The following is a 69,935-nucleotide window of genomic DNA, read 5'->3' on the forward strand; positions in this document are numbered from 1 at the left end:
TTGCTTTGCTTGGGAGTATCATGAGATGCCCGGATTAGACCGATCTATCGTTGAGCATCGGTTACCCATAAAGCCAGGGTATCGGCCGTATCAACAGCCTGCACGGTGGTGCAATCCGAAAATCCTACCAGACATAAAGGCTGAAATAACACGGCTAATCGAAGCAAAATTTATTCGGCAATGCCGTTATGCCGAATGGATCTCCAACATTGTACCAGTATACAAGAAGAACGGAAAGCTACGCGTATGCGTCAACTTCCGAAACCTCAATCAGGCCACACACATGGACGGATACCCCATGCCGACGGCCGATGTGTTGATAGATGCCGCCGCGGGACACAAGGTTATTAGTTTCATGGATGGAAACGTTGGGTACAATCAGATACTTATGGCCGAAGAAGACATACCCAAAACGGCCTTTAGATGCCCAGGTCACCTTGGTTTATTCGAGTGGGTGGTAATGACTTTCGGCTTGAAAAACACCGGCGCTACGTATCAGAGAGCCATGAACTACATATTTCACAAACTTATCAGCATACTAGTAGAGATCTACATCAACGACGTCGTAGTCAAGTCAAAAGGACACCAGGAGCATCTGGCCGATTTACGACAGGTGTTGGAATGCACTAAGAAACATGGGCTGAAGATGAACCCGAATAAGTGTGCCTTCGGCGTATCCGCCGGTTAATTCTTAGGATTCATGGTGCACGAGCGGGGAATAGAAATCAATCAGAAGACTATAGCGGCCATCAACAAAGTCGTGGCCCCGCAGAATAAAACTGAGTTGCAATCTTTAATCGGCAAGGTGAATTTCATCAGAAGATTCATATCTAATCTGTCTGGGCGAATCCAAGCCTTCACACCATTATTAAAGTTGAAGCCCGACCAGGAGTTCATATGGGGGGAAGAGCAACGCAAGGCATTGGAAGATATCAAGCAGTACTTGGTCTAACCACCGGTATTGGTCCCTCCTCAAACTGGTAAACCGTTTAAACTATATTTATCAGCCGATGAACGAGCTATTGGGTCGGCTCTGGTCCAGGAGTTCGAAGGAAAGGAACGGGTAATTTATTATGTCAGTAGAAGACTTCTGGACGCCGAAACAAGGTATCCTCCAGTGGAGCGGTTGTGCCTATGCCTTTACTTCTCATGTACCAAACTCAGGCACTATTTGCTATCAGCGGAATGTGTGGTCGTATGCACGGACGACGTGGTAAAATACATGCTGTCACTGCCGATTTTGAAAGGACGGATCGGAAAATGGATCTTGTCTTTGTCAGAGTTTGACCTTCGATATGAATCGGCAAAAGCCGTTAAGGGTCAGGTCATGGCCGATTTCATTGCCCAGCACTGTGGGCCAGAGGCTACCTTCGTAGAACCAGTACCTTGGACCAGATACTTTAATGGATCATCATGTGGGGCCGGATCAGGAATCGGCATCGTCCTCATATCGCCTCGGGGGGCAAGCTATGATTTCTCTCTGCCGATAGAAGCATCCGCCACTAACAATCAAGCAGAGTACCAAGCTGTACTGAAGGGATTACAATTGCTAAGGGAAGTCAAAGCTGATTCCGTCGAAATTTTTGGGGATTCCATGCTTATCGTGGATCAGTTAATAGGGAAGTCCGAGTGCAAGGACGATATATTGAGGATTTATTACGAAGATTGCCTGCTTCTTCTGAAAGAATTCAAATCGGCAGTTATTGAGCACATCCCAAGGAATCACAACGAGGATGCCAACAAGCTCGCCCAACACGCATTTGGGTATCGGCCGATTCAAGGCGCCATGGCTCTAGAGCTCGCGGCCAATGACTGGCGAAAGGAGATTGTCGATTACCTGAAAGATCCGTCTAAGAAAGTGGATCGGCGGGTACAGTTTCATGCTACCAAATATGTGTTACTGGAAGACGACTTGTTCTACCGAACAATTGATGGTGTCCTACTCAAGTGTCTAGGAACGGAGGAGGCTAAGACTCTGATGGGAGAAATCCATGAAGGAGTGTGTGGAGCCACCAATCGGCACATAAGATGAAATGGATGATTAGGAATAATGGGTATTACTGGCCGACGATCCTCGAACATTGCTTCAAATATTATAAAGGATGCCAGGATTGTCAGAAATTCGGGAATGTCCAACGTGTGCCCGCATCGGCCATGAATCCCATTATCAAACCATGGCCGTTCAGAGGTTGGGGAATAGACCTCATCGGCCAAATTTATCCTCCGTCAAGCAAAGGGCACAAGTTCATTCTGGTGGCCACTGATTATTTCACCAAATGGGTGGAGGCGATTCCGTTAAGGGCCGTAACATCGGCTGCTATGGTTGACTTCGTAAGAGACCATATCGTCTACCGTTTCAGCATCCCCCAGACTATCACAACCGATCAAGGGACGATGTTTACATCGGGAGAATTCGAGGAGTTCACTGCCGATATGGGAATCAAATTGTTAAACTCCTCTCCGTATTATGCCCAAGCTAACGGCCAGGCCGAATCTTCCAACAAAGGGATAATTAAGTTAATCAAGAGGAAGATAGAGGAGCAGCCGAAAAAATGGCATTTATGTCTGACTGAAGCTCTATGGGCATACAGGATGGCTTGCCATGGGGCCACCAAGATGTCCCCTATTCAGTTGGTGTACGGTCACGAGGCGGTACTACCATGGGAATTGAGAGCAGGGTCGAGACGCACTTCGCTCCAGGACCAGTTAGCGGCCGACGACTACTCCTCACTCATGAAAAGGGAACTTGATGACTTGGCTGGCCAACGATTGAGAGCTTTGATAAGCATCGAAGAAAACAAGAAGAAAGTGGCCAGGTGGTATGATAAGAAGGTCAAAGTCAAACAATTCTCTCTGGGGGACCTGGTATGGAAGTTAGTGTTGCCGATCGGGTCGAAAGATCCTAAATTCGGTAAGTGGTCCCCTACGTGGGAAGGGTCGTATAAAATCGGCAGATGTGCTCCAGGAAACACTTATATTCTGGAAACAATCGAAGGAGAAGAGTTTACTAGGGCTCTGAACGGAAGATACTTGAAAAGGTACTACCCTAGTATATGGGTCGGAGCATAAGGATCGACCACGATGAACAACACACAGCCGATGCAAAAGGATTCGTCTAGAGAAAAAATGTAATCGTCCAAATCGGCCGATATATTTCATTCGGTACGGACAGTGGGTTACACGGCCGACAAGGTACAAGTCGCCCTTAGAACAAAAAATAATTAATCATGCTTTTTCTTAAGCTCTCTCTCAGCCCGGCCTAGTTCTATCAGAAGACGGATGTACTCTTCTTCTATCTCTTTCATTGAGGCCTCCGCTTCGACTTGACGGGGGAGAGGGTGACTCCGGTCCATGGCCGGGCGTAGTGTTCCTGCTGCTGCATCTTCAAGGACGATTTGATGAGGAAGCGGATGACTTCGGTGGGCTTGAGGTCGTCGGTGGTCGTTGCTATCCAGAAAGTCCCAGATCCGTCGGATGTCGGCAGGGACATGCTCTTGGAGTTCGTCGCAATGAGCTCTGATTAAATCCTTGTCTTCTTGCGACAACGGTTCGTCGGAGTGTACAAGTCCGATGGTTCTTTCGAGTTCAGGACTAAGGCGCCGTGGCTGCGGAAAGCAACAATATACATATGGCTGCCGAAAAGGTGATTCCCTTCAGAAGAGCTAAACTAAGAAAAAGAATGAAGGCAAAACTTTTACCTGATTAACAGAGGAAGAGGTAGAGGATGAAGAAGACATGACTGAAAGGCGCACCGACGAAAATAGGTCGGGGAAGATGAAGCCGAGCTAGGTTCGTACTCTCGGAAAGGGGACCTAGGCCGGTGTTTATAAGAAAGGAAGGCGTGGATGTTTGGTAAGACACGTCCCATCGGAAGTGAAAAAGGTAATAAATAAAGGGGGCGCCGCGAAGGGCGGTCAAAGGGGTCATTAAATATTCGTACAAGAACTGCCAATACTTTTACAGGTCACCCAGAAGGGCATCGATAGCTGCGATCGCTCGGCGCCGGATCTGATCGGCAGAGTCCAGGACCCGTTGGTCATCCTCTGCCGATCCGGGGACTTCTGACATATGGCGGTGGAATTTGAGGGCTTCGTGGGCCAGGTGCTGCCTCTCCCGTTTCAGATCGGCGATGATAGAAGGGAGTTCCTGAAGCCTCTTCTCTTCGACATCTATTGCTTTGGTCACCTGCTCCATCTCCTTGGCAAGCTCTGCCCTTCGGCGTTTGAGGCGATCTATCGTGCCGACGATCCCCGGGCGAGAGTCTTTCAGAAAGTGAATCCGTTGATGCACCTCTTGAGCTTGACGCTTGTACGTGTCTTCTTCTTCGCGAGTCTTGGTCAACTTGGCACGATCGGCCATGTGGCGCAGGGCCCTAAAGACCGGAATCCTCATTGACTCGATATATGCGGCCGGCGCCAAGGCCTCTTCCGCTTCTTCTGGTACTCGCCCGTTGACGTCACTAAGAAGTTGCCGAATCGACGAGGCGTCTTCTACCAATCGGCCGATGTCCTCTTGAAGAAGGGATCAGATGCTTGCGAGTTTGGCACGGACGTCATCAGGGACGGAGCTCAAAGTGACCTGGCGAGAGGCGACTTCCTCGTCATCGGAGAGTGCGACTGCAAACGAGAAAAGGCTGTTGTTGGGGGTGTCCTGTTCCTGAAAAATAGTGAGTCAAGAAGAAGAACAAATCAGCCGGTGATGATAGCAAATCGGCCAAATAAGGGTGAGAAATCTCTTACCTCCTTGAAATGGATTTCTTCAAACTGCGTTTGGGAGGCCGTTATCCTCGATTCAGGGGCTGGTACCATTGGTTCGTCAGAAGTAGAAGACTCCACCATGATTGATGCTTTGCTCGGGCCAGCTTCCTGATAGATGACCATTGGTTGGTTAGGAGGGGCGCTAAGCGTACCGGTGACCTGTGTCAAAAGATTGAATAAGAATATTATCCAAATACTAGAAAAATTGGTTGAAGAGTAGTATACCTCGGCAGACGGAAGCGTGGGCGTGTTGATGACCGATTGGGTTGCTGCCGATTGTTGTGAGTCCACAGAAGTGATTTGTGTAGTCTAAAATAAGATGAATCAGTATAGAGATGGCAATCGGTAGGATCAGACAACAAGTTTACCTGCATGGCCTCCACCAGCAATGATGCAGCGGCCGCCCCAGCTTGCGTGACGACTTGAGTATCTACTTCTCCAGCAGCTAGAAGGGGCAATGCGGCCGAAGTTTCTGCCGATGTGATCATAAGAGGGTCGGCCGGTTCTATACGAGCTCGTACTCGGCGACTGGTCTTCTTGGTAACCTTCTTCTGCGCCTGCTTCGATCGGCCGGCAATCACATCCACTGAAGGGGCATCATAGCCGATAAGGGGGAAGATGGTGTATGGGTGATGGTCTTCTATCGGCCGGCCACTCCGACTGTGTGTTGGGGGAACGCGGTTTTCAGACTGAAGCAACAGCAAGATGTTAGTGTACATATTTAACCACATAATAAAGGAATGAGAATCGGCTAGGGGAAAAAAATACCTCGGCGTTCGGATCGATGTTGGCCGGATCCAGGAGATTGCAGTATGTCGATGCGGAGGCGCAGAACAGGTACTGTTTCCATTCGGCCCACCATAGCTTGAATGGTTGGACAGCAAAGGGGGCTACTATCCAGTCATTCAAGTCTATGGTACTGGAGTCTGGTATCCGATCTCGCAGCCGACTATAGTCAAGACCCGTGGTGAGCTCATCTCTGAACTTTGCTCAGCCAATGAAGTATGCCTGAATCGGCAGTTGACCCATGCCGAATTGCCGTGCTGCAACGGAGGGGTTGTAGAATTCATATATAGGGGCATCCTTTCCTGAGAAGAAGTTGGCCGGTAAGATCCCCGGTTTAATTAGTTCATCTGTGAGATCTTCGTCGAATCGGCCGGTGGTTGAGTCGAAGCAAGAAGGGAGTTCAAAGATTAGGTCATCTCTCCGATAAGGGAACCAGACGGTTGCATCTTCATTGAAGCCGTTATAAAAACACCGGAAGTATTCGGTCACCTTGGTAGCAGAGTACGAGCAACCAGAGAAGGCCGATGCCGTTTCGCCGAAAGACGTACACCGGCGTCGGACAGTGAGATTCTCTGCCGATTCGACGCTGGGGAATGTCATGTGTTCCACTCGCTGCTGGGAGATCTCGCTCATGTACAAGTTCAGCCATAGGTTAATGAACCACCAGGGTCCACCTGGGTTTCCAATCGGCTCCCCTTGGGATAATTTGATACCGATTTGGTGAAGCATGTGGTAGGCTGCTCCCAGTAAGTGCTTTCCAAGAGGAACAGGAGTCCCTATTGATAATGCTTCGGCCAGAGCTTGGGTATTGGTAGATGGACCAGCTGCTCTCCCGCAGAAGAAGTGTTTCTCTAGCCACATCATCAGGAAGGTCGTGTGCTCTCTGTTCTTGACAGATCCGGCCCTTTTGTTGCATCTGATGAAACCTTTCCACCCGCAGATTCCCCTTGTGTCCAGCCGATGTGATGTTGCGGCTATAAGGCGGAAAGGGGTGTCCGGGGAAGAAATGTCCAGGCCGGTCAGCAAGACTACATCGGCCAATGTGGGGGTCATGGGTCCGTGTCCAAACAGGAATGCGTTGAGAGCATCGGACCAGAAGTAAGAAGCTGCCATCACTAACGGCTAATTTCATTCCATTTGGGACAAGGATAAATCGATGCATTGGCCAATTTTGTGCTCGTCCCATTGGACCTTCTTGGAGGCGGCTATCCGCTGGTACCATTCCCTCCAACCGGGAGTTTCGTTCGACCAAGACCTAAAGGTACCCAACCAGTGATCTAGGTCCATAAATGATTGTTTGAAGGGGATTCTATGGGTTTCCAAATTGATTAAGTCGGTTGGATCTGGATTTCCCATGGGGCCAAGGCAGATAAGGCCGAGATTTTCTGTAAGACGAATGGTGATGCGATGCCTAACCGCCTAAAAAGGAAAAGGGGGTGCGAGGGTAAGAAATAGATCTAAAGTGAATGCATTACTGATAAGGAAAAGTTTCGGTAATGACCTCTGGGATGAAGCTCCTCGTAATCGGCGGAGTCGCCGATGCAGCTGCAGACGATGAAGCTGCCAATGGGATCTCGGATGAAGCTTCAATTTTCGCCAATGGAGCTCCTTCTTCCGTCGATGGAGCCGCCGCTGTCGCTACTGGAACCTCCGCCGAAGGTACCATTTCTGGAGCTTCGCGCGTTGGTGAGGTGCCTGAAGGTGCCGCCATTGGAAAAGTAGGAGGGAATGCGAAAGGAAGGAGGCACTGGAGAATTGGAGGACTTAGAAAAGTGTTGGAGGGAGAAGAAAGCCTGTGCGATGAAGAAGAAGGACGTGAGCTCGTAAGGAGTACGGGATGTGCTGATATTTAAAGAAGGTCTGAGAAGGGGTAAAAGGGGAATTTTTACCGCGCCGGCGTTCCGAGTTTTTCGGGAGTAGTGGGTGTCGTGGGCGCCTGTTTCGAAAAGATTGCAATCATCAGGTTGGAGACCGCGAAACGGAAGGATGATTTCGCTACGTCTGTTTCGGATGAGAAGTTGAAAAGAATTTCGAAGTAAAGACTATGTTTTACTCCGAAACTGGGGGGCATGTGTTGACGCCAGATTTTGACACGAGTAAAATTGGCGTTAGAAGTGGAAGAAATTAGGAGATGCGGTGAGATACAAGCGTGACGATTGGAAATCGGCCAATTGATGCTACAGTCGAGGATCGGCCGATTGATCCTTGGAGTTCCGCCTCGCCCGACCCCTGAGGCTTGGGATCGGACGCGCCCGACCCGCTAAGGGAGGATCTCCGCCTCGCCCGACCCCTGAGGCTTGGGATCGGACGCGCCCGACCCTCTAAGGGAGGATCTCCGCCTCGCCCGACCCCTGAGGTTTGGGATCGGAAGCGCCCGACCCTCCAAGGGAGGATCTCCGCCTCGCCCGACACCTGAGGTTTGGGATCGGACGCGCCCGACCCTCCAAGGGAGGATCTCCGCCTCACCCGACCCCTGAGGTTTGGGATCGGATGCGCCCGACCCTCCAAGGGAGGATCTCCGCCTCGTCCGATCTTAGTTCCCAGGGTCGGAATGAGTCTGAGCCCTCGACATGTGGGTCCTGATCGGTTACCCCCTTGCCAAAGAGGTGATCGGCCGATTAGGAATAGTTGGGCCGATGTGGGCTTAAGAAGGATTATGAAGATGAAGAAGGGGTCAGCCCATGAAGCGCGTGAAAATAGTATGAATCATACTTGTAAATATTCATTTTCTGTTTAAATTTAGGGATAGAGTTCTAGTCGGATAAAAAGTCGTTTGTACGGGGCTATAAATAGCCACCCTTGTAGATCTGTAATCATCATCAACTCAATACAACAAACTACTATTTCCTCGTACTTACTTTCAAGCAGGCGACTTCGCCAACACCTTTTCTCCTTTTTCACGAGTTCGTACGGGTTGGCGAGGCTGCATCAATTTGACCTCCGGCCGATCTTGTAAGTTCCGTTTATCGAGTAATTTCTAAGCTTTAACTTCGGGCGCATCGCTGTCGTTTCATTTAGATTTATTCATCGGTTATCGATATTTACTAGAATTCTAGGTGTTACCTGTTGTTCTAGTTTTATCACCAGTTATCCAGCTAGGAATTAGTAATTTCGGCTTTTCTTATACTTTGCTGTTTAATCTACCTATTTCATGCATAGCCGATCAGATCTGCTCGTAGTGTTGCTATTGTAGCGTTGTTTAGATTACTCTAGCAATTTTCTTTATAAACGTTGCCTGGTAATCGGTTGCATCATAGCCGATTTCTCTATTACGGCAAATCGTCCAATTCACTGATAAACTTTCTTGAGATCGGAACTTTAGCCGATCGCAACCTCTGGGAACTGACACGTTTCTTTCCTTGCCAATCAACAGGTCAGATTGGCTGGCACGCCGAGCGAACCGCACCAGGGCGATCACCCGAATAGGAGCTAAGCAGATTCTCCCGGGTCGTGTGTCCGACGCTGGAATTCAATCAGCCGATTTCTAGCGCCAACAGGTCCTCCTTTTGTTATCTTCATTCTCCTTCCTACTAAACAGGGCTAGTTGTTGCGGTAGAGGAAAATACTCGTGCGGCGAAGAATCGGTGCGGTCGCTTGGAGCAGCACGTGAAGGTGTTGGAAGAGGCGCGAGACGATGAGTGGGCCAATCGTGTATCGGTGGAGTGGACTAATAAGCTCTTGGAGTAGGATCTTCAGTAGAGGGTCGCTGTAGAGCACCGTGAGTACCCTGCATTTGTTGCCTTTGTGATGGGCTTCTTCTTGATCCTGGTTTTGAGGATTTCTCTTTTCCTGCAGATGCTCGGATGGTGGCGGCGACGCTGCTGGCGGATAGGGATTGGGCACGCAAAGACCTTGCATCAGCGGCCTTGGAGCTGGAGCAATTCTATAACATCGCCATGGTGGTGTGCGAGGCACTTTGGCCCTCGAGTGGAAGTAGAGACATTCTCAGCCGTCTCGCCGATCTCCCTGACCGTGTTTGGTCGGCGATCCACTCCGCGTACTTCTTTAGGGCACATACGAATCTCTCCATGACTTCTTTCCATTACAGCGAGCTGGATCTGGCTGTGTTGGCGGGTGGTTTCGCCCCTCTCCCCAAGGCAGAGCTGCAGCAGATTGAGTCCAAGGTGACCCATTGCGCCGAAACTTTGACCAAGAAGATCCCACCGAAACTCGCGCTAGGGAAGGAGGTGAAAAGGGATTAGTAGTATTGCTACTGTCGTTCTGGTTGTTGCCCGTGTGTGGGCGTGTATAACAGTTATGCGTGTTTTCTTTCCCGTTCTATGAGCTTGTTGTGGCGAACCCCTTTGGTTATTTTCTATTTATCTGTCGTGCTCCGATTTTTTGCCTTTTCTGAGCTGATAAGATCTTTTTGCCATGGCCCTTGAAAACTGGGGTCATCCCAATCGGGGCTTAATCAATAAGTTTTGAACAATCTGAAGGGGTAAAACCAATCTTTTTCAAAGGGTTGAGTTATCACAGATCTGGTAGCCCCCGAGTGACCTATGGTTACCGACTGGTAGGTTAGCATGGGTTGCTCAGTTGGGAGTATCGAGCATTTTTACATCGGGTGACTCATTTTGAGTCGGGCACATCTTAAGGGTAAAAGCAACTTCAGTGATGATGAATGGCCCTTCCCATGGTGGGGATAGTTTGTCCTTGTCCTTGGAGGATTGTACCCTTCGTAAGATGAGGTCGCTGACATTGAAGGAGCGCGTTTTGATGCGTCTACTGTGGTACCATTGGATGTTTTGTTGGTATTTTGCCGATCGGATCAAGGCGATGTCTCGTGTTTTGTCTAGCATGTCAAGGTCGTCTTGCCGTGATTGGTAAGATTGTTCCTCCCGGTATGCGTGAACCCTTGGTGAGCCGTAGTCTAGCTCAGTCAGGAGCACCACCTTGGCACCATAGGTCATGAAGAATAGGGTGAAACCTGTTGACCTTTTGGGCATGATTCGCAAGCTCCAAAGCACAGAGGGGAGTTCGGCTACCCGTCGCCCAGCAAATGTTTTAAGCTTGTCGTAGATGCGGGGCTTAAGGCCTTGCAAGATCATACCATTGTATCATTCTACCTAGCCATTGGTTCGAGGATGAGCCATGAATGCCTAGTCGACCCGGATGCCATAGCTGTCGCAAAACTCCTGGAATTTTTTTCCCGGTGAAGTTGCTACTGTTGTCAGTGATGATATAGTTGGGGACCCCGAATCTATGGAAAATGTCCAACATGAACTCAACTGCCTGCTCCAACTTGAGCGACGTTATGGGCTTGGCCTCTATCCATTTGGTGAAGTTGTCGACCGTGACCAGGAGGTGATCGTAGCCCTAGGGCACTTTCTTAAGAGGCCCCAGGATGTCAAGCCCCAAAACCATGAAGGGACATGTGATGGGAATTCTTTGTAGTTCCAGTGCTAGGAGGCGTGTTTGCCTTGCGTAGAACTAACATCCTTGGCAGGTACGTATCATGTGTTCGGCGTCGGCCATGGAAGTTGGCCAATAGAAGCCTTGTTGAAAGGCTTTGCCCTGTTTGCAAGGATGCAACGCATGCAGATTCCACTCGAGCTTCACTTGTAAAGTTCTTTTGTGATTATCATGAAGGTTTTTGATCGCTCGAAGAGGCGTCTCACCTCCGTTTTGTCGCTAGGGAGCATGTCCCGCAGTAGGTAGTTGAGGAAGGGGATCCTCCAGTCGGGTTCCCCAAGCTTGGCCTCGCCTGCCGTGAGCACCGCTTCGGTTGCGGCGGGCTAGCAGTCGTCACCTGCCGGGGGCGTGGTGAGCTCTTGCGTCTTGTCTCCCAGGGTGTTGATGGGCGTTGCCCTTTCTGTTAGTTCATGTTGGATGGATGGCTCATGGAGGTCATTGACGAAAACGTCGTCGGGGGCGAGCCCTCTACTTGACGCGAGTTAGGCCAAGTCGCCGACCGCCTGGTTGTATTTTCGGAGGATATGGTGGAGCTTAAGCCCCTCAAATTTATCTTCCAGTTTTGTAACCTCTTGACAGTATGCCTCCATCTTTGGATTTTGGCAAGCGGCGTCCTTCATGACATGGTCGACGACCAGTTTGGAGTCGCCCTTCGTACTCCATGACGTTGTTTGATGCTTTGAAGTGCAATTTGACTGCCTATTAGAGCCTGCTTCTGTGCGGCAAGATCAGCACTACGCCAGCCCCCGCGCCTTCGTTCGGGACCGACCCATCAAAGTACATGGTCTAGCACTCGTGTACTCGAGGATCAGTCATGATCTGAACCTTAGTCCATTCGGCAACGAAATCAGCTAGGACCTGTGACTTGATTGCGGTTCATGGAATGTACAAGATTTCGCATCCCATGAGCTCGATTTCCCATTTTGCAATCTGCCCGGTCGCATCTTGATTGTGTATGATTTCGCCGAGGGGTGTGCCGATTACCACCAATATCGGGTGGGATTCGAAGTAGTGTCACAGCTTTTGCTTTGCTATGAGCACGACGTACAGAAGCTTTTGGACTTGCGGAAATCGGGTTTTGGACTCGAACAAGACCTCACTGAAAAAGTAAATCGAGTGACCCGATTCCTCCTGTTCAACCACCAGCACGACACTTATGACTTGCGTTATCACGACAATGTAAAGTAGGATAGGTTCCTTTGCCATCAGGGAGACCAGCATGGGGGGTGTGTGGTCAAGAAGTCTTTTATCTTGTTGAGAGCCGTCTGGGCCTCCTCCATCCATTGGAATTGGTCCGACTTCTTGAGTAGTTTATACAGCAGCATGCCTCATTCCCCTAGCTACGAGATGAACCTGCTGAGGGAGGCTAAGCAACCTGTGAGCCTCTGTACCCCCTTAATTCTAGTGATAGGTCCACATTTGGAACCCATGAATCCCAGGAGTTTCCCTTTCAGGACTCCAAACACGCACTTTTCGAGGTTCAGTTTAATGTAGTTCTTTTGCAGATTTGCAAAAGTGGCCTCGAGGTCGAGTCGCACGCTTTCGTTGACTTTACCATGATGCCATCAATGTATGCTTCGAGATTCTTCCCTATTTGATCATGAAAGCATTGCTGCATACATCGTTGATAGGTTGCGCCGGCGTTCTTTAGCCCAAACAACGTCGTAACATAGCAGTATGAACCGAATGGCGTGATGAACGAGATAGTGAGTTTGTTGGGCTTGTACATCGCTATCTAATGATAGTCAGTGTAAGTGTCGAGAAAACACATGATTTCACATCCTGCAGTCGAGTTGATTACTTGGTCAATTCACGGCACTGGGAAGGGATCTTTGGGACAAGCCTTATTCAGGCTAGTGTAGTCAACACACATCCTCCATTTCCCATTCTTCTTCCTTCCAAGCATGGGATTGACAAGCCAATCTGGGTAGTACACTTCTTTGATAAACCCTGCCACCTACAGCTTCTCAATCTCTTCGTCGATCGCCTTCCATTTGTCTTCATCGAAGTGTCATAGATGTTGCTTGACTGGCTTCACGTCGGGATTTATGCGAAGGTGGTGCTCGGTGACTTCCCTCGGGATTCCTGGCATGTCAGACAATTGCCACGCAAGGCGTCTTGGTCGAGCTGCTGTCGTTGATGTCAACTTCCTTGGTCTCCTTGGCCGACTGGAAGGCTGCCGCGTCGGTGCTCTTGTTGGAGTCGGGAGCAGTCAGGGCAACGTTCCTCTTGATCTCTGTGAGGTCCGCCTTCACGATGATCTTGGTGGCGAGCTGGCATCTGTCCTTATTCCACAGTCGTGCGTGTGGGAAGCTTGGCCCAATGGTGATGACGCCCTTTGGCCTAGGCATCTTAAGCTTGAGGTAGACGTAATTGAGGACGGCCATAAATTTGGCATAGCAGGGCCTCCTGAGGATAGCGTGATAGGAACCACTGAAATCCACCACCTCGAATGTAAGGGTCTCTATTCGAAAGTTTGACCTATCTCCGAATGTCACGAGCAGGTCGATCTGCCCGAGCGGGATGGCCTGCTTGCCCAGGATCATGCCGTGGAAGGGTGCTCCAGTCAGGCGAATCTGCTCCCGACTGATCTTCATGGAGTCGAGGATGTCAACCTAGTGGCTGTTGAGGCTGCTCCCGCCGTACATCAGCACCTTGGAGAGGCATTTAGGCTTAATGATCGGGTCTACCACCAATGGGAATCTTCCAGGCCGTCTCACGAGGCTGGGATGGTCTAACCTGTCGAAGGTGATCGTGGACTCTGACCACTTTAAGTACATCGGGATGGCCAGTTCGATGGTGTTCACCTCCCAGTTCGTCAATTTTTGCCACCTCTTCAACTCGTAGGCGTCCGAACCTCCGAAGATCATGAGGCATCCATCTGGCTTAGGAAAGTTGTCCCCATCCCCTCCATTCGTTGGGGTAGGGGCCTCCTCCTTCTTCAGGTCAGCCACCTTGAGGTTCCCTCGAGTTACTTCTTCATCAGGAAGCAATCTTTGTAGAGGTGTTTGGCTGAGAACGCATGGTTGGGGCATGGTCCCTCGAGCATCTTCTCGAAGTGGTTAGTCACGGGCTTCCTGCCCTTCTTCCTCCAATTGCTCTGCCACCGCAACAAGCTCACCTTCCTGTCGTGTCTTGTTTTTCTTCTTCTTCATGCGCCCGTGGGAAGTCGTAGCCTCGTCCTCTTCTCTTTTCACCTTCCCCTTGCTACGCTCGAACACCACATCCACGGCTTCCTCTCCTGAGGCATGGTTGGTGGCAATGTCCAGTAGCTCCTTGGTGGTTTGTGGCTTCGAGCACCCGAGCTTGTGCACCAGAGATTGGTAGGCCGTGCTGGAGATGAAGGCCCCGACTACATCCGCGTCGACTATATCGGAGAGATCGTTGAATTGTTTTGAGAATCGTCGGATGTAATCTTGGAGTGTTTCGCCCGACTTCTACCTGCAACTCTTCAAATCCCACGAGTTCCTTGGTCGAATGTACATGCCCAGGAAGTTGCCAATGAATACATCCTTCAAGTCGGCTCAGTCTTGGATTCAGTCGTGCGGCAGGTACTCGAGCCAAGCCCTGGGGGAGTCGGCAAGAAAGAGGGGAAGGTACTGGATGATAAAATACTCATCTTCAGCTCCTCCCGCTCGACAGGCCAGTCGGTAATCTTTGAGCCACACCCCAGGATTACTATCCCCAGCGTATTTGGCGACATGTGTCGGTGGTCGGAAGTGTAGAGGGAAAGGCGTGTTGCGGATTTTCCGCCCGAAGGCTCGAAGCCCTAGCCCCGACAGGCCCGAGCCCCGAGGTCGCCAATCATCGTGGCAGCCTTTCTCCTCCCGGGCGGCTTCATGCACCTGGTTGGCACGTCGTCGGACATTGATCCTATCGCGTGCATCCCGCTTCTTGCCAACTCGGTCATGTATCGATGCAGCCGGGGCATGATGGCTCGAAGCTAGGACATGGTTGCTCTTCCTAGGGCACCGGGAGGTGCTCGACCGGGTGGAGGCTTCATCGTTTCTGAAGCTAGTGCAGCTCTATCTGCTCCCTGATGCCTCATCTCGTCTTGCGTGGGAGCCCTCGGCCAGCTGCACGACTGGTGCCTCCAAGAGCCCTCGCAGGTTGCGATGTATCTGCTTGGCCGAGGGGTTGGCCGGTTTGGGGATGAAGTGAAGGATCATGGCTGCGGTGGCCATGTTCTAGCTTGCTCGCGCAAAGCGGGGCACATCCTTGGCCCCCTGAATGATTTTGTGGTGGACTTGCTGGGCGTGGGTGTTGACGCTCATTATTGACACACATTTTGTGCCATTTAACTAGTATTTTCATGCATATTCTTAAACTAACCTGTCACTCGGCACCTGAAATAACCCCATTTTCACATATGCAAGATATTTTGAAGGATATTCTGTTTTCGCAGGAAATTGGGCTAAAATACGCATTATTTCGATAAAGCCTTGAATGAGTAGTGGACCAAAGAAAGATGAAGACCAGGAAGCGCAAAAAGGGCTAAGTTTTTAGCAAGCAATCCTCCAAGATGACTTAAGGGCTAAGTTTGTGAAGATATAGCTAGGATCACTTCAGGATCAAGGAGGAATCAAAGAAGATCAAGAGGAGACTTGGAAAGTTATTGAAGATCAATCTCATCCCAAAGCTACCGACATGCCAGTCCCACATGCAAGTGAAAATAAGCTTCTAGAACATCAGAAAAGACTTGGGGATGAAGAAGGATGCAAGAGGCCACAAGGAAGGGTCAGGCCGATCAGCCTGGACCCTCCTCCCAGGCTGATCGGCTTGGGGCTTTCCTTGCTCCCCTCACCTTTCAATTTCTGCCACGCGCTTTCCAAACTATAAAGACCCTGAAAATTCACCGAGACCACAGATCAATCCACCAGAACTCAATGAAACCAAGAACATCCACCAGAGGGAGCTGAGGCTGCTGCAAGTCTTCAAAGTTGTCTGGGAGATGGCTTAGGCCGACCCTAGCCACCATGGCCTCCCTGCGCAGTTGTGCCATGGTGGAGTTCAGGAGCTAGTTGTGATCATTAATGATATGTACTCGGAGGTGATGATCTAAATACATCTATTACATAAGCAATGTTCTTCATATCATCCGATCTGTTAGCGACTCAATGCCTCCTTTTATACTCTTCTATCTATCATGAATATGCTTGTTCCTTAGTCTAATTGATGGTTAGACTACATAGCTTGCTTTATATAATCATGATGATTAGATCTAGCAAGTTGACCATTCTTGATAGCTAGACATGTTTACCTTGTGATCGTGCCCTTAATCTACCTACACTGATAGAGAGGATCGTGACAGGGTCTTTCTTGTGTAAGGTGGGGGTTTTTGGGAGGTTGACCGGAGGTAGTAGTTTAAATATTGCTTTGGATAATATGCATGTTGTGCTTGCTTATTAGCTAGAACTACAACTAGAAGATGATAGGCTCTTGTACCCTTAGTGGTGTTATCATATATACCTGTGGATGAGATCTTCTTTAACTCATGCTATTAATCTTTACATCAAGTTTGCTCTTATATGCAATCTATGCTTCATGTTAGGATTAGATCCGTCAGTTCGCTACCAATCCTCGAATTGATAAACCTTGGATGGAATACTCTAAAGGAAAAGCTACGATGATCCATGCGCTTGTGGTTCACAAACTGGCATGCTAATTGCCGTTAACAACGGGCCCATGTGGCATCCCCTTATTGCCATTGCGGAGGTTCCAGCTCCGCTTATTCCCATTCCAGTTGCCATCGCTCTGCCTCAAGCTCCGTGCGTCGCGCCTTCAGGTGCTCCACCCGCTCTCGAGCATAGGCCTCATGTTTCTCCGCTGGTTGCTGGTCAGGCATGGTGTGCGTAGTGGCTTCCTCGGCGACGGGGGGGGGGGGGGTCCGTGAGGTCTGCCATGTTGCACTCCGATGATGGGTGCTCGCTGCCGTAGGGCTCTGGGTCCGAACTCGAACCGTCATTGGCGTTGTCATTGAGGAGGTCATGGACGGATGCCGGGGCGTAGTCTATCATGCCGACGAAGACATGGATACGCGGAGCGTTGATGATGGCCTCTCGCAGCTTCCATGAGTAAGCCTAGCTTGCGTTCTTCAATCCGGTGGGGAAGCCTATCGCGATCTCGCGGCCGCGTTCCTTTGCCTGCTCTGAACCTCCCACCATCAGCTAGGAGAAGATGTTCACCAGTGCGTAGAGCATGGTCTGATCTCCTCCTGGGGTGGGTTCGGCCCGAGGTAGCAGTTGATGCAGCGGCGATCGCATTTGCTTCAGCGTTGAGGAGGGTATCGTCAGCTACGGCGTTTGCATCGATGATGCGCGAGGTTGTCAGATCAGCAAGCTCGAGGTCGCTGTTTGCGTTGGCAACGAAGTTGAGACTGCCGAAGCGCAGCACCTGTCCCTGCGCGGGCAGCATGATTAGCTGGAGGTCGCCTATGGCGGTGGCGATGAAGTCCAGGCTACCAAAGCGGATGCCGCTCCTAGGGATGAAAGTACAGCCGTCGTGGGCAAGGGGGAACTAACGACGTTTAGTAGCATCAACTAGTGAAGATTTGCCACGTGAATCCTCGAATGGGTTAGCTTGTGAGACACAGGAGAATTATACTAGTTCAGGCAACTTGCCCTACATCCAGTTCGTCATGCGAGTTCTTTATTCCCGGGCTCAAAAGCTCAAGTTTGTAGTAGGGGGTTACAAACGGTGTGTGCGTATGTGAGTGTGCTCTACTGGGGGTCGAATCCTTTCTCTCGTCCCATCGTATCCTTATATACGTTACGCGGCCCATGGGGGAGGGTTACACTGTAGATCATTGGGGGAAGCCCGCTAAGTCAGGTGCTCGCCTCCAGGTAGGCAGCCATGGGGCCCGTCTGGCAGTTGGGACCTTTCTTGCTAGATATCCTCCGGGATCTCCGTTCGGGCCCGCTCTTTCGACCGCCTTGGTTGCCGAACCCGGCCCCTACACGTATCTGGGGGCAGCGACTCTTCCCGGTCACTTCACTTGACACCGTCATGATGAAGAATCGGGCGCACTTGACCAGGCGGGATCTGGTACAGTGCCACAGAGCCATTCCTAACTGGGGTTTTTTGTCCTGGGGTAGTTTTCTTACCCTTCAGGGCACTAACAACGGCGCGCCTGACTGGTCAGCCCGCGTTTTCCTCGCCTCGGCTGGGCTCAGCTACGGCTGTCACATCAGGCAGGCCTAGCTGTTGGAGGTATGCCCTAGAGGCAATCATAGAGATGATGATATTCCATTTGTATCCATGATTTGTATATTGTGTTCATTGAATATCCATTAAAGGCTACTTGAATTGATTTGCAATTATGTGAATTGTATGTGAAACTCTTTACTTGTATGGTTATTCTAAAGTTGTCCCTAGTCGGAGTTCATGTGAGGACACACATGAATATTAGACTAGCACATGTATTAGTTGATGACTATGTTTCACAAGTCATGGACATGGAGATGTTGAACTAATAATGTGGACACATGTGGAGACATGTGCTAGGACTGACCCAACACGAGAAGTAGTTCTCTCTTTAAACAACATATACGCTTTGTCCTTAGACCTGAGATTGTCGCATGTATTCTAGATGTGGATCGACCTACTTAGGGGCTATCAAACGCTACGCCGTAATAGGGTAGTTATAAAGGTAGCTTTCGGGTTTGTCAAGAAGCATGCTATGAGACATGGTCAATCAAGATGGGATTTGCCCCTCTCTGATTGAGAGTGATATCTCTGGGCCCCTCGAGTGATCGGATCCGAAAATGCATGGCCATGCTACGTACGGTTAAGAGTTAACCTACAAAGGGATTCCGAATCACAGGATCGAGAAAGAGCGGTCGGCTTGAAGCTAGACCAAATATCGTGAGGCAAAGGGAATAGCATGTATATTATGTTGTGATGGTTCGTCTGATATGATCTTCGTGTGCGTATAGGAGTTGGCACGTCTTGCTAGAGGCCGCTACCGACTATTGGGCCGAGTAGGAGTACTCGGGCCATGTCTATACGTATCCGAACCCATAGGGTCACACGCTTAAGGGGCTGGAAGCCCAATTCGGATCTGATCCGAGTTGGATTAGGTTTAGAAGTACTAATGGGCCTCGGACCCAGAGGCCCGTCAGGAACCTCTATAAATAGAGGGGTGGGGGCGCCCTAGGGTTGACACCTTTTGGCGAAACACACCTGTCGCACCTCCCACGCCCTCGCCTGTTGCAACTCGCGGATCTAGCAGTCCGGCTTGCGATGCTTCCTCCCTGCATGTGTGGATACCTTGGAGGTGTTGCGCCTGCAGCACTTGGACGAGCCGTCGACGAGCCGCCGACGAGCCACGACGAGCCGCGGCACCGGAGGCGATCTTGCTGCACGTGGACGAGCTGCTGAGGAGCTGCTGGACGTGATCGACTACGTACGACTACGTTGATCGACTACGTACGACTACGTGATTGTCTTCACTGCATCGACGCATATCTACATCTTCCGCACCAGTAGTGCGTCGAGTGGTAATCCCGTGATCTTTATACGGCAGTTCTTCCTAGTTATACGCGGTAGAATTTTGAATTGCGCTAGTGTAGCCTACCTCGTATCCCAACACTAGCTACATGATAGGTCTGGCCCATCATTACGCCTAGATCCTTGCATGACGCCTTGGGGCGGTCCAATGCCCTGTTTTCCTTGATTCCTGGGCTGCGACTTTGGGCGTCGTCGACCAGTCAGGCGGCGATGGTGGCAGCTTCTCGCCGGGCCCAATAACCTTTGCTTCCTGTTTCCTTCTTAATTTTAGGTTTACCAATGGCTTAAGGTATCCCTAATCTGGATATCCGTCACTATATATTTGCTTTCAACATATTTGGCTTAGATAGCTGAATTAGATTTTGGTCAACAAGATCAACAGTTTGCCTATTTTCACAAGGACTAATAATTGATTTTGCATCAGCGTTGACATTAAGTAGCTTTTCTGTTAATCTACTACTTCCCATGTCCCAAATTGTAGATCATTTTAATTAGCATTTCTAGGTTTATAGATATACACTATGTCTAGATACATAATAAAATCTGTGAAATTGAAAATGGCAAACAACGTACAATTTGGGATGAAGGGAGTATTTCCTATAGCTGTCTGTCGAGTAGCAGAGACTAGATCTACCCTATCCTCTTTATTAATAGGCTTTTCAAAATAGTTAACCATAGTTTGAAAAGTCGGATCCAGGAGTGGATAACGTACTGTGGATCATTCCCCCTTTTAGTACGTTGATGCAGCTATCTTGATGATGCCTTTTTGTTACATGAAAATACGAAAGAGCCAATTATTTGTCGAATGTCTGCTTCAATTAATTCTTCAAGTGATGGAGCTATCAAAACCAAAACACCTGCACCCTAGAGGGTCACCAAAAGTGTTTTGACATACAAAAAACATGCAGTACCACCCTAAGCAGCTCACGTGCAACCTGGCACTGCACGTGTCGGTGCATTGCAGCAGGAAAAATAGGATGATCTAGTTTCTGAAACCGGTTACTCCAATTTCCCGAGTCATCTCCGGTACATCCATGGAATGCTTTGCCTAGGAGGAATCTGTCAAGGCAAGTGCATGCCAGTATATCCAAGGCTTGGAAGCTAGTTAGGATGTCATTTCATGCCATAAAAACGAGGGAAAAATAACAAAAAAGTTAGAAAAGTAGAGCAAAAGGAAAAAATAAAATAAAATAAAAAATAATTTGATATATTCGATTGGATTATCCCTTAATCAACCACGACCCTTAATATTTATGCGGAGGGTCTTCCCATTACGAGTCCAATCCATACAAGAGACGCAAAAGAAAACAACCTAAAAATGTCTAGAACTGCTGACTAAAAAAAAACAGATACTCTAGTTGTAAAAAATGGATGATCTAGTTTTAAATTGAATGCTCTGTATAAAACTGGAGCATGTAAACATTTTCCTATCATCATAACTTTCACATATGTACTCCAAACTAAGTGATCCATGTGTGCATTTTGGTCGTCTCCATAAGAGCTTCGTCAAGGTGAACTCAGATATGTGATTCAGCACTATCTTGGTACTGGTTGAAGTGATCTTTACATCTCTGGCGAAATTAAGGCAAAATTAATTAGGTCCTAATAGTATGCACACAACCTGCAAAATGTCAGTACACTAAACTTGTGGAACAATGTGTTTCTTTTAATAGAAATGGCAGTTAAAAATAAGAGGCGAGCTATATATGAAATATCCAAAAGCAAAGAAAAGAAAGGGTAATTTATTTTCAGATCTAATCCTTTTCATGCGACTTTTCTTGGGTGAACAGAAAGTAAGATTTGACCTAGAGATTGTTTGATCAGTGTCACTGTTCCTCATGTAGTCCTCTAGTCCCATGCATTTAGAAGATAAGGTTGAATTCTCCGGAACCTTTGGAATCAGAAATCAGAAGACCATTAATCCAGCCTTCAACGTAGAACACCAAAAAACGTTCAGTAACAATTGGCAAGTGAAGCTCGTGGAACTGTTCCAGAAAGGATAGACTACTGATTCTACAGTAAAATGTCCTGTACATGTGGAATGGTAAATCCACTGAATCTTGACGGCAAGAGACAAGTCAGGATTTCTTGCCAAGAACCGGACGGACGGAAACTCTACCTGACCGGCTGGCAGAGTCTGAAACCGTATTCTAGTTTGACGGCAAAAGCGAAATACTAGTGCAGAGACGGCAGCATATAATGTTGCTACGTTATCCTCTTCATGCTCGTCAGCGCTTACTTTGCGCCTGAAAGGGGGGAAAAAAAGATTGACGACTCTGCTGAAATTTTCTTCATCTCCCGACAAGTCAAATTCAGAGGCGAAAAATCCACGATTAATTGTACGGTCATGGATTCCAAGTCGTTTCACGATGACGTGATAGTATCTTTTAGCGACGAAAGCGGCGACCAAAGAAAGTTTAACGCGCTACTCCTCTCGTACAAAAAATTAAGGAGCACAGTTGTTTCAAAATCGAAATTTTGTACTAATCTTTAACGAGGAATCAGTCTCTAAATTTTATTTTACAAAAGTAATATCAATGGGTTGACATTTTTAAAATGTTTTCCTATGGTTATTAACCTTGATTTTATTATTTAAGACCTCCTCCAACCATGCCAAGCAACTCGACTAGTTCTTAGTATGTATTCATCATCGTGTACTCTACGTGAAGGAAAGAGAAGCGGAAAAACAACCAATCCATCTCCTATTCTCACGCTAGTCTTGCCCAGTTTCTCTAGCTCTTCACCATTTCTTCTATAAAAAAAAAGATTGAGCCGAATTCGATCAATATGATATATTATAAGGCTTTATGTGCAGCCATTAAGAGAGTAAGAGACAACCTTCAAGATGGGCTATTGGCGAAATAGCTTTACTATGTCCAACCCTTGGAGAGATGGCCGCCTAAACTTGTAGTACTGTTGGATGAATTGAGAACCAAAAACAACTGGTTTCCGAAACTGTAGCTAAGTGATCACACCTTTTATTATTTTGTGACAAAGAGTGTGTACTCTAGTTTCTCTCTCTAACCTGTACGTCGCGGGCGCCCACTGCCGACAGCCACTCCGGCCCCGGCATCCACTCTCCCAACCGCCGGCAACCATACAGGTCCCGGCGTCAACCCACGCCTCCCGTGCCACCGGAGACTCGCATGGAGAGATCCGGATCTAACGACGGTCGCGACAAGGGGGAGGAGCTGGATCCTAGCCTTCCTCCACTAGCGGCCGCCGCCATTGCAGCTCAGGTTGCAGCATCGACGGCGGTGACATCCTCACCATCGCAGTCACCCTCACACATCTCGTCATCCCCCTGAATCCCTCGGCTCCTCCTTACGAGCGGCAGCTTGAGGGGCCTTCAGGGGAGACTCCCGACTGGCTCAGGTACAACACTTCTTCCACTTCTTCATAGAATGGCCAGGATTCGCCATCATGGTCACCCTCGGCCGCTCAGCGGAAGGGGAAGGCGGTCGCGATGGACATCTCGTCGAGGCCTTTTCCTTGAAGGCTTCATGGCTGATGCGCGGAGGGGATGGGACCCCGCCTCCGGCTTCCAGGCCGGCCAGCCTGGTTCGCGGCTCCCACTGGAGCATGAGCGCGCAACCACCACCGTCGCTCGTACCTCAGGTCGCGATTCAGAAATCCTCGCCGCTAGTCGTGAGAGGCCTTCGGGAGAGGGCTGGGTGGAGGTTCACCACCGTCGAAGTCAGCGCAGGGAACACCCCGTCCCACGCCCTGCCCCTCGACCGGTCCCCGCCGACCTGGTGGGGCGATGTTTCAACTAATGTGAATACGGCACAGACTATCCTGGGTACTACTTGTTCCGACCTTGTGGAAGCTCCGGCTCATCTTGCCGGGAACAACAACAGTGTCATCCTCTATGTGGCATGATGGTGCATTCACCCAGATCTTGTCCTGGTGGAGAAGCTGATTTTCATCCCGGAGTCATCGACGTCATATGTTGAGTGTGGGCTCATCCTGAAGCCCTATGAGCTCATTCACTCCAAGAGAGATGGACTATGGTACATTGTGCACATCACAGTCATAGAAGTGTAGGACTGGAACATCTCTAGTGACTCGTCTAATGATGGCACCCCATTAGATAACTTTGATAGTTCAGAGGATGAAGACTACCCAGGCTTCTCGCAACGCAGCAGAAGAACCCATGGCCAAAGAAAACCAGGTTCCCGGATGAAGCTAGCGGTTCTGGTGGAGACCCTCCCTTGGGCCTAGCTGGGGACCGCCGTTCTCCTCAACGGCGGCGGCTCCCCTAGCAAAGGCATAGTCGCTGGCTAAGCCGTTGAGGTTTGGACGTTGGAAGCATACTGCGCGTCCAGTGGGTCCACCCGGTCGCGTCTCTGTCACAACCGTAGTGCCAAGATGTCCCGTCAACTCACCTCGATGCTACGGTCAGGCGAAATGCAAGGAGGACGTGCTTATCGCTGCAACTGTTCCTAAGGTCAGAGAACCCACGTGGGCTCTAGCGGTTGACTCGATGGTGATGGAGGCAAGCCTCGACTCCAGGAAGTACGCCCATGCTGCAAGACATTCACTTGGAGACAAGGTGCCTACCCGAGATCCCAGAGACACATCCTCACCTAGGTCGCGGCAAGGGGGGCCACCCCGCGCTTTTGACCCGATGAGATTGGAGGTTGAGCTGAGTCCACCCTTGGAGCCGTTGCCACTGCTGGTCATCACTGCCACAACCTGGTATTGGGACAGCCAAAATCATGACGACTGGGCCAACCATAGAACTGGGGGTAACATTGGATAGAATGGTGGTGGTGGACTATGCAATTGTTGAGTCATCCGTGGATGCTGAAGCGATGGTCCCTAACGACCGGTCGCATGACTCACCGAGTCTTCACCACGGCACCGACCATGGGGTGGTAAACCTTGAAGTGGTACGTTTTGAGGATGTTCCAGTAGCTGGGCTGCCACCTTCCCCAACACATAACAATTTTGTGACACTCACCAGAGGCTCCTCTAATGCTCTACTGCTCCATTTTCCTCCGGAGGCTTCTACGCCTATTAAAAATGTTACGGCTGACTTCGCACATTCTGTCTGCAGGGCAGGATCGCCGGTCATGCTGCATTCAACCTCGTCGAGGCAGAAAGCCCACACACCACCAAGAACAACACCGCGATACGAAGAAGCGAGAGGCTTGCCAAAAAGTCGTGTCATCGGGCAACCAAGCCAACACTACAAGCACAGAACGTGCTAATGAAAAAGCTTGGCATCTCTTCCAATACCGAGCCGCTAGATGCTGCTACTTTCGAGCGTTTCCTGGAGGTCTTCACCGCCACTCTCTCGGTCTCCCAATGTGAAGTCCTTGACGAATTGATCCCAAACGGTGGGCCACTTTTCACAGCGGCGGTAGCAGACATTGAGCCTTGAGTTCGTTCCTATCTATTTTAGTCCTTTTGGTCGCTTAAACTTGTTAACATGAATGCTGAAAACATGTTGATTTGGAACGTTCGGGGGCTCAATGCTAGAGCCAGACGAAATGTTGTGCGTCAGTTGGTCGCTCAAGAACATATCTCCCTCGTCACTTTGCAGGAAACTAAACTAGATACCTGTAATGATGCCTTGATTATGAAGGGGACTGATTTTGATTACTATGCTTTACCTGTGTCGCACACTTGTGGTGGGGTGTTATTGGCGTGGAGAAGAGGGGTCTAGGCAGTGACCAATCTGATGTTTCATGATAACACATTGACTACTAAGGTAAAAGTACTTGCAAACAGAGAGGACTGGTGGCTTACATGTGTCTATGGTCCCCAATTCGATGGGGATAAACTACGCTTCCTAGCTGAACTACGTGAGATTAGAGCAGGGTGCTCGGGCACTTGGATGGTTTGCGGTGATTTTAACCTCATATATAAGGCTGAAGACAAGAACAACTCCCGTCTAGACCGTAGAATGATGGGTCGCTTCCGACGCCTGCTAGATGATCTAGAACTACAAGAGTTACACCTACATGACCGTCTCTTCACATGGAGTAACGAGCGGGTTGACCCAACTTTGGAACGCATCGACAGAGTCTTTGTCTCCAAGGATTGGGCGCCAGCATTCCTTGATCACTACCAGCGTGCACTCTCATCAGAATGTTCCGACCATGTCCCATTGTTGTTGCAAACCAGCTGCACGCTTACCTCATTCTGATGCTTTCATTTTGAGAACATTTGGTCGAAATATGAGGCGTATCTACAAACCGTGGAGCAGGCCTGGACATGCCCATGGCCAGATGCTAACGCCTTCCGCACTTTGGATTATAAGCTCCAAAACACCGCGTTCGCCCTAAAGAGATGGAGCACCAAGCATGTGGGTTCAATTCGTCTCCAACAAGCTATTGCCAAAGAGTTGGTGTACAGGTTCAATTTAGCTTAAGACTCCAGACCTCTTGCACCTCACGAGCGTACCCTCCGTAACAAGATGAAAATTAAATGCCTGGGCCTAGCTTCCCTATTAAGAACAATCAAGAGACAGAGATCTCGCATCAACTTCCTAGCTAAAGGTGACGCAAATACAAAGTTCTTTCACTTACAAGCTTGTCATCAGAATCGAAAGAACCACATCCAGTCATTTAGGCTAAGGTAGAGGTGGTTTTCCAGCACTTTGATGCTTTGCTTGGGTCTTCTAGCCCACCCACGGTCTCCCTAGACTTCCAGCGCCTGGGTATCCCGTCGGTGATCATGTCGTCAACTAATTATTGTTTCTCTGAGGAAGAGGTTTGGAAAACCATACAAGTGACATTTTAAGGATTCCCTATATATATTTCTATTTGTTACACTATTTCTGTTATGTAAGCCCACTTAGCTCAGAGGTTAGAGCATCGCATTTGTAATGCGAGGGTCATCGGTTCAAATCCGATAGTCGACTTTTTTCTCTATCGATGTTCCATGAACAAGAATTTCTCTTTTTTTGTCTTCCTCTCGACAAGGCACCAGGTCCAGATGGGTTCACCAGTCTATTTTATAGAACTGCTTGGCCGATCATCAAGCACGACATCATGCACGCCTTCCATGCTTTCTGGTCACTAGACGGTCGCAGCTTGCACTTGGTTAATCAGGAATTCATGGTTCTTCTTCGCAGAAAACTAGACGCCATACATGTTGGTGACCACCGTCCTATTAGCTTCATTCATAGCTTCTCCAAGCTATTCACGAAGGTACTGGCCAACAGACTAGCGCCCAAACTACAAGAATTGGTTCGACAAAACCAGTGCGTTCATACAAGGATGTCTTTTGCATGACAACTTTCGAGCAGTTGATCTTTCTGCCTAGCTCCTTCACCACCGCAAGACAGCTTCTACTTTGATCAAGGTGGATATTTCAAAAGCATTTGACTTGGTGGATTGGACCTTCTTGTTCAGAATTCTAAGGCATATGGGTTTCACCCGACGTTGGATTAACTGGATCAGCTTGCTACTCTCCACGACAAGTACAAAAATCATTTTGAATGGAGCCCCAGGAAAGAGAATATGTCATGCGAGGGGCGTCAGGCAGGGTGACCCTCTGTCACCTATGCTGTTTGTGCTGGCAATGGAAGCTCTAAATTCCATGATTAGTTTGGCAGATAAAGAGGGCTTTCTGGTGCCACTTGGAAGCAGTGCCATGCAAGAACATGCATACTTATATGCCGATGATGTTGTCCTATTCCTCTCTCCCAAGCAGTAGGATTTGATTGTGACTGGGGCTATTCTAGAGCTATTTGGTGGTACTTTTATTCTTCATACTAATCTGGATAAATGCTTCATATCACCAATTCAGTGTGGCCTCGAGGAGACGGTTACATTGATCCGCTATTTTCCAGGGTGTTTACAAGCGTTTCCCTGCAAATACGGGATTCCACTCTCTACCAAGAAACTGCGAAGGAATGTTCTGTTGCCATTGGTGGACAAGATTACTACTGGACTACCAACATGGAGGGCACGATTGATGAGCAAAGCGGGTCGTGCGGTTCTGGTTAAGGTAAAAATGCCAGCGGTACCAATTCATACAGCAATTGCAATATCCTTGTCTCCATGGGTCATCAAAAGTATTGACAAGTGTAGATGAGCCTTCTTATGGAGAGGAACCGAGATGGTTTCAGGAGGACACTGGCCTGGCCGAAGGTTTGCAGACCGCCTGATCTTGGTGGGCTAGGGATCACAAACCTTGAAATCATGGGCTACGCACTCCGTATGTGCTGGCTTTGGTTGAAAAGAACAGACACATCTCGTTCTTGGCTTTCCCTACCAGACAAAGTGGAAGCTCCGGTAGCTGATATGTTTAACTCCACGTCAGTCCGGGTTATAGATGCGAAACAGACCCTGTTTTGGACAAACAGATGGATAGATGGATGCTCCATTGCAGAGATTGCGCCATGCTTGACCCAAGCAGTTGGTCCACGAATCCGAAAAAAGCGAACGGTTTATGAAGGTCTCAGGAAATGGGTAAAGGACATTTCAGGCACGCTCACGGTACAGGTACTTCTTGACTACCTGAACATTTGGGAGAAGTTGGAAATGGTGACACTTGATGAAGGCTCTTGGGATAGGGTGCTTTGGAAGTGGACTGAGGACCAATGTTTCACAACATCGTCAGCGTAACAGAGCTTTCTTCATTGGCCAACATGAGATACCCGAAGCAAAGATCCTTTGGAAGATACGTGCACCTAGTAAGTTCAAGTTCTTCGTGTGCCTCGCACTCCATGGTCGCTGCTGGACGGCGGCAAGGCGCAAGAGATATAACCTACAGGACGACCGGAAACCATCAACCATTTGGTCGTGAGCTGCTCTTATACAAAGGAAGTATAGCACTCGGTACTTACACGGGTAAACTGGCAAGCGCTGGCTCCATCATCCGCAGACCGATCTTTGGCTGCCTGGTGGACGAACTCAAGGAGACGAGTTGACAAGGCTGCTAGGAAATCCTTTGACTCTATGGTGATCTTGGCCTATTGGTCCATCTGGTTGGAACGTAATACTCGCACTTTCAACGGACACGAGAAGACTGTGATGCAGCTCGTGCATGCTATTACAGAGGAGGCGTCTGCCTGGGTTGCTGGACGATTCAGTTGCTTAGCGCCTTTTGCTTTGTCTGTCCCAAGTAGTAATCCTGTTCTTGGTTGCTCAATAGTGCAAATGTAATATCGAACTAATCCTAAACTGCCCAGGTCATCGCTTCCAGATGACACTACTACCATCTGTAATTTGCTTCTTTCCTTTTAATGAAAAACATGCCAAGGCAAGACAAAGAGTGTGTACATGTTGCGAGTCATCCTAATAATAAAAGCATTTTTCACGTGATTCTTTCACCCGAACGCACGCCTTGTTAAAAGTTGAATGCATGGAAAACGAGCATGCCTTGTTGCATTGGTCGCCAGCAAAGACCAGTACGTAGTGCTGCATGCGAGTACAGATCGATGCGTGCCTGGCGCCGCCGGCTCCGAGGAGTTGGAGTAAAATTATAGCAAGACACTCCTCAAATGAATTGCTCCTATACGTAACACCTCTTGAGAAACTTAGGGGTATCTTACCCCATGCTAAAGTTTAGCACATGTCACATCGGATGTTTGGATGCTAATTAGGAGTATTAAACATAGGTTAATTACAAAACTAAGTGCACAGATGGAGTCTAATTCGCGAGACGAAACTATTAAGCCTAATTAGTTCATGATTTGACAATGTAGTGCTACAGTAACCATTTGCTAATGATGGATTAATTAGACTTAATAGATTCGTCTCGCGAAATAGCATAGGGGTTCTGCAATTAGTTTTATAATTAGCTCATATTTAGTCCTCATAATTAGCATCCGAACATCCGACACTGCTAAAGTTTAGCACCTCGTATCCAAACACCCCCTTAATTTATTTCAAACTGGCAATCGAGCAGAGGGACAATAATTCTACCCCAGATTTGGTCAACTACGTACTCTTAACCCGAACAGGCCTCCCAACCCCAAATAATTAATAGATTTATTTATTTGAAATCCATTTGAAGAATTTCATTCATTTGTTACCAACTTGCTGCCGGATCAGGACCGAGTTGACGAAGACCATGCACACACGCGCACGCGCGTGTGCGAGAGAGGACGAAGGCACGAAGCGTGTCAGACTCCGATGACCAAAGCAGTCACGTCTCCACCGCCGAGATTAACGAACTAATCAATCGCTTAACATGTCGTCGTTACCTTGCCGTGTTTTTGCACTAATTCATCTTTTTTTACAATCTTTTCTGAGTAGCAGTCGGTAGCAGTTAGGTCAGCTTTGACATTTTCAGGTACTAGGCCGCCTATATATGGAGAGACACAAGAGAGCCTGCAGGCTGCATATGCTGAAAAAGTGCAAAGGTACAAGGCAGTACAGGAGAAGATTGGAAAGTGCTTGTTGATGGAGCTCAAGACCCTTGTTTTCAAGGAGCTGATGGGAGGACCAGAGAAGGTAATTAAAACGGCCACCAGCTTCTCATTTCTGCAACTCAATTTGCTTTTATGTTTCGGATCTATTTACTTTGTTAGTGATGAGAATCAGCTTGTCGATTCAATTTGGCCACAAAAAGATCTTCACTGTAATTTGCTCAATTTACGGAAAAATATATCATACATATATGTCCAGATCAACTTGGTCGACGAACCGGCCGGCCCATTTCTCACGCTTAGCCTGGGGCCGACGAACGCGACGGGCGCAAGTTGCCGCGCCACAGGAAGGGATGGCATCGACGCGAAGCTGCGAGCGCACGCCGGTGACGACGCCACCGCCGATCTGGCCCTTGGGTTGCGCTGCGACAGCGGCGAGCCACAGGTACTCCGCGCCGTAGTCTCCGGCACCAAGCGTCCGAGGGCGGCAAGCGACGACCACGGTGACAGCAAGAAGGCGCTGCTGCCGCCGCAGGGGAGGCCGGCGGCGGACCGCGTCTCGTTCAGGGCGCGGTGCAGCGCGGCGACGGTGAACGACGGGTGCCAGTGGCGCAAGTACGGGCAGAAGGTGGCCAAGGGCAACCCGTGCCCGCGCGCCTACTACCGCTGCACCGGCGCGCCCGACTGCCCCGTCAGGAAGAAGGTGCAGCGGTGCGCGCAGGACATGTCCGTGCTGGTCACCACCTACGACGGCGCCCACAACCACCCGCTCACGCCCTACGCCGCCGCGATGGCGTCCGCCATCCTCGCGTCGTCGTTGGCATCTGCGCCGCGGGATGCGACGGGCACAGCCACGACCGCTGACTGGGGGCGCGCGAACGAGGAAGCGCCGCTGCTGGCGCGGCCCGTGGCCGTGCTGCCGCCGCGAGGCTATCCGTCGAGCGGCGTCGTGGCTGTCTCCGGCGGCGCGCCGGCCGCGGCGCCGAGCCAGAACGCCGTCCCGATGGCCAACATCATGCAGAAGGCGGTCGCCGACCCCAAGTTCCGGGCGGCGGTGATGGCCGCCGTCGCGAGCTACGTCGGTGAGCAGTGCGGTGGAAGAAGCATCAACGACTTGTTGACCTATTGGCACCTCCCTACTAACCCATCCGATGTCAAATAAACGAGGAGGCTGTAAAAAGTTGTGACATTGTTGATTTATCCCGTTCCATTTCATTTGTTCATTCGTTTACACCTAATTGATACTTCTGATTGTAACAACATTTTTTTGCGAGTAGATTGTAACAACATTTTAATTGGTTTGTTCTCACATGATGCAAAAGATGTCGAGTTTCCTTTGGGCATTGCATGGCATTAATACGATAATTATGCTTCTTGCTGATTTTCGTCTGCAATTCCTGCGCAGCAGACAAATATCCACCGCTCGATGTAAATGCTCTACACATAAATCTGGATTGATGCGATTTTTACAATTGCTTTTCATTAGAGGTCATTTAGAGGCTAAGTATTCAATTGGAGCACATATGAACTGATACTACTATCTAATATCATATCCTACATTTTCTATGTGCTCCCTTTATATTTTTAAATATTCGATGCAAACAGCCACGAATGTATAATACTGGGTGCAGTCGGTATTTGTTGTCAAACAAACAAATGAGTAACGTTTTATGACGCAGGCAGGCTTTATATTTGTTGGGTCAGCCCAATCGTGGGATTGTAGGCCTCTCTTGACATGACAAGCCCGGCCCAATAGAAAAAGAATGTACATGTTCCCATTTCTCGCCATCTTGCGTTCCGCAGACTCGTGTCGCCTCGCCTCTCCTCCCATCCACCACATCCCCGCGCCCCCTGCGGCCCTGCCTGCCCCTGGATTGCAGCCAAGAGAGAAAGCTGCCGCTCACCGTTTCCAAATTCCCATCACCGTCCAAGAACACCCGGAGCCACGGGAACAGGGGTTGCAGATCCGCCAAAACCACATCCGCCCCGGTCCGTCCTCCGTCCCAATCCTTGTCCCTGGCCCGGGAGGCGGCGGCGCTTCTCGAGGGCTCTACTCCTGCATCCAGGCCCAAGGTGATACGGATGTGCTCTGGTGGTACTGTGGTTAACTGTCGATCTATGTGATTCCATGGGTACGAAAGTGGATGGAATTTCTTCTTGATTCTTTGCCTTGTGAGGTTTGGGATGATTTAGATAGATGGTTAATGGTTTCAGGTTCGAACCACGACAGTAGGGTGTTCGTTGTAATGCCATAATAGGAATGCCACCCTATCCTTCAGAGGGGGTGTCTGATTTAGATGTAGTTCCTGCAAACAGAGTTAATTATATTCATTACTTGAGTATGCTGGCAAACTTGTCTTGATGCTTCTCGTTCTGCACCTGTAATAGTTGGTGATAAATGATGTATGTTTTCTTGTAGGCATGGATCAATCCAAGGAAAATGCAGAGTTCCCAAGCTGCGATGCCTACTTTGAGGCTATCCAATCCAAAAAGAAGCTCCCACTGTCTTTGCAAGAATCACTGACCGCTGCCTTTGCTCAGATTCCAGTCTCATCCTTCCCTGAGGTTCCTGCTGGCCGAGGTACTACCTTCTGCCAAGCAGATCTACTCAATTGTTGTATATCTTGTATATTCCATCTTTTTTGCTGTACTGTCCGTAATTCGCAATGTTCTTCTGAGCAGTGATTGAAATTCATGGTGACACCTCTGTTCTTGAGGCTTTGAGGATTCTCTCAGAAAACAACATAAGGGCAGCTCCTGTGCTGAATCCGGAACCTGTGGCCCCAGCTGATTGGCAAGGGCGGTATCTTGGTGTTATTGATTATTCGGCAATCATCCGTTGGGTACTAGAAAATGCTGAGCTTGCTTCTGTTGCTCTGTCTGCTGGATCGGCAACTGCTGCAGGAGTTGGAATGGGTGCTGTTGGTGCAATGGGGGTTGCAGCATTGGGTGCAACTGGCCCAGCGGCAGTGGCTGGCTTGACTGCAGCTGCAGTAGGGGCTGCTGTTGCTGGTGGGTTAACTGCTGAAAAGGGTGTCGCAAAGGATGGTTTAGCTGCTGCAGATCACTTAGGAGAAGATTTCTACAAAGTTTTGCTTGAACAAGAACCTTTCAAATCAACAACAGTAAGGCATCCAATCTATCTTGAATTGTTAAGCACTTATGCACTTCATGGATAATAGTAAATCTGCTGTATCCAAAATTAATCAATTTAAGAATCCATCCATGTGAAGTTTGAGTGAATGTTTCACTGATTCGATATACTGAATTTTTGTTACCATAGAGTTAACTCTGTGGTTTGTTGCTAAGAAACTTCAGCCATCTGTTGACTGTTGAGGCCCTTTACTTTAGATGAACATTGCATGATGATAATTTTGTTTTAATTCCTGCTAGCCTGTACTCATTCAATCATTCTCACGTTATTGCAGGTTCAATCAATTGTAGAGTCATACCACTGGTCTCCTTTCATCCCCATTACATTGGACAGTTCCATGCTTACTGTACTACTGTTGCTCTCCAAGTACAGATTGAGAAATGTCCCAGTGATTGAGCCTGACAAACCTGTTATCAGGAACTTTATTACTCAGACTGGCGTTGTCAAAGGACTCCAGGAGTGTAAAGGAAGGGATTGGTTTGACTACATTTCTGCACTTCCTCTTTCAGACTTGGGACTTCCTTTTATGTCGATTGATGAGGTTATTTTGTCTCCTTAAATTGCTTGTTCAATTAAATTCCACTCTTTTAATGCAAGAGCCAGTCCCCCAAGGCTATAATATTCTGATTAATTTTACACCTGCAAGCTGTGGAATATTATAATATTAACATCTTTGTGTATTTGGTCTGCAACAGATATTTGTAAATGCTGATATATTTTGTGTTTTATTTAGGTTATCACCGTGAAGAGTGATGATCTAATATTAGAAGCTTTCAAGTGCATGAAGGATAAAAAAATTGGTGGTGTACCAGTAGTGGAAGGTCCCAAAAGGAAACTTGTTGGCAGTGTGAGCATAAGGGATATTCGCTTTCTGTTGCTTAGACCTGACTTATTTTCGAATTTCAGGTATCAGTCCATCTTATCTTGTGATCCTTTGTTACTATATGTCCCTCATCTCCTTAATGATTCTTCAATACAGGCAACTTACCATCATCGAATTCATGAAGACTTTAGGCTCCACTCTTCCTGATTCAGGGAACAACTGCCTGGTGAAGCCACCACCCACCTGTGCCCCTGACACTTCCCTTGGTAGCGTTATCGACAGCATTGCATCAAGAATAACCCACCGTATATATGTAGTGGATGATGACCTTGAGGTTGTCGGTGTTGTGACCCTGCGCGATGTGATCTCGTGCTTCATCCACGAGCCACCCGGTTACTGCGACAGCTATCTGGCTTCAGCAATGGAGAATCTTGAGGGCAAAGGAGCCGGATCAGTGGAGAAAAGTTGAGCTTTCTGTAGTGTGAATGTGTGGAATAACAGGCCGATCTCGTGTGGTCTTCTTTAGCTGGAATAATGGGTTCAGATTGTGTTAATCGGGTAAATTCTGTGTAGATTAAGAAGGCTTCTCTGTCTCCTCTCAAATGCAGTTTCCTGTGTCTTTTCTTGTATAGTTTGATAATCAAAAATCTGCTAACAATCAGAGGCAATCCTACTCATTTTACCGAGAGTGCAGGCCCTGTACAGAGCCCCAAAAATATAACATAGAAACTAATAAATCATTTTTGTATTACTCCCTCAGTTTCAGAAGTTTCAAAATACTATTTAGGGCCTGTTTTCTTCCACCTTGCTAAACTTTAGATGCTAAAAGTTGCTAAACTTTAGCAAAGCTGTTTGGATACTCTTGCTAAAAGGCATTTAATGAGCTGTAAAAGGACCTATCTACCCTTATTAAAGATGCGCAGGAGGAGGGCTGTTTGGATACTCTTGCTAAAAGGCATTTAATGAGCTGTAAAAGGACCTATCTACCCTTATTAAAGGTGCGCAGGAGGAGGGAGACAAGCAATAAATGAGGGGTATATATTGTCCAGCCCACCTTTTAGCAAGTTTTAGCAAGAGTGTTTTGCAGTTTAGTAGCTCAAAGTTGCTAAACTTTAGCATCTAAAGTTTAGCAAGGTGGAAGAAAACAGACCCTTATTTTGGCGATATATAATTTTTGCTATGTATCTTAGAAAAGTTAAAATGAATAATTATTTGGGACGGATGGAGTATTAGCAAAGTTGATTAGAATGGATCCTTTCTAACTACCCTCTCCACTCTCCAGTCTTGGAAAAAACTGGTATTTTGAACAGAATCTTACATCCTAAGGAGAGGTTAGTATAGTGCTAATTTTCTATTGTGCCCGCATAAACATATAGTCCCTCCATTCCATGTAAAGTGCAACTTGATGTAATTCTAGCTGTAACTACCTATAATTAAGTGGTTAATTTTGATGGACCTTGATTTTAGAAAGCCGAATGAGGACATCCGGCCCAGAGCTACGAATTCCAGGTTCGAATCCGCTTATTTTTGTGTTTGCTGCGCCGGACTCTTTTTGCACCATACGCCACGCCATTTTTCACCCTCGGCGCACAAACTCGCTGTCAGGGACCACGAAGATGACCTTCTCGGCGGCGGCGGCACCGAGCTTGTCCATGAGGTCGTCGGAAGCCATTTTCAAAGGAAATCCGTTTCAAATTATAAGTCGTTTTGACTTTTTTAAATTCATAGATGTTTATATGCATCTAGATATACACTATATTTAAAAGTTAAAATGACGTATCATTTGAGACGGAGGGAGTAATCAGCGATCAATATCATGGCCATGAAATTAAATCAAATACCCAGGCAACGAAGCGTTTTCTCACGCGTTGGAACCAACAGCGCCATTACCTATATGTGTCGCCTTCTTTCCCGATGAAATCATCTCTCCACCGCCTCCTCTCCCTATGCTTGCAGTAGGAGCCTATGAGGTGTAGAACAGCAATGGCGGCACATCCCTTTGACCTCAACCTTGAGCCGCCTCCCGTTTTGGACCTAAACAATCCCATAGATTGTAACGACATTCCGGATTGGGATGCTCCTGCGCATGAACTAGACTTCGAAGGAGATGGAGGTAATAATCGTCAACTGCATGAACTAGACGCCGGTGCCTATTTACGTTTGCTCCCTGCTGTGACTTTGTTTCCCATTTTGCGTCGTGCGCACGTTACCTGCAGAAGAACAAGGAGACGGAGTAGCTTCAGAAGGAGGGGATGAGAATGCTGCCGGCCAGCAGGGTAGGTGGATTTCTTGAGCTGTGTCTGCGCTTCTCTTTGTTTTCGGAGAGATAGAACTTCTTGAGCGCCTCTCTTTGCTTTTTAGATGATGCAAATGAGCAAGATGTGGTTGGATCTATGGGACACGGAGTAGGAGGTAATGCTGCTGCAGATCAGGGTAAGTACTATTGTTGTCAGTTTTGATTTCAGATCAGCATCTCTTTGTTTTTAGATGTCGTCTGTTTTCAAACTAATCAATTGATGGTTTCAGTGTTCACTTTACTTCATTTCCCCTCATTTTCCAGCAGTCGTACTAGGTACAGAAGTTGTAGCTCATGTATCAGTTTCAGTTCTTGTATCATGGCTCCTAGTTGCAGACTGGTCATGTCTTGACCCTGCTGCAAGTTCAATACTCTTTCGCATGTTTTCCTTGACCTGAAAAATTCAGAAGTCGGTTTCATGTTAATTAATGCAAAAATTCAGAAAGTTCATAAAAAACCTGCATGTTACCAAAACTAAAAATTCAGAAAGTTACCTGAAAGTTATGTGCCGTGGATTGTTTCATTACTTGATACAGCACCCTTTGATCCTATTGTCGGCTGTGGTACACTAACACTAGACATAAACAACATATTTATTTAGTACTATGGATTTTTTTTTCTTTTTCCTCTTGATACTATATTCTGTTTATGTTTGCCAGACGTGCTACAGTAGACAGCGACCACATTTATCTCACCATCTGGATTGGGCCTTTTTACATTTTAAATTTTGATTTGCTTTGTGCAGGTTCAAATGTGAAGAAACGGAGATACTACTCGGATGACTTGAAGGTCGCCCTATATCTAGAGTTGTTGGCGAAGACACATCCTCCCGTACTGCACCATGGAGTTTCCAAGGCTGTTGCCCTGAAATTTGATGTACCACTTAGAGCTGTGCTAAGGGTGTGGCGCAATGGACAGGATTATGGTGGTATAGAAGGTGTGAAAAACAAGTTGGTTAAAAATTGTGGTCACAAAGAAATAAAAATAGACATGGAAGCAATCAAAACTGTGCCTTTGAGAGAGCGCAAAACCATCCAGGATCTTGCTAATGTGCTCGGTGTGAAGAAGAGCACACTTTATAGCCATTTTAAGAAAGGTTATTTTCATCGGTACATCAATGAAGAAGAAGCACTTGGAGATGCAATGTGACCTTCCCACTAGCTTACAGTGTCATATAACTTTACAATCAAGTATTGGAGTTTATCGGTTAGATTATCTTGTCTTTTTCTCATTAACCAAATCTGATTATCTTTCCCATCAATCCTAAAAGAGATAATTGCTCTGTATACTCATTCACGAAAAATAAGATAAGAGTCCATCCTGTGCATCAACCGACAACAGTGCACCTTGCCTTACGTGTGCTACAAATGCATGTCAATTGCATCGTGGTTCCAGGCTCGGTGTTTTGAGCCTAAACCAATGGTACATCAGCATGGAGCGATAGTACAGACGCTGCCCGTCATTGTCATTGTGGCCCTCGACCTAGGTCTCTCACGTTTATTACTTCTTGCCGCCAGACCATCATTGGTCACCTTTCAACAAAAAATGTGAACTTTGTGCGGTGTTGGAATTTCCAAAAGGATTCACAAATTGGCGTGTACCTCACAAATTCACTTACCAAATGAAAAATTGATGCCGTGGATTCCATTTAGGTACCATTTGTGTGTGCAGAGCTTCACTTTGAATTGTCAGCAAACTTGCGCATACAAGAGAGCCAATTTGGATCGCCTTTGCTCAAGGAGCTAATTTGGATCACTTCGAAAAGCGGGCAAAGGAGTCATATTGTTGTTAGCCATTTCAACCCATTCTGCCATCAGGCCGCCATTCCTTTTGCGGGCAGATTCAGCTATTTCTTCTGCTTCCTCTATCGTATAGCTTCCTCCTGTAAAAACAACAGTTGTGTATATTCAGCTGGTTAGTCTGGTCTGTACAAACTCTTCTTTCTAAGGAACTGCATGAATGTTGTTGATGCAAAACCCATATTTTTTGACACCATGATTTTGCAACCGTCATTCAATTCATAACAATATAGTTTCTACAGTTTTTGGAAAGGTCTTAGTAGATGTGTTACAAATTTATGATGGGCGTTCTCTTTGGTCTACAAAAACAGGTTACGCGGTGTGGAGTCTCCAAAAATACCGAAGTTTTTTTTAAAAAGAAATTGGGTTGAGGTGAGGTTTTTCGTTACCTGCAGTGCAAGGTACTGCCGGCCGATGCCAGGGCGCGATGAATGGCAGATACGGGTCACCATTCTCGTCCCAACCATTCATGTCGTCGTCGCTGTCCGCATCATCCACGGCATCGCCTCTGCCGCCCTCTCCTCATTCACCTCCTCTCCCACGGGGGGCTCAATTATCCCCGACTTGGGATCAGCTGGCTCCTACTTTGCTGCCTCCAGAGCAGCCCGCGGATGTCCTCCATGAGTCGCCGCTTGAGGTTGTAAGGTTGTTACTATGGAACCGATCGAGAGGGCGCAAGGGTTTTCTGGCTGGGTGCTCGGCCGACTTCTAGCTGACATCTCTTGGGTCGGGCTGCCTGCCTCGTGGGCCTGGGCCTTTACAATTCTTTGCGAAAAAAGGAAATTTTTATTTGTATATTTTTTCTTTTACGAATTTGCAGAAATAAATAGCCGATCCAAAAATTTGCAGAAATAGACCTTTACCACCGGATCAAACAGCGGTAGGTAAAAAAAATTAAAAGGGTGCTACCGTCAGTTGAAATGGCGGTTGGAGGGGAGGAGCTAGCTACCGCCGTTTCAAATGGCGGTAGCCGACTACCGCCGTTTCAGCTAGCCCCTTCACTCCAACCGCCAATTGCATTGCGTGGAGGCAGCTATAGCCGGTTGAAACAGCTATAAGTTAGATTTTTTTTGTTTTTGTGTAATTTTTTCTCCGAGTTAAAAAAATATCAAGTTACATTGGAAGCACTAAATATTCGAATATGTCACTATTGGTTGCAATATGAAACTTCCTAATTTGAGAGAGGTAGAGCGCTTCGAGGAAATAATTGAAAATGAATTAACTCCCGGCCATTAGATACATAGCTGTTTCCAGCGAAATTACAACAGATAGAAATGAAATTCGTGCACAACATATGAACACCAACGACTCTAGAGTGAACAATTAATTATATATTGCAGTGTCATGTGCAGCATGAATGCTATCCTAAACATGTGTCATTGTTAAACCTAACATGCCTTAGGTAATTGAAATAGCCGGGGATAGAGTCATCTCTACTTTCTAGTAGAACTGGCTTTGCAAGAGCTGGGAGGGCCCAGCCTCATAGTAGCCAGCACCCTTAGAGGATGGCGGAGACGAGGGGCGATCTTTGTTGTGGTGGTAGGGGCACTTGCACCATGGATCGATATAAATCAAGTCACCTGCGATGTTAACTGCTCAAGGATTTGCATCAACTTCGGATTGAAAATCCTCCACCTCACACTCGAGGTTAAAGATCTTGCACTTAAGGTAGTGGATGTACTCTTGGGTTGGCTCAAGAAGTGGAGAATCGACCCACTTCGCATAGCGGCAGTTTCCTTCATCGAGATAAGACTGAACATGATGTCAATTTGTAGTACGAAAAGCTTAGTAAGAGTAAGGAAGTAATAACTTGACTCACCAAGTCATACAGGCATCGAAAGAAACGCCGGCTTCCATCACCGTAGCCATCAAACAGCTGGACGACACAAGCCACGTCATGGTGACACATTGGCCACGCATCATGGCGGTCATCATAAGACCTAAGGTAGTTTGGAGGGGTGTAGTTAGTCCTATCATACAAAGGGAAGTCATTGAGGGATGCCTCATACTCGGTTGGGTCAAAAGAACCTAACCAAGTGATGATGGGAATAGGAGCATCCCGTCCTCTTCCCCTCCTCCCACGACCTCTCCCTCTTGCGGATACCATTGTTTTTCCTCCTGCTCAGTAGTATGGAAGGAGACGGGAGAGGGAGGTCCAATATAAGGAGTGTTGAGATGGAGATGCACTGTGCCCCCATGTGTTCAGTACCTCGTCGTGTTCAATCATCCTGAAAAAGGCTAGGTATAGGCTTTGCAAGTGCAGGGACGTAGGGCTCAGTGTCGAGTTGCATCTGCCTGAGAAGGCTCACATTTAGGGTCTTTGTAGTCTATAGTGTAAGCTTTTCAATAACGGTTCACGTCAACAGTGGATTAGCACTATTTTAGTACTGTACTGGTAGCAGAGCAGTATAATGGGAATAGTGTGGAATCTAAGTACTTGAAGCATGGAGATAAAATGTTATCACGGTACAAACAACAATACAATGGCAATTGAGGCGCCCAACATGATAAACCTAAAGAGCACGATAAAATGCCTTAGGTAATGTAAATTGGCGGATCACAACTAATGTTCTACTAGGTAAACCATGGTAGTTTCCCCTTCCTTGCTATTTTGGTGGAACATTCTGCCTCCTGCTTCTTCATCTTCTTCTGTCGCTCTTCTTCCTGGAGGAGTTGCACCTGACGAGCTTCGAATTCTTCCTCCTTTCATTTCAGTGCTGCTCTTGAGCACCTAACTGGTCACGCTGCCTCTGCAGCTCATCCTACTTGCCCTTCAAATGGATCTGTTGTTGGCAGATGTGTCGCTCTTGCTCGAGCCGAGCAAAACATGCCTCATCTCGAGCCGCTTCCAGCCTACCATAGTATTGGGCTTTGGTCTCTAGCACCACTAGGATTATGCCCACCTCCCCTAAAGGTCTAGTGTCGATCCATTCCATAAATGTGCATGCCTACATGTTCATCTTCATTCGTGATTAGTTCTACGTTCTGGTACATAGAAAATATATTTAAAATGTTTATGAACGGACTAACCTTAAAATTATCATCAATGTCTGGACACTTGAAGTACCTACACCCCTTCTTCCTCCTAGATACTCGATCCTCCCATACTTGCAACCATGCACGAAACCCGCAGTGGCATTTGGGGCGCTCATTCCATGGTGGAATCCCATTTTGATCATCCCTCCACAACGATATTTCTTAGAGGGAGACGCAACCTCACTACAAGTGTTGCATTAGGGTTGGGAAGTGGTAGTAGTGCGTTTGAGTGTTGCCTGAACGTCTGATATATAGAACTCTAGTGACATGGTCCATACACCATGTCCATAATGGCAAAAGGAAAAGAACATACATGGACATCATAGTCTGCACCGGCCTACCTATCAAAGTCTCTGCACTGACCTGCATTATGTAGTCTGCAAAAGAGTGCACATCATAGTCTACAGCATCATACATATTATAGCCTGCACCAGCCTACAAAAGATAAAGGAGGCCCTATGGACTAAATGCGTCCTCGCTTGTGACGCACAGCACCAAGACCACGTCTCGCGGCCCGCTGCGCTGCTCTGGTCTGCAGCCGGTCTACGTAAAGGGCTCCGGAGGGGAAACCTCGCGAGTCGGACGTCCTGGTGTGTCTGCAACTAGTGTCGCAAACTCCTGGGTGTAGCCCTATGTCAGAGGCACTAGCACATCACCCAACTACGAAGGACCTATTTTCTCAGCATCATAGCTGAAAAAGGAGTCCACCCATGCGGAACTCGTCCTCTGGATCTCGTCCACCCGTGCTGTTATCGAACCAAGAAGTGTTATTGTCAATTTCGATCCGTATTTGCAATGGAATAGAATACATGTATTGATGACGCACCTAAGTCGTCCACACGGAGTCCACATGAAGACGGTCCTGCTACACTAAATCCTCTTCTCATCTGACGAGTCATCATCCATGGCACGAAGGTCCTCTTCTCCTTCCCTCTCTACCTGCTCAACTAACCTAGGGATGTCTTCCCCCTCATTAGCCTTGCCATTTGACTCACGGGGTGCCTCTTCATCCTCTGCATCTTCTTCTTCTACCCCATCTTCAGTATCTTCTTCAGTTTGCCTATCAATAACCTCCACACGTTCCTTGCCTATAACTTCCCCACCCCCGACTTCTTGTTGCAACTGACTGCTAGACCCAATCTTCTAGAATACTTCAACAAACAATATTAACGGTAAACCGTGTTGAGTACAAGCATTTACATAGGCTCTCCAGTTCTAGGTTTCTTCAATCGGCATCAACTCCCAAAATATTATGTCTGTTCGAAACTTCACTACAGCCCTAACAGACAGGTCAACTTGATCTCTATCAAGATTGAAAGCCTTAAATAGCCAGTTGCATATTGAAGCCTAAGTCCTCTCTCTTGACTCTTGGTAATTGCTTGCAGAACGATTGAAATTCAAACAAATCTACCTCTTCTTGACTATATCTAACCTCTCCCGGACCATAGAACACTTGAAAAAATAAACTTTCCGACATGCCTGTCAATATACACGATATGAACAGATATTATTACTAAATATTCTTAATTTAACTAACTCCAACAACACCTACATTTCAACAAAATCTAACTCGTGCATTGCAAATGATAACAATTTTAAAGACAAATTAATTTTACTTTACCCTATCAATATACATGACACCAACAGAGAGCATTACTAAATTACTAAATTTAACTAACCCTAATTACAACTACATTCTGAAAAACTATATAAAGATACGCACGACATGAACAAAACTTATAACTAAATGTAATAATTTCAACTAACCCCAAAAACACCTACATTCTGAATAACTATATAAAAATAATATTCCTCTTAAATTTATCTAAATAAATCAACAAACTAATTTTACTATAACATAAATAACTAAGCTAAATCCACTATACCGACAAACATGTATTTTTCTATGTCTCATATGAACACCTAGATTTCATCTAATACTAAACACTACACCATTTATATAGCATATCAACTACTACATCTACCAACTACGAGTTAAGCTAAACTAGGAGATTTCTGATAATACCTCAAGCGAAGTGAAGATCCAAGCTTCAATCTCCACCCTACTCCCCTCCCTCTCTTGTCCCCTCCTCTCCTCTCCTCTCCCCCTTCTTTCTCTTCTCCTCCCTCCCTTTCTTCCTCTTCTCTCCTGGTTCCTCTCCTCCCTCCCTGTCTCTCAGTTTCTTCGGTCACGAATGAGCAGCGCACGCCCGTCCCCCAACCGCTCTGCTCATTTTAAAGGCGCGGGCTAGCTACCGCCGAATCAGGCGATGGTAACATCCCGCTCCAGCCGTTTGAATCGGCGTCGCCCTGTTACCTCCCCCTGATCCGGCGGAAACCGGATACCGTCGTGCCATCCGACAAAAACTGCCTCGTCCCACGCGCCACAGCAACTTGTGTGCCACCCGCCGAATCAGACAGCGGTAAGCGGATTTGGCAGCTGACGTGGCGCACGCACAAAGTTATCGCCGTTTCACCCGCCGGTAACTTCTTTTACTGCCGGTTGAGACGGTGGTAGCCGTTTGATCCGTCGGTAGGGGTCCATTTCTGCAAATTTTTGGATCGCCTATTTATTTTTGCAAATTCATAAAAGAAAAAATAAAAAAATCTGAAAAAAGAGCTGGACGGGGTCGAGCTAAATTTTCTAGATGCTTCTTCTCATAATCCGAGGAGAGAGGTTATTGAAGGTTATTCGTGAACATGAATTTGAAATCCCAAAGAATGCTCTAGCAAGAACGAACCAGCACTCAAATAATTATACCACCACACGGTTTAGTTAAGATGTTGATGGTGCAGTTGTTAGAAAGAGCAGGGAACCGAAGAGCCGTAGAACTACTATCCGCGGGGACGGATTGCATAGGTCAGGGAATAGCTCACGTTGCAATACTGAACTCCGGATGAAGTGACAGTGATGGAAAGCTCAGCAGTATCTCCAGGCACATACACTGCCATCGCCTGCCTGCAGGAATCTGACCACAAGAATTCCACCAAGCAGAGGAAGCACATCGTAAGAAGCATAGCAAGAAGTAAAAAATTCTGAGTAAAACTTCTGGATCCACGATGCATCTTGAATGACATCTCTACAATCTGATGCAAAAGCATGCACTTAAACTACTGTCTACTGATAAACATAAAGAGTTCAGGTCTTCAGTATGATGCATATGCAGAAACATGTGCTGCTCCAGCAGTCTAAGCACCAGTACTTCTGGATCTCAAAACGATAAAAGACTGATAACCACAAAGATCATAGACGTTAGCAGCCAGATGCAAGGCATGCTCTCGCCAGCTAGTAACATTAATCACAACATCAGCACTATTAGCAAAGCAGAACTATTGACAGATTATACAGAATAGCCTTTAGCAATAGCAACACTGTAATAGATTGATAACCACAAGGACAATAGATCCCTCGACATTATTCAGCTATAGTTCCAGACAAAACTCACAACCTTCTTCAGACAAAATTATGACAGGAACAATCTGCCAATTACAAAAGAGTAAACTGAAATGACAGGAAATATGGTTCATATGTAAAGGATGAGAAATGATATGGTGATCAAATAAGTAGTTCCTGACAGGCTAATAAGCAAACGACGGTTCACTGGGCCGGAAGCTCCGGTAGATGGAAGCTAGAACCGGCACGAGACCCATAAGTGCGATCTGAACCTGCTCTGAGGTGCTTGTCCTGACGGTGATCTGCCCACTCAGCTTGTTGTTCAGACCAAGTCGAACCGCCATCTTCGAGCCCCTTCCGATGGAGAACTGTGACTGCAAGTTAGCACCCAGAGCAAGGTCCCGGCGCCACTTCATCAGAGAAAGACCCAAGGTTGACAGGGACTGGCCAATTGGGTAGTCTTTATCCTTAAGGCGTGCCTCCAAGTTAGCTCCATATGCAGTGTCCCCTTGGGCTTTCATCATACCAGTGCTCGCAACTAGTGACAACCTCTTCCCAAGAGAGAGCTGGTCCTCGACCTTCAGTCCAGTTGCCACAATGTCGCCCAGGAAAGTTACTGAGAATCCTCCTGTGGTCTTGTTCTTCTTGATATTCTTGATTTTGGTCTCACCACGGAGAATATATGCAAGCTGCCGCCCAACAGTCTGGATATCAAAACCAGCAAGAGATGAGGCATTATCTCCATGCTTTGCTGCAATGGACGAGTCTAAATGGATGCTGAATTCCTTCTTGTCCTTGGTGACCTGAACTGCTACGTTTGCTGGGAACCTGTTAAGGATAGCTAGTGTCTCTTCAACGCTTACTCCATCATAACCACAGTCATGATCCCACCCATGCGCATCTAAAACAGGCCTTGCAAGGACAGTTGAAGTTGGCTCCAGAAAGCGATACCGGTATGTGGGATTATCACAATCAAATGAAGGAGGCAGCACCATGTCAGGTAAGGGAACTGATACATTCTCTGGAGGAGGGTCCTGATCATTCTCACCAGCGATATTAGCATACCCATAATCATCATCCAGATCAGTTTTCCCCCTCTTCTTCATCTCCTTTAACCTGCGGATCTCATCCTTCCATTGTTTCTTCTGGAGAAGCTTGACCCTGTAGTCATACTCATCAAAATATGCATTCTTCTGCTCCTTTGTGAGCCTCAAAAGCTGAGCTTTGGTCAAGGGCTTGAAGGGTGGAAGCTGATCATATTCTTCTTCTTCATCATCTTGTTCCACATCAGAATAATCATCCAATTCAATATCAGAATCACCTTCATTGCCACCCTGCTCAGCAGAAAGTTTGGGGTGGGCTCTTGACTGCAAGAGTGAGGACAGCAGGAAGGGAAGAGGCGGGGAGCGGAAACGGAACCCAAAGAGTTTTCCAGGATTAGGGTCCTGAAGCTTCAGAAGTGAGTTGGCTTCTGATAATATCTTTGATGAGTAGCACAAAAGCAGCATCTGATGCCTCCAGCTTTGGCCATTTGGAAGCACTTTCTGGCCCTCACGGTTTCTCCTGCAAGAAGGATGGTTCTCAACAAGGGCTACTGGGTTCATCAAACGCATATCTCCAGCAGCCTGCCTGATGGATTGCTGGATGATGTGGGATCTCTGAGCCATCAAAACTTCATATGTCATGGGAGCACCATTGAGGCCTTCAGGAGGAGCAGAGGCAGCATGTGTGAGCGCAACAATGGCGTTGAACCATATGGATGAACCAAGAACAGCAGTAATGGTTTTCAGAAGAGGCAAATCATTGAGATCACGGCTCAGACTATCCAGACGATCAACATACAGAACAATATCCGGGGGACATTTCTTGGTAAATTTCTTGACAGCAGAAAGAACCTTTCTGTTTGATCCTTGATCCATCACATTGGATCGAAGGCCTGGTGTATCAATGATTCTAATCTTGACGCCATCCACAACACCAACAATTTCCCGCACATTGGTGGTCGCTGAGCTAAAGGCATCAGTTCTGGTCTTCTCTTCACCAAAAATAGAATTGATAGTTGCACTTTTGCCAACTCCAACCTTTCCTAGAACAAGTATGTTGCATGAGAAGTCCAGATCCTCTTTTCCCTCTGCTTCAAGAAGTAAGGCCTTCCTCCGTGCATTATCAAGGCTGAAAGCTCGGTTGGTCTGCCTTCCGTGTCGGATACCCTCAGCAAGGCTCAAACGGTACAAAACTTGTGCTGCTACTGTTTCTTCAGGAGTAGCTCCCAGCCTGTAAACCAGACGTAGAAACTTCACCCGAATCAACTCAACTTTGTCATGCAACTTCTTCTCTTCCTCAGTCATCTCTTCAGTAGGATCAGCAGTAACCGCAAGCTCCGAGGGGCTGAATGGGTTTGGCCTAGCAGGTTGTCGAGGAGCAGTAGGCCTCAGAGAAGTTGCTGATGAACCCAGACCAGCAGGTCGATCCATGGTGAATATTCTAGAACCATCTTGGGAAGCAACTGTGATATTCCCATCTGATGATCCACCAGTGGCCGCTTTCAGAAGGGCAGCCAGGGCAGCAGAATCAAATCCCTTCTCATCCCCATCTTCTTCATCGTCATCATCATCATCCTCTGAATCATCAAGCATAATCTGCCCATCCATGCTTTCAGCGAAGTCTCTTGAGCCAGACACACTACCACGAGAGGATCCTTCTGCAAGCTCCTTCATGATCTGCTTTGCAGCTTCAGAGCTCTCTAAGATAGCAACCCGCGCAGGACTCGTGTCAGAGTTTGCCCCATCATCATCCTCATCAGCCTCATTACCAACCCCATCCTCAACATCTGCCACAGCCTCTGCCTCAATTATGTCACTGTCACCAGCCTCCTCTTCATGGTCAGCAACCTCAGTAGCACCTTTAGTCTCATCAGCACCATTATATTCATTGCTTGATTCTGGAGCTAGCTCTGGAGCAGCAGCACCATTTTCAACCTCTTTGAGTTTCTTGGCACCAGCATCTTCCACAGCTTCACTGGCAGCAGCCTGCTCTTCAGCAGCCTGCTCTTTCTCCAGGCTATCCTCAATCACACTGTCTGTACGTGCAGGAGAAGGCTCCTCTGCACTTCCATCATTCACAACCTGGATTGGTGCACCATTTAAATTTGTCTACATCACCACTAGCATCAACGCTATAAGAAACAAAATCAGATTGAGTACGCCCACTTACCACTGGACTCGTCTCGCTGGATGGCTGAACCTTGGCAGCCTCATCTTCTAGATCAGCATCCATGTTAGTTGATTCCTTTGGGGCTTCACTGGCAGCATCCTGGCCTTCAGCATTCTGCCCTTTCTCAGGGCTATCCTCAATCACACTGTCTGCAGATGCTGGAGCAGGCTCCTCTGCGCTTGCATCATTCAGAACCTGTATTGATGCATCATTTAAATTTGTTTACATCACCACTAGCATCAACGCTGTAAGCAACAAAACCAGACTGAGGATGCTCAACTTACCACTGGACTCGGCTCGCTGGCTGGCTCAGGGTTGGCGGCCTCGTCTTCAACATCGGCACCCTTGTTAGTTGATTCTTCCAGGGCTTCTTCACTTCCCAGAGCCACCACATCATCGCTGGCTCCCTTCTTGTCAGCTAATTCACCATTAGATTCAGCAACAGGCACCTTATCCTCTGGTTTGGTCACCTCCATGCTCCTAGCAGAGAACTCAACCTCCTTCTCATCGCCCAATTCACCAACATCTCCACCCCCAGAAACTACCTCCTCTCCCTTGGCAGCTTCCGGTTCCCGCTTCTCCTCCTCGGCCACTGCCGACTGCCCGTCATCCGCTACCTTATCCACAGCCTCGGCCTCCACAGCAGCACCTGCTTCCTCCTGCTCCTCCCGCAATCCACCCTTCTCATCACCTTCCGGCGCATCAGGGGAAGCCAGAGAAGCATCCTCCTCCCCCAATTCGCCGGTCTCCGACTTGGACTCCACGGCTGGCGCGGGCGCCGCCACAGCTTCTCCGCCGACGTCGTCCTTCTCGGCCTCCGCCGCGCCCTGGCTCACACCTTTAACATCCTCCTCCGCCTCTTCCACCTTCCCGCCGTCACCACCTCCTCCGGCACCCTTCGCCTCGCCGTTCTCGGCCTCCGGACCCCCAAACCCCTCACCGTGCCCCTCCAATCTCACCTCCTCCTCCTCTCCCCGACCCGCCTTGATCTCCTTCGACTCGGAATATTCCCGAGGCTCCTCCTCGCCCGCCGCTGGAGCCGGTTTCTCGTCCTCCAGGGGCGGCGCGACTGGGGCGGCGTCGGTGGTGATGTCCATGGCCGGCTCGACTTTCTTGGTCGGGTCCTCCTCAGCGGCCGCCTCCGCCGCCACCGGGGCGGGGTTCTCTTCTTCCACGGGCGCGACTGCGGCGGCGTCAGTTGTGGTGGCCATAGCCGCCTCTTGCTCCGCCAGCACGCAAGGAAGCAAGAAAACAGCAGCGGTAGGATTCGAGGAGAAGCGGGGAGGCCGGGGGGAGGCGTCGAGAAGACGAGAAGATAAGGTGAGGGTTTTAGGTCAGGGTGGGGAGTAAAATTATCTTCCCGATACTTATAGATGGGATCCTTGTAATTTCATATCTCTAGCTGGAAAAGATATAGTTTGCTTTTTTTCAGTTTGGTTTGGTGTGTAATTTTAGGAAATGGCACCGCACAGCACAGCTGCACAACAGCACAAAGGTGAGATGATAAGAGTGTTTTTCATTTTCTTTTTTGCTTTTGTTTTCCTTTGCTATGTCATGTGTGTTGTGGTTTGTGTTATGTTGGCCCTGTTTGTATACGCTTTTCTGGAACTCGCTTATCTGGCAAGCATGCTTATCTGATAAGCCTGCTGTCTGGAGAATCCGCTGTCTGAATAAGCTAGGTGTTTGGCAATCCTGATTATTTTGTGTCGATTGTTTGTCCTGACTGGTAAATTGACCTGAATGCCCCTGAGGCTGATAATAGCTCAGTTTTGTTGTGAATCTAAAGAGAAGATAATAATTCTAATATTTTTGAAGTTTGTTAAATAGAAATTTCATTACAATAATATAAAATTCATACAATAGATCGGTCTAGTATGGAAATATCCGTCATGGGTACAACAACGAATCACGAAACTATACGACAACAATAACATCATGCAATGCACCCATAGCTCCTTCTCAACAACAACAACATCATGCACGGCCAGCTCAAATGCTGCTCATGGTCAGCACTCAGCAGCACTTCAGATTTATTCTTTTATTCTGGAGCTTCTACCCATGTTACGGCTGACATCAATAACCTTTGAACTCCCTCTGTCTACACTGGAACGGAGAAATCCATATGGGAAATAACACAGGTTTGTAAATTCCAGCACTCACGGCCAGCACTCCGCTAAGGCCAAGCGCAGGGGCCAAGCAGCAGGGGCAGCTGGAGGCCAAGCAGCAGACGGCCAGCACTCCGCCAAGGCCAAGCGCAGGGGCGGCCGGAGGCCAAGCGCACGGCAGGCCGGAGGCCAAGCGCAGGGGGCCCAAGCGCAGGGGCGGCTGGAGGCCAAGCGCACGGCCGGCCGGAGGCCAAGCGCAGGGGCCCAAGCACATGGACGGCCGGAGGCCAAGCGCAGGGGCCCAAGCGCAGGGGCGGCCGGAGGCCAAGCGCAGGGCCGGCCGGCGGCGGGCGGCGAACGGAACCGGCGGCGACGGGATCTAGGCAGGAGTGCTGGCGACCGGCGGCGGCGGGATCTGGGCGGGATTTGTGCAAGCAAGCGGTGGAGGCAGGTGGGTGACAGACGGAGTAGCCGGCGCTGGCACCGGTCGGAGAGCGGTAGGCGGTGGACGGGTGAGGGTATCGGGGAAAAAGCGCTTCGCTTGCCCGAGAAGCGGCCCTGAGACCGCGTAGAGAATAAGCGGGCCACTAGTTGTTTTCTAGATTGTGGGATAAGCGGCTTGAGTGGTAAGCGGAAAATAAGCTAGGCGTTTGGGTGGGCTTATCGCTTATTTTCACCCATAAGCGGAAAATAAGCGGATACAAACAGGCCCGTTGTTTATTTTGGGAGAGCTTTTTGTTATTTGGATTGGCATGTCTTGAAGTTTTGGGGAGAAATACCTTCAGATGGTTTTATCTTGCTTGATTTTATATGTTGTATCAGGAAAGAATGGAATCATTCTATGAAATAGAATATTCTGATTTGCTTTGCACATTTTGGGCTCAACCATTGAAAGGAAAAGAAATAAAAAGGTGGTTCATAATCTACTTCATTATCATTTTTTATTTCTTTTGGTGATTAGTTCAGCTAGCTAAGTGATAGGGTCTTTTTTTTAATGTACATGCAGCATCTATCATTAAGCTCTTTTGGTGAAATATACTTATCGTTTGATTTGGCTCATAGTTTTAAGAGAAGATGGCATCACGCAACTACAAAGTATAAGAAGCTAAAGAGCAGTGAGATGGCAAAGGCAAGCAAGCAAATCTAAGGACGACTTTTGTGTTTGCTAGGTGTATGTGTCGTGCTTATGTAGTATTGTTTTTCTTTTGGGTTTGGATTTTTTTGGATATTGTATCATTTATATTGCCTAGTCTTATAGACAAGGAGAAGCATCTTGCTATTGTTTTGTTACTTACAGTGAGTGTTGGTTACCTAGGTGGCTAGGTGTTATAACGTTACAATAAGTTTCAGTCTGTTTGGCACATATTTTAAGTCTGACAAGAAAAATGTAGCTCATATTAACTTTCTTATGTTTTAGAATATTTTTCTAAAAAATATTGTCTCATTATGTCTTTTATATATTGAACTTAATAAGTTGAATGCCTCACTCCACTATCGAGATAGAAATTTGACAAGTGAACTAAGTATATTGAGCAGCAATCAACCCCACTAACAGCGTCCTGCTTCCACTCAGAAAAAAACAGCGCCCTGCTAAACTCTACTAACATACTCCCTCTGTCTCGGAATATAGCTACGTTTAGATTTTTTTTAAGTCAAACATTTTCAACTTTAACTGCGAATAAAGAAATAATCATAAAGACTAATAACATAAAAAATAATGTTAGTAGATTTATCATGAAACCAACTATTATAATACGTAATCTTTTCTATTTGAAATGAATCATTTTTGGAGGTATTGTTAGTCAAAGTTAAAAAGATTTGACTTTTAAAAACACTAAACGTAGCTATATTTTGGGACAGAGAAAGTAGTTGCCTCGTGCCACCAATGTCGTTCCGTGTTGCATCGGTAAAATGCTAACACGGGTGTTGGGCGGGCTTAAGCAGGAAGTGTGGTAGTGACGACGGGACCACCTACTGGCTCCTACTCACTCATGCTGAGTGGTATGCACATGCCAATAAGCATAGCAGTGATGGTGCATCGGGCTCAAGTGGCCGTGGCAGCAGTAGTGAAGGCCGTGGTCGCATGGCGAGGCCGCGCTGGAAGTGGTCGTGGCAATTGGAGCACTTGTCGACAACATGAGGTTGATGGCTCTCGTACTAAGCCTGGTGCAAGGGGGAAAAGCAAGAACAAGTGTTTCAATTGTGGCATCTACAGGCATTTTGTGGTGATGAGGCAGATGATGAACCTACTCTGCTGCCGACGTGTGCAAGGAGGAAACTACCAGGATGTTTGATGCTAAATGAAGAAAACTTTATCCCAATCAGTGAACTGATAGAAGGAAAACCAACACCAATGTTTGGTACATAGACAATATATGGAGCTAACAACCATATGATAGGCCGGAGGGCTGTGTTTAGCGAGTTGGATGAGAGATTGGTTGTCAAGTGTAATTCGGTTATGGATCCACTATAGAGATCAAGAGAAAGGACCCCATCCTACTGCAGTACAAGAATAGTGAGCAACGCTTATCGCTGAGGTGTATTATATACCAAATTTATACAATAATATTATTAGTTTTGGGCAACTAGCTGAAGAGGGCAACAGGGTTATCGTGCATGGTGCGTTCCTGTGGGTATATGACAGAAATGAGAAGCTGTTGATGAAATTAAAGATGTTAGGAAATCATTTGTACAAGATATATCTAGAGACTTGCAGGCAGAGAGTCTTGATAACTCAGTTTGAAATTAAAATATATTATGAGAAATTAAAGAAATAGAGCTAAACATTGCACTTGCATATTGTTTCAACTCACATTTTAGGTGAGGTAGATAGAGATGACAAAATAAAAGCAAAGGAAAAGGTGTCAGACATTGTGGAAGAGGTGCAGGCTAAGCACAAATCAGAGGTGACAACACATTCAAAAGGGTATGGAAGAACTTAGCACACAAATTAGTGTAGTGATCGAGAAATAGTAAGAGATATATTACTTACTGGTAGGACTAGTTGAGGAAAATCAATGCAAACATGAGAAAATACTAGTTGGTTTAACGTTCAACTACACCAATTTCTTGTGTGCACATGAACATGATTACATGAATCATAGCCATTCCGGCATTTGTATCAAACCATTTCTATCGATCTCATCGCAATAGTGTTGGCGCTCGTTAATGGCACCTTTTTTAACCATTTAAGTGCCATTATTGGACTAACCCGCCAATTGGAATCTGAAATAACCTCATATTTGCATATGTATTGTATTTTGGACTATGTTGCAATATCATAAGAAATATAACATAAATGAATAGTGTTTGTACAAGATGCATTTGGGCCTGTCTTCGGATATTGGAAAGCCCTAACATGAACATTGAACTGCAATGCAGGAGCAGCTAAACTTGCACTGGCCATGTCCTTGTTGGTGCTAGTTAGCTGTTGCACTAATTATATCCTTAGGTCAAAGATTTTCCATAATCGAATATTCTTTTTCTTAAATAGGGGAAGAACCAACAGCAAAGTATTGGTTCCACCACTGACATGAAGGGAGATCCATTCATCGCATTCCATCGCCGTCACAAGAGAATGAATAGAGTTTAGATCTAATAAGGACTTCCGACATCGAAGGAAACCTTCAGAGGAGGAAGGAAACCTTAGACAGATCGGCCTAGGGTGCCCAAGTCGTTCGGCTTGAGGCCCTCATAGCTCCTCTCATCTTCATCTTCGGTCAGGGTGTTCTCCAGATATCCCATGCCCCGTTTGTGCTTCAACATGTGTAAGATCATGGAGTGAAGCCTCTGTTCATCCCTAGAGTTGATTGGATCCTTGATATGTAGCTACTACATGTTCTTTATGCCCATTAATGCATCATGATCTATGTCGTTGCAATGCCTCGTTTATATATGTGAGCTCTTGTTCTGTACAATACATATTCTTAGTAGAGTTTGCGGTAATCATAATGATTTAACTATGCGGATTCTTCGATATAGAGTGTGTGTAAGCAAAGTGGTTGATTAACCTTGCGTAGTGACAGTATGCAAGAGAGGGAAAAAGGTCGAGCGAGCACGTAACTATTATAATAGTTAGTGAGGGAAGCACCCATCTGTGTAGTAGAAGCATATTCATGTGAGCCTATATCCTTGGAAGGGAACGTCTATCTATATCCGTTTCCTATCTTGTGTCAATCTCTACTATCTTGCGTCAATCTCTGCTATTTCATTTAGTGTGCCTCTCTGCACAATATATTTACTTAATTTCACTAATAATATTAGTATAAAATGAGAACCAGCGTTCCACTTATTCCACGGATTGATAAATGAGCAAATTTCCTCAATGCCATTATAAATTATAGGAGTTTTCTCAATGCCATTGAAACTTTTAACTTCCCTTCATTGCCACTGAATAAAATTTCCCCTCCTTGCCGTTTCCGTCAGCTGCTGTTAAACGTTCCTCATTGACCAGATGGACCCACCCTCCTAACAGCCACTTCTGTCTATTCTCAACTATTCTCAACTATCGAACTTGCCCCTCATGGCTCATCCAATGACAACACGAGCCCACAATCTCAATCACCGCTCGTTTCCGTCGTCTTCAATCACGCCGGTGACCACGCTCTAGAGCCCTGCCTCGCCTGCTTCTGGCCGCACCTTCGCGCCGGTGGAATCGAAGCCACTCCCTATCTCCTATTGCCTACTCCTATTGGATTTGAGAAAGTAAACACAACGGCAGGCCGATCCCGCGCCCGACTCCAACCTATCCCAAATGGCCAAATCCTAGTTCCCAAATCGGAAACTACGGTTCAATGGCACTTAGACCTAGCGCGCCGGCGAGCGTCGCTGGGTCGAGCCACGCGGGAGGAGGGGTGCCCTTAGAGTGCGTCCGGGGTGAGCCGCGCGACCATGCGCAGGCGGGCGCGCTGCGTGCTCCGCCGGGACGCTCGGTTGGGTGAGCGTATGTGCAAGGCGCAGTTTGGGTGAGCAGCTGAGGCAAGACGCACGCTCATACGCGGGCGGGCTCGTGCGCCGCCGGGATGTTCGGGTGGGCAAGATATGGCCGGAGAAGCTTGCCCTTGTTTAGTTCACCTTAAATTCCAACTTTAACACTGTGTAAAAAGAAGATTCCCCATCATATTAAACTTACAGTACATACATGGAGTACTAAATGTAGACGAAATTAAAAACTAATTGCACAATTTTGTTGTACTTTGCGAGACGAATCTTTTGAGCCTAATTAGTCAATGTTTGGACAATAATTCACAAATACAAACGAAATGCTACAGTGTACTACAGTGCTGGCACGGTAATTTTGGCACTCCAAATTTTGGCAACTAAACAGGGCTGCTTGATGACGATCCTGGCGGAACAGGCCGGCGCATGCAGGGCTTGCTCGGAACAGCCTTTCATGGGCTGCAGCTGCTCGGCTGCTAGTCCAAGGTCATGTTCAATTGCCCAATTTTGGAGTGCCAAAATTACTGTGCTAGCACTGTAGTACACTGTAGCGTTTCGTTTGTATTTGTGAATTATTGTCCAAACATTGACTAATTAGGCTCAAAAGATTCGTCTCGCAAAGTACAACAAAACTGTGCAATTAATTTTTAATTTCGTATACATTTAGTACTTCATGCATGTACCGTAAGTTTGATGTGATGGAGAATCTTCTTTTTACATAGTGTTAAAGTTGCTCGCTGGGCTGGTTGGAGCAGCTGCTGCTGTCTGGCTTGCTATATGTGCGGTTGGCTATAGGTCCTGCAGCAACTGCTGGCGGCTGCTGCAGCCGCAGCTGCTATTCCGAGCAGGCAAGAGGGTGTTTGTTTGTTTAGTCGCTCTTAAAATTCCTGTCACATTGAATGTTTAGATACTAATTAAGAATATTAAACATAGAGTCTGTTCGTTTCAGCTTATTCATCCGGCTTATCAGCCACCAAACAATGTTTTCCTCTCACAACAAATCAGCCGTTTCACCTTTTCAGCCGTCTTATAAGCTGAAGCGAACATGCCGATAAACTAATTACAAAACCAATTGCACAGATGGAGACTAATTTGCGAGATAAATTTATTAAGCTTAATTAGTCCATGATTTGACAATACGATGCTACAGTAAACATGTGCTAATGATGGGTTAATTAGGTTTAATAGATTCGTCTCGTGAATTAGCCTCCATCTGTGCAATTAGTTTTATAATTAGCTCATATTTAGTCCTCCTAATTAGCCTCCGAATATTCGATGTGACATGAATTTTAGTCCGGACTAAATATCCAAACACCCCCTAAGGCCGGCTCACCGAGTGGATTCTGCTATTTTTTTTAATGCTGGATTTCAGATGCTAAACTTTAGCAGTGTCATATCGGATGTTCAGATGCTAATTAAGAGGATTAAACATGAGCTAATTATAAAACTAATTGCGAAACCCCTGGGCTAATTCGCGAGACGAATCTATTAAGACTAATTAATCCATCATTAGCAAATGGTCACTGTAGTACCACATTATCAAATGGACTAATTAGACTTAATAAACTCCATCTGTTCAATTAGTTTTGTAATTAACTTATATTTAATACTACTGATTAGCATCCAAATATTCGATGTAACAGGCGGTAAACTTTAGCAAATGGGAGCCAAGCAGGCCCTTTGTCCCCTTTCTTTCTCCTTGTTCTTCGTATCACACGACGACGACGATGGATTATCGATGGATTATTGGATTTGTGAATCTGTGGACTATGTAAACAGCATGAGAAATAAAATTGAGAAGAACGAACTTTTTTGTGGTGATTTCTTTTCTAAATTTTTGTACAGTGATCAAAATTTTCCTATTTTTTGTACGATCTGAAATCTCGAGTTTAGATAAGTTCGCTATGTTTCAGTCCTTGTAAATTTAGTACGTCAAAAGGAAATAAAAATTCCATGTGAAAGTCCACCTATGATGCTTATGTGAAGATGTGTTCTCTTAAAAAATATTCATGCGTTGGGTCAAGGTCATGCCGTCCCACTGCAATGGCATGCAAGGGAATTAGCTTAAATATGTTATAAGGGCAAAATTGTCATTTTACATGTCACTTAACACTTCTCCCACGGAAATGGTACTGAAGGGATGGGAAATTTAATTCAATGGCAGCGAAGGGAAGAGGATGGGAAATTTAATTCAATGGCCGCGAAGGGAAGAGAATGCTTTAATGCAAAAGTTAAAAAATGATCCGTGCACTTGCAGTTCACTGATTGACATGCTAACTGCAGCTAACAAATAACCTTACATCTTACATAGTATTTATGTCATGTCATCTAACAAGATTCCTTCACCTGTATACAGGTAAAAAGAAATATAAATACGATTGAAATACAATCACTACAAACAAGATTGTAACAGAGCAAATATAAGAGCATCTCTAGCATATTACCATACAAAAATCATTTTGGCAATTGCCAAAAACGCACTTCCTCTCCCCTTAATGCATGGGAGAAGCAACCCACTGCAATGCTCTCCCCTATTGGCGATTATTGCTGGCGCCTTGAAGTTTCCAGCTACCGCCGCGGCGAGTAGGAACCAGCGGGCGCCACCATTGCGCCTTCACCTCGCGCCATGGCGGTGAGGAGGAGCGGCTCCGTCTGTGCTCCTCTTCACCGGCTCCATCACCGGTGGAGGGGCGAGGATCTGGTTGCGGTCAGGACGGATGAGCGGGTGGAGGGTACAGGGTCGCGGCGAGAAGCCAGCGGGCGCCACCGCTACATCTTCACCTCGTGCGCATGGTCGTGAGAAGGAGCGGCTCCATTCGCGCTCCTCTCCATAGGCCACCGGCGGAGGGGCAAAGCGCTCATAGTGGTCCGTCGGGGTGAGCGTGTGGAGGAGGCGCTGCCAACGGGGAGAGATCGGGAGGGGGCGGCCCGTAGCGGTCAGTCGGGATGAGGGAGAGGTTGGGAGCGGAGAAATAAGGGAGGTGCGGGAGGAAGAAGGGTGGGGAAAAAGAAAAAAATAAATAAACCCCTGATGTGTGGGCCCATGCATTGGAGGAGGTATTGGAGATTGATTTCTGGTAATTTGCTACAACAGTGATCCCTTAGATCCAAAAGTAACTATTGGAGAGGGAGAGAGAAAGTATTTTAGCAGACCACAATATTTTTAGCAAATCAGTCTATATGAGCAGGGTCCATAGCAGGCAGTCCTTAGTTTGAAAAGAGCTACGATGTTAAGAAATAAGAGGAGTCCCGTCAAAATAGTAAGGAATCATCTATCCCCACTTCTAATTGGCTGCCGCATGTGTCCTATGAGGCAGCCTATAGTACGAATGGAATATAATATTTAATTATGTACTATTTTTCTACCCATTGTGGGTCACCCAAAGGGTCGCATAAGGGGTTGTTTGGTTCCGTTTGCTTATTTTTAGCACGTGTCACATCGAATGTTTATATACTAATTAGGAGTATTAAACGTAGACTATTTACAAAACCCATTACATAAGTGGAGGCTAAACGGCGAGACGAATCTATTAAGCCTATTCAATCCATCATTAGCAAATATTTACTGTAGCAACACATTGTCAAATTATGGACTAATTAGGCTTAATAGATTCATCTCCGTTTAACCTCCGCTTATGTAGTAAGTTTTGTAAATAATCTACGTTTAATATTCTAATTAGTATCTAAATATTGATGTGACGGGTGTTAAAAATAAGCATGTAAACCAAACCAAACCAGGCCTAACTTCAGCCCGGGCGGGCACACGGAAGCATTTCCGGCCCCGCCGAAGCCCAGCTCCTCCGGTCCTCCCGCCCACACTCTGACCACGTCAGCAATCCGCGTGGAAACTCATCGCAGCCGTCCACTCGCAGCGGCGCTAACGCCTCGCACCCCTCCACGTCATCGATCCGTGCTTCCTACCTTTGCACCAATCAGCGCCCGCCTCTCCTGGCCTATAAACCGATCGCACCCCTCTCCTCCGGTTGATAGAAACATCCCCCTTCACCAAATCCCACCGCGCCGCGAAACCCAAGCAGCCGCAGCACCGATGGCGCCCAAGGCGGAGAAGAAGCCGGCGGCGAAGAAGCCCGCGGAGGAGGAGCCCGCGGCCGAGAAGGCGGAGAAGGCCCCGGCGGGGAAGAAGCCCAAGGCGGAGAAGCGCCTCCCCGCGGGCAAATCCAGCGCCGGCAAGGACGGCGAGGGCAAGAAGGGCAAGAAGAAGGCCAAGAAGAGCGTCGAGACCTACAAGATCTACATCTTCAAGGTGCTCAAGCAGGTGCACCCGGACATCGGCATCTCCTCCAAGGCCATGTCCATCATGAACTCCTTCATCAACGACATCTTCGAGAAGCTCGCCGCCGAGGCCGCCAAGCTTGCCCGCTACAACAAGAAGCCCACCATCACCTCCCGCGAGATCCAGACCTCGGTCCGCCTCGTCCTCCCTGGGGAGCTCGCCAAGCACGCCGTCTCTGAGGGCACCAAGGCCGTCACCAAGTTCACCTCATCTTAGATAGGTTCCGTGTCTGGTGGTGCTAGTACTAGTTTGGTTGGGTTGTGTGTAGTCCTGGCTCTCTCAGTTTAACTTATCTGGTAGCAGTAGTATTGTCATCAGCACTGTTGAATGGAATTATGGAAATGGAAATGGATGGTTAGTGTGTAGATGCGTGAAATTGTGCTAGTGCTCTTGATGTGCTGCACCATAATAGATCTGGAACGGCCATGGTGCCTGATCTATATATTGACTACGTTCCTCTGTTCAGTGTTCTTACTCTGGTTGTGTGTGTTTGTTGGTTACTTTTATGTGGTGAACTAAATGACATTTCTGCCACAGAAGTGATGTGCTTACTGAGCTTTGAACTGTGAAATTTCTGCAATAGTTATACTTTGGTACTGTTATAGGTTCATATCTGTATGGATTGTTGTCTGGACAGGAGAAATTCTTGTCTCTTGCAGCATACTGCCTTGTGAAGACTGGTGCCTTGCAGGATATTTGGGTGTACTGTGAAATCTTGAGTATGTTTAATAAGCTTACTTTTGTATGCTGTCTGGCCAGTGCTCTAGTGGTGGTGTGAAGCAATTTTTTACATCAATTCTATAATTATTTGACTTCCAATATTTGATGTTCCAGAGATCATAAGTTCATAACTATGCTAGCTAAAATATACCACATGTGCCTTTGGTTATTTTAGAATCATGTACTACCAGCATGCTTATTTCTGCTGTTTTGAATGACTGCTGCATATAGGCTACTCTTTCTTTCCTTACCTATGCTTACTGAAATAACTAGCAATCTAACCTTGCGGAAAAGTTAGCTGGCAAGTATGAAATGTGCATCTTGCCGGACCTTCAGCTCTGATTGCTAGTGATTCTGTTTATGTATCTTGATGCACTCCTGTCCTGATCAGCTTACTGGTTATTTAATTGCATGTAATTCCATGCCTACATCCATACTGGAGTTCTCAGTGGTGTCACTTGGAGCGCAGCTGGAAATCCCAGTGACAACCAAAACATTTCTAGATATTACATCAACTGTACTGGATTCTGAGTATGCCCAGATTGCCATATTGTTGTTTGGCACTTCAAAAGCTTAACTGTTCTTTTGTTCAAGCCACAAATTTAGTGGCTACTACAAATTTCAGCTTTGGGCTGGTTCTTGTGCTTATGGTTATTCCAGTTTTGAGTTGTAGCTGTATATGATGCGGCTCTATGTCAGCTGAAGTTTAAGCTAGTTCTTCCAAAGACATCTTGCCCAGGAATCATGGAAATGTGCAGTGGAGGTTCAAATATTGCACATCCTTATAACGCGAAATTTGTATCATTTTTTTCCTTCTGTGACAGATAAGATGATTATCAGAAAGCTTATATGGCTTCAGTTATTTCAGATAACAACATACATTCATGGCCGGTGGCGGGAGAGCATTCATTTCATATAGAGGGCATGCTTTCTCTGCATTATCTTTAGGGTTTAATCATACCAAAATCATTGCATTATCCTAGAGACTTAAGAGTAATACTATTGGTACGTAAAAGTTTTAGTTCCTTGTATTTTTTTACTCCGACTGCTCTTGAGAACTTGCTTGTCAGTTAATATTCACACGGTAACCCTGAATGTGCAGATAATGTTTTGAAGACCTGATGAGCGCACAGATTCATTTGCAGTCCAGAAAAAGGCCCCCAGCATCTTTTGTTGTGAGACATTCTCTGCCCCCCCCCCCCCCCCCCCCCGTTTGGGAACCCAATGTTTGTTTGACCCCAAATTGCACAAACCTGGGAATTTGTCGTGGTCAATGAAACAATCCCCCTCGACAACCAATTGGAATAATCAATCAGGGGGCGCACCGTAATTTCCTTAAAAAATTACCCAGTTTAATTTTTCCATTTTGCTTGAAGGAATTCCTCTTGCCTTTTTCCATAATTTAACCCTTTTCAACCCCCAATTCATTTAAACTCTTTCAAACCTGTTTCTTGACTCTTGAGGATTAGTTCCCTTCAAGTAACTAACTCTACGGTACATATTGTCCTTAAGGCTAAAAATGTCCGCATCTTCTCTGTGCACAGTCTTCTCGGGCTTCTGCTTTGACCTTCCTGCTTCTGAATGGTGGTGCATTTGCAGTGGCATAATGAGGAAATGGCCAAGCTTGTGGTATGCATCGTAAGATCAGACCTGGCTAATTTCAATAAATGTCATCTAATTGCTTCATGAAATGGATTGAAGGAGTCAAAATCCTTTATTAGGTATGTTTGTCGAAATACTGAAAGCGCATGATTTTATTTGTCTGGAATTTTAAATTATAAACATATGTCACTATAAAATAATGTTAATTGTTCCCTGAAAAAATGGTGTTAATCATATAGAAACAATTTGCAACTGCAATTGCGACCTTATTGTATATATTTGTTGATACATCTCATGTAATTCTGAAAATCATTCAGGATACTATGTCAGTTAGTCAAGCCAACTAGCAATGCAAGCCTTAAGGATTTGTCTGTAATTTTCTATGTAGACCTGTTGTGTTAGACAGGATATCATTTATCTTTAGGTTTATTATAATTCTGAACCTCCCCAGGTGTGAACCTCTGTCCTCAATCCCAAAACGGGGAGCATGATCCACAACTGACAATGGTCACCAGTGCAAGCCCATTGCTGTTGACTTTTAACAAACTCAGTAAGAAGATTTGCCCTTTTTATTTTATTTTTAAACAAATCGCTTGATCTTTTTGAGATGAAAGTAATGGCCATGAATAACCATGAGATAATGTAATTTGTCAAAAAAATTAACCTGATGACCTCAGGGAACGTTACAGGTTGGCACGCTGCAGCCATAACGAATTTTGTTTTCTTTTCTCGCTATATAGCTCGGCCTTGGTTGCACCAGAAAGAGGGGATAAGGAACAAATATTAACATTATTATGTGATGATGATGAAGAGGCTGCTGGTTATAGAGATATCTATATTTTTTTTTTTACAGATTTACTCCTTTAAATTTTGATTGATGGTTGGGTGTGTGTACGGAGTGCCGCACTGTTATAATCGAAGCTTTTCCCCAGCTGGTGAATGTGTCCTAGAACGTATGTCAGCAGGCTTCTTGCGATCCGGACTGAGAAGGTCGATTCCGATGCTATTTTGGTTGTCGCAGTCCGACACGGACACCATGTCCGCTCGTCTACATAAAGGCGTGCATCCGCATAGCACACGCACGACACGACGCGCCTGTTCTAGTACTCAACTCTGCATCCCTCGCGCGCTCTAACCGGTCGTTGACGAGATGGATACCGGCGGCAACTCGCTGCCGTCGCAGTCGTGCCCCGACGGCCCGAAGCGGCGCGTGTGCTACTACTACGACCGCGGCATCGCCAGCGTCGACTACGGCGAGGACCACGTCATGGTGCCCCGCCGCGTCGACATGGCGCACGCGCTCATCCGCTCCTACGGCCTGCTCGGCGACATGGCCCGCCTCCGCACGCGTCCCGCCACCGCCGACGAGATCTCCGGCTTCCACGACGAGGGCTACGTCGGCCTCCTGCGCGACGTCACCCCGGAGGGCTTCGCCGCCGGTGGCGAGATGACGCACGCAGCCAAGGGCTTCAACGTCGGCGCGTTCGCCAAGGACGACCGCTCCGTCGACAACCCCCCCATTGCCGGCCTCTGGGACTACTGCCGTCGCTACGCCGGCGGGTCGCTGGCCGCGGCGCGCGCGCTCGTGTCCGGCGAGGCCGAGATCGCCATCAACTGGTCCGGCGGCTTGCACCACGCGTGCCGGGAGAGGGCCAGCGGCTTCTGCTACGTGAACGACATCGTGCTCGCCATCCACGAGCTCCTCGGCCGCTTCCGCCGCGTGCTGTACGTGGACATCGACGTGCACCACGGCGACGCGTCGAGACCGCCTTCATCGACTCCGCCCGGGTGATGACGGTGTCGTTCCACCAGCGCACCAAGAACTTCTTCCCGGGACGGGAAGGGGCTCGTGGAGCACGTCGCGTCGGGGACGGCCAGTACCGCGCCGTCAACGTGCCGCTGAACGAGGGCATGGACGACCAGGGGTACCACGGGCTGTTCAGGCCCATCATGGCCAAGGTCATGGAGGTGTTCCAGCCGGAGGCCATCGTGATGCAGTGCGGCGGCGACTCGCTCTCCGGCGACAGGCTCGGCAACCAGAACCTGTCCATCGCCGGCCACGCCCAGTGCGTCAGGTTCATGCGGAGCTACAACTTACCGCTGCTCCTCCTCGGCGGCGGCGGTTACACCGTCAACCACGTCGCCGCCTGCTGGTGCTACGAGGTACTTTCAAAAACCAATTTAGGTGAATGTGAATATATGGCAAATTCAAATTCAGTTAATTTTGAAATTAATTTGTCGATCGACGCACGCAGACGGCGGTCGCCATTGGCAAGGAGATCGACGACGCCATACCGGTGCACTGCTACGACAGCTACTACAGGAGCCAGGGCTACAAGCTCCATTACCCGGTGGCCAAGGGGATCAAGAACGACAACACGGACTTCCACGTGACGCGCACGATGAGCATCGTCATGCGGAACCTCACCCATCTCGAGGCCGCGCCGAGCGTCGGGTTCGTGGACCCGGCCGGCGGGATGAGCATCGACGCCGAGGCGCTCTTCTGCAGAGCGCCGCCGCGGGAGGACGACGACCCCATGGAGAGGCTGCACCGACTGTGCGGCGAGATAGACGAGCGCAGCTTCCTGATGGAGTTGGGGAAGCGACACCTCGACTTGGCCAAGGACAAAGATGGCGATCAACTGCAGCCGCATCGCGATCGGTCCGAACCGGTAAAAAGGCAACGGTCCGAAAAGTTGTATTGTAAATACTGAGAGAATTGCTGTCCATTTCTTCTTTCTCAAAAGAGTATAATGTTGTACTTAGTATCCCTCCGTCCCAAAAAAAGTATCCTTTAATTTTATCCTAAGTTAAATTATTTTATATTTGATCAAATTTAATATATCAATTCTTTTAATGCCTAGCAATGTCTAACAAGTTTCATTAGGTTCCTTACGATATATATTTTCATAGCATACCTTTTTTTTTATAAATATTGATACTTTTCATTGTAAATTTAGTTAAACTTAATACACTCTGACTTAGGACGGAGGGAGTAGTTGCTAGTTGAATTATCTGTAAAAAAATCCTGCAAAGTGCTTGACATGTCCGTGTAAAAATACTTCTTGCTCCGTGAACCCGGATGTGCTGCTAGCTACCACGTCAGCTGTATGTAGGATTCCTGTCAGCCTGAAGAGCGAGCAATTTCGAACATTCTGAACACTCGGTGACCGTACAAATCGAACTATGTTGTGTTTTGTTAACATATATATGAATAAAAATTGCTTTAAAAGATCAACATAGCAAAAATGGCTTCAAAATATTTTTAATTTTTATAGAAAGACAATCTTTTTGAAATTTTGGTTAAATTTATAAAAAACATTAAAATCTATACTACTCTCTCCGTCCCGCAAAGAGTATCCCTTTAGTTCCAGCCTAAGTTAAAACCAAGTTTATATAAAAATATATCAATGTTTTTGATGTCTAGCAAGTTTCATTAGATTCGTTATAAAATATATTTTCATAACCATACATATTTCATAACCATACATATTTATACTCTTCATCGTAAACTTAGTCAAATTGATTTAGGACAAACCTAACCAAGGGAGTACCAAATAATAATGCACTATCTAGATATTTTATGAGAAATTAATGAAACTAATTTGATGTAGTTGTTCGTGAATTTTGCGTTAAACTAAAACACCACATTTTAAAAACATAGTCGCATTTTGGAATGAAGTATGAATCTCGCAATGTTGAAAATAGTAACGACTGCGTTGATCAAACAAGTCTTTAAGAATTGAATACATGGGGCCGGGAATCTTTATAAAAAATAACATGTTCAAGGTGAACTGAAACATGTAGAGTCTGAATAAACTTACAACAATAGCTAGACTAGAAATAATATGACATCATATTACAGTTCCACAGTTAACCTAAAGAAACAGAAGACTACGTAGCCAAAACCAGTTGCCACTCAAAGAATGTTCTTTCAGGTATCACATACAACTTCACGAAGACTGCCACCAGACCAGAGCACATGAACTGGAGGTAAATTTCAAAGAAAATGACCAGTTTCAGACAACACGGTGAGCGTGCCTTAGTCAATGGTGCTCATTTGTACAGTGATATGCCACGGTGGATGGCAGAACAATACACTTGCTTATTGTACAGCAGTTTGCTTCGGACTATTCCGTGGCTTCTGAGCAGACATGAAGCAAAATCATGCAGACCGCCGAGTTCACAAGTAATTGCTCTAATTCGACATGTTGCTACTTCAGTCGCTTGCTTTGACTGCATCAGTTTTTGTTTCATCAACATCCTCACCAGCAACTTCCTTTACTGGTTGCTGTACATCAGTGTCATTGCCAACTTGTTCAGAAGATACTTCAGGGTCAGCAGGCTCACTTCCATTAGCACCCGGTGTAGCTTCAGAGATAGAATTGTCCAGATCAGATGAGACTGCTGGTTCACCTACTGTTCTCTCTACCATTAATGGTTCATCTGCCGTTTTCTCTGCCGCTATCTCAACTGATGGGGCTGAAGATTCTGCCGCAATCTCAACTGATGGGGCTGAAGATTCTGCCGCTGCGGCTGTACCTACTTCGGTACTGCCATTTGAAACATCTGAATGCCGTTCCAGACTGTCTGTATTTTGCAACGGCTCATTCGCTGTACTACAATTTAGCTGTTCGACACATTCTGCTACATCCTTTGCCTCCTCTGTACTCCCATTTCCAAGGCAAACGGTTTCCATTTCATCCTCAGTGCCAATGACTTTACCATCATCAGCTTCCTCGGTCTCTAGGGATATCTCCTCAGAATTGGGTGACGATGAGGGAACAGAATCGGATATACGGTCATTGATGCCTCTCTCTCCATCAAATGTGAACCAGTTTGAATTTGTAAAGAGGGAGCTGCTATATAAAGACATGGATACATAATTTATCAGCCATTTCGTAAAGACAAAAAGAAGGGTGACAAAACATTTCAAGACAGCAAAATACCCGTCCTGGTCATCTCCCAGACGCAGAGAAGATATTACCACCTCAGCTGATTCATCGTCAAAATACACATCCTGAAAGAACAATGAAAAAAACAGTCCACTAAGATGTCAGAATCTCAACCTTATTCTACCTTAAGAAAAAAATATATAATCCAAATTTATTGCACTCTACTAACTATCCAGAATTTCAAATTTCCACGAAAAGAAACACCAATGTATTATTTCTCCTTTCTGCGTAAGTTGATTGCATTTACTTTGATGTTCAGGAAACTGCAGTGAACATCTATCACATTGCATGTTACAAACAAACTAAAATGAGCAGGAAAGCAATAATGAGATATAGTATTACCTCATCATCGCGTTCAAGTGATCCTTGTGCCTGCATTCACAAAACCAACATGTATCATCAATATTTAGCAGTACCCTGGAGCATGCTATTACTAATGGAGTAGAGAACTGACATGCAAGGGAACTGATCATTTCCCCACACAGGTGACAATGTATGCACTGGGAAACAAAACAGTTAAACATACCTCTTCAATGTCATCGTTGCTGTATATCCCATAACGGAATGCTTGACTCAAGTTATTAGCAAGAGCTGCCACATCATAATCCCTGTCTCGGAAGTCGTCATCATCACTATCCCTACCACGATCATGTAATGATGTTGGGCGCCTGCCTCAACAAAGCATGGCAGCAATGTTTAGATAAATCGAAAGCAATCAATAATATATATACATATAAAAGAAAAGATGAGGAAAGGGAACATACCCACAAGCCCAGTGATAAACATTCTCCACTTCATTGCGTTTGACCAGCACATTTGTTTGCCATTCAACCCACTCGGTATTTTCCTATTAAAAAGAAAAATGTTCAACACACAAGGGTCAGCGGAAAACCACTAATACCTTTAAACCAAAGATTGCTAGATGGCAAAGGGAGAATAACCTGTAAATGTGCCTGGATTGTGCTGTTACTATTTCCCAACTGAATAAGCTTATTGGCTATCCTTGTCATGTGACCAACATTCCCAATTCTTGGAGGGGCTTTCTCTTCCGAGGGTATGGTAGGCTGAGCAGAGAAGTCACAAAGAAAGATGACAAAGGAATTCTACCTCTAGAGTGAAGCAAAAGAATTTAAACCCTATCAGTGACGTACCCCGTTAGACTCTGTCGACAAAGAAGAAAGTCTTTCCGCAACAAGAATTTTACCAACAATGTCACACTCGTTAAGAACATGCTCAACAAGTTCAGTTCTTTTACCCTCCAGGCAAGAAACAATTATATTTTCAACATGGTGGTGCAAAAAGTTATTATATGGGTACCTGTGTTCCAACAATAATAAATAAGGGATTTTAACCAGAGAAACAAAACAACTTTACAAAAAAATAAATCCACACTTACTCAAAGAACAAATCAATTGAGCGCTTTATTGCTGATTGCCTTATTAGCTCCTTTTCAGCAGTTTCACTACCAATTGTAAGCAGCACAGAGATGAACTCTACAATCTGAAAGATACAAAATAAATACAGCTTATAACAACAATGAGCAGGAAAACAAACAAGACACAATAAAATTGATAAAATGAAAACCAGTAAATATCATGAAGGGTGATGCCATCAGGGGTTCAGGACTCAAAAATGCATGCATGCCTAGGTACTTTATGGGCCTTTAAGTCAGTGTCCTGTCACCCATATAACTGGTCAGGACTAAGGACACAGGCCTAAGGACACTGCCACAATTGTGCTGGAGGTACACGTTTGCTTAGTGATCTGGAGATGCAAATGATTGTCCAGCACTCCAGCCTGGATCTTTCCTGGAAGCATCATTAGTCTGAACCAGGTGACCTTGCTCACCAGAGCTAGATGGCAGTACCAATGGCGCTTCCATAACCTTGCTTACCACATACATTGTCTGCCTCGCAGTCCGCAGGTCAGTGCAGTTAAGGGTCCCGTGCTGCCAACAGCCTTTATTGTACAAAGCTATGCTGTCACACAGAGCTCTTTTGCCTCCATGAAGGTGCTTCACAAGTTCACATGCCACTCCTGATACCACCTATTGAAGAATGAAGCTGTGTTCCTTGCTCGACGCTTCCTGTTTCTAGAGATTAAATGATCTATTTCTTTCTTTCTTTTAGTGTTCAACATTCAAGAGTTAGGAAACACGCATATGTGGAGGGGAAAAGGGATGGATCTGGGCATAGCAGGTAGGGTGAATGGCTGAGTAATTTGGATAAAATATTTGCGGTGCTGTTTTTCTTTCAAGAAGATTCGCTCATTACTTGACACACTTTTACTGTCTACCACACAGGACGTTCTCTTTCTTGTTTTAGTGTGGCACTTAAAAGGTTAAAGACAGGTTGGCCAGTTTGATTGGTTACAAACCACTGGAAACCCAACCTGCTTCCTGCTAAGTATATCAAGGCCCATATAGTCTGTAGGCCGATACGGCCCATGAGGACTCTATATATGTGTTATCCCTAATGGACAGTGATCATACTCTCACATTCCTGAGATAGTAACACTTCCAAGGATGTGGTTTAACCCTGTAACCAGCAAACCCATTCCAAACAAGGGTTGATCCGGTTTGGACCCGACACCGACTCATGAACAGGGCTAATGGTTACTAAGCCTAGAAAAAATGAGTTAATTGTATTATGGGAAGCATGCAATACACAAATCCATCCATGTGGGAAACAAAGATCTCAAGCAACAAAATTAGTCACTGAAATCCAAGGTTAATTGTAAAAGGGCCATCATCCCGTACCTTCAGACGATGTTTGCCAAGAGGTGGGCGTAAACATCCATAAGTTGTTGGCAATACATTTTCAGCAGCAGAAGTGTCCAATAACATCAGCAAGTTGCCTAAAAAGTTATGTCAGTCATACCATAAAATCACTGAAAGTGTTGAATATGAAAAGATCTCTAGCATGTCATTTTCGAAGGCCTAGCAATGATGAAGCATGATCCAAACCAAATAAATGTGGACAAAACATCCAACACTCACCTAGGCTCTCAAGCATGCCATCAACTGTCTCTGGACTGGCAGTGACCAATGCCCCATGACTTAAGTTGCTTCTGAATGCTTGATAGGAAGCTGATGCAAGTCTTTTTGGATCCAGCAATGATATGCACACAGACAACGAATGAACCAGAACAGATTTCGGTCTTGATTCTTCAAAAGCATGATGGAACAACCTTCCAACAAAACTGAAATTTTATAGAACATAACAAAGAAAAATTAAAATGATGAGAAACAAAACAATAAAATATCCACTTGTATGGGGTGACAACTTCTTGGTCGACTGCATTTTAGACCCTTTTATGACTCATGGGGCATCCACCTTTTCATTAAGCTACCCAAGATATGCACTAACTCCTTGGCAAAAATTACCCAAAATAACTAAATAAGGATTAACATGTGGCCACAGAATAAAGTTGGAATACCTTGGACTGCATATCTTTGCAGCAAGAGATGGAGGTGCACATCGTGTCACTGCACATAGAATTTCTGCAGCATTGGCATGCACTTCAGGAGAATCCTGCTTGGAAAGAATTTATAGCATCAACTTTTCTGCTAGAAAATACTTCTACCATTTTTTATACAACAAATGGAATGCAATTGCAGTACGAGTGAACACTACGAATATTTATGGGAGGGAAAATTTCATATAACTTCCTCAAATATCATACAAGACTAAGTTTCACCCTCAACTATCAAATAGCAGTCTCCCAATATAAAATTCCAGTATAAATACACCCCCTAACGCTATCTCTTGGCCTCTAATTAGCAAACATGCTGAATAAGCAAGTAAT

General features: G+C 46.7%; 6 protein-coding genes, 1 non-coding gene and 1 pseudogene across 10 annotated transcripts in view; 5 read left to right on the plus strand and 3 right to left on the minus strand.

Moving 5' to 3' along the window:
* Positions 1–13,051: 13,051 nt before the first annotated feature.
* On the minus strand, positions 13,052–13,555 carry LOC101778162. Its single transcript, XM_004972011.1, has one exon. The coding sequence runs from the start codon at positions 13,553–13,555 to the stop codon at positions 13,052–13,054; it is 504 nt and encodes a 167-aa protein (XP_004972068.1).
* A 12,712-nt stretch (positions 13,556–26,267) lies between these two features.
* On the plus strand, positions 26,268–26,340 carry TRNAT-UGU. The gene has a single exon. It is a non-coding gene; the product is annotated as a tRNA-Thr (tRNA).
* Positions 26,341–29,788: 3,448 nt separating this feature from the next.
* Positions 29,789–31,104, plus strand: LOC101778562 (probable WRKY transcription factor 31). The gene is made up of 2 exons (XM_012846235.2): positions 29,789–29,884; positions 30,059–31,104. Exons 1-2 carry the CDS (start codon positions 29,834–29,836, stop codon positions 30,959–30,961), a joined length of 954 nt encoding a protein of 317 aa, XP_012701689.1. The 5' UTR covers positions 29,789–29,833; the 3' UTR covers positions 30,962–31,104.
* A 503-nt stretch (positions 31,105–31,607) lies between these two features.
* Positions 31,608–34,464, plus strand: LOC101754352 (SNF1-related protein kinase regulatory subunit gamma-1-like). Of its 2 annotated transcripts, none has more exons than XM_004969333.2 (6): positions 31,608–31,931; positions 32,219–32,380; positions 32,482–32,924; positions 33,228–33,494; positions 33,687–33,859; positions 33,933–34,464. In XM_004969333.2, exons 1-6 carry the CDS (start codon positions 31,928–31,930, stop codon positions 34,243–34,245), a joined length of 1,362 nt encoding a protein of 453 aa, XP_004969390.1. In that variant the 5' UTR covers positions 31,608–31,927; the 3' UTR covers positions 34,246–34,464. The 2 variants fall into 2 exon arrangements, with proteins under 2 accessions (XP_004969390.1, XP_004969391.1); XM_004969334.2 differs by having other exon boundaries at positions 31,608–31,872.
* Positions 34,465–44,255: 9,791 nt separating this feature from the next.
* LOC101755028 (translocase of chloroplast 159, chloroplastic) lies at positions 44,256–48,865 on the minus strand. Of its 2 annotated transcripts, XM_004969335.3 has the most exons (3): positions 47,799–48,865; positions 47,515–47,709; positions 44,256–47,426 (listed from the first exon to the last, which is right to left on the minus strand). In XM_004969335.3, exons 1-3 carry the CDS (start codon positions 48,723–48,725, stop codon positions 44,487–44,489), a joined length of 4,062 nt encoding a protein of 1,353 aa, XP_004969392.1. In that variant the 5' UTR covers positions 48,726–48,865; the 3' UTR covers positions 44,256–44,486. The 2 variants fall into 2 exon arrangements, with proteins under 2 accessions (XP_004969392.1, XP_004969394.1); XM_004969337.3 differs by lacking the exon at positions 47,515–47,709.
* Positions 48,866–58,551: 9,686 nt separating this feature from the next.
* Positions 58,552–59,322, plus strand: LOC101755970 (histone H2B.1). The gene has a single exon (XM_004969338.4). It carries the CDS (start codon positions 58,606–58,608, stop codon positions 59,065–59,067), a length of 462 nt encoding a protein of 153 aa, XP_004969395.1. The 5' UTR covers positions 58,552–58,605; the 3' UTR covers positions 59,068–59,322.
* Positions 59,323–62,323: 3,001 nt separating this feature from the next.
* On the plus strand, positions 62,324–63,887 carry LOC101778975 (annotated as a pseudogene).
* Positions 63,888–64,892: 1,005 nt separating this feature from the next.
* The window catches only part of LOC101756781 (serine/threonine-protein phosphatase 6 regulatory subunit 3), a 9,090-nt gene continuing 4,047 nt past the window's right edge, over positions 64,893–69,935 (minus strand). The window contains exons 9-19 of one of the 2 annotated variants that reach the window (XM_004969341.3): positions 69,567–69,661; positions 69,127–69,329; positions 68,887–68,984; positions 67,525–67,628; positions 67,280–67,445; positions 67,070–67,192; positions 66,893–66,975; positions 66,655–66,796; positions 66,471–66,500; positions 66,123–66,193; positions 64,893–66,032 (exon numbers count right to left, since the gene is read on the minus strand). In XM_004969341.3, coding sequence (XP_004969398.1) covers positions 65,393–66,032; positions 66,123–66,193; positions 66,471–66,500; positions 66,655–66,796; positions 66,893–66,975; positions 67,070–67,192; positions 67,280–67,445; positions 67,525–67,628; positions 68,887–68,984; positions 69,127–69,329; positions 69,567–69,661 — 1,755 coding nt within the window. In that variant the 3' untranslated portion in view covers positions 64,893–65,392. Of the gene's footprint in view, positions 66,036–66,122; positions 66,194–66,470; positions 66,501–66,654; positions 66,797–66,892; positions 66,976–67,069; positions 67,193–67,279; positions 67,446–67,524; positions 67,629–68,886; positions 68,985–69,126; positions 69,330–69,566; positions 69,662–69,935 lie in introns of both variants that reach the window. The other variant, XM_004969340.3, reaches the window with a different exon arrangement.

Source organism: Setaria italica, chromosome V (assembly GCF_000263155.2).
Source record: "Setaria italica strain Yugu1 chromosome V, Setaria_italica_v2.0, whole genome shotgun sequence".
Lineage (NCBI taxonomy): Eukaryota > Viridiplantae > Streptophyta > Magnoliopsida > Poales > Poaceae > Setaria > Setaria italica.

Coding starts and splice junctions, on each gene's coding strand:
- LOC101778162 (XM_004972011.1), bottom strand. CDS start 13,555: ATGAAGATCAGTCGGGAGCAGATTCGCCTGACTGGAGCACCCTTCCAC.
- LOC101778562 (XM_012846235.2), top strand. CDS start 29,834: ATGGAGCTCAAGACCCTTGTTTTCAAGGAGCTGATGGGAGGACCAGAG. Junction 29,885..30,058: donor TGATGGGAGGACCAGAGAAG/GTAATTAAAACG, acceptor ATATATGTCCAG/ATCAACTTGGTCGACGAACC.
- LOC101754352 (XM_004969333.2), top strand. Junction 32,381..32,481: donor TGAGGTTCCTGCTGGCCGAG/GTACTACCTTCT, acceptor TCTTCTGAGCAG/TGATTGAAATTCATGGTGAC. Junction 33,860..33,932: donor GACTTATTTTCGAATTTCAG/GTATCAGTCCAT, acceptor TCTTCAATACAG/GCAACTTACCATCATCGAAT.
- LOC101755028 (XM_004969335.3), bottom strand. CDS start 48,725: ATGGCCACCACAACTGACGCCGCCGCAGTCGCGCCCGTGGAAGAAGAG. Junction 47,710..47,798: donor CCAGCGAGCCGAGTCCAGTG/GTAAGTTGAGCA, acceptor GCATCAATACAG/GTTCTGAATGATGCAAGCGC. Junction 47,427..47,514: donor CCAGCGAGACGAGTCCAGTG/GTAAGTGGGCGT, acceptor GCACCAATCCAG/GTTGTGAATGATGGAAGTGC.
- LOC101755970 (XM_004969338.4), top strand. CDS start 58,606: ATGGCGCCCAAGGCGGAGAAGAAGCCGGCGGCGAAGAAGCCCGCGGAG.